Source organism: Nicotiana sylvestris, chromosome 2, assembly GCF_000393655.2.
Source record: "Nicotiana sylvestris chromosome 2, ASM39365v2, whole genome shotgun sequence".
NCBI lineage: Eukaryota > Viridiplantae > Streptophyta > Magnoliopsida > Solanales > Solanaceae > Nicotiana > Nicotiana sylvestris.
In genome coordinates, this window is record NC_091058.1 from 74,861,944 (window position 1) to 74,934,032 (window position 72,089).

At 39.5% G+C, this 72,089-nt stretch overlaps 4 protein-coding genes across 4 annotated transcripts; 1 reads left to right on the forward strand and 3 right to left on the reverse strand.

Moving 5' to 3' along the window:
• Positions 1-34,627: 34,627 nt before the first annotated feature.
• Positions 34,628-41,087, reverse strand: LOC104226144 (protein FREE1-like). Its single transcript, XM_009778039.2, has 10 exons — positions 40,003-41,087; positions 39,734-39,820; positions 39,519-39,650; positions 37,848-37,976; positions 37,638-37,703; positions 37,291-37,401; positions 36,161-36,250; positions 35,802-35,835; positions 35,587-35,654; positions 34,628-35,016 (listed from the first exon to the last, which is right to left on the reverse strand). The coding sequence occupies exons 1-10, from the start codon at positions 40,819-40,821 to the stop codon at positions 34,939-34,941; spliced, it is 1,614 nt and encodes a 537-aa protein (XP_009776341.1). The 5' UTR covers positions 40,822-41,087; the 3' UTR covers positions 34,628-34,938.
• Positions 41,088-41,568: 481 nt separating this feature from the next.
• LOC138885083 (uncharacterized) lies at positions 41,569-46,295 on the forward strand. Its single transcript, XM_070165979.1, has 13 exons — positions 41,569-41,699; positions 42,107-42,113; positions 42,289-42,427; positions 42,527-42,921; positions 43,221-43,420; positions 43,503-43,509; positions 43,618-43,749; positions 43,831-43,936; positions 44,099-44,167; positions 44,257-44,701; positions 44,804-44,930; positions 45,435-45,934; positions 46,064-46,295. Exons 1-13 carry the CDS (start codon positions 41,569-41,571, stop codon positions 46,293-46,295), a joined length of 2,490 nt encoding a protein of 829 aa, XP_070022080.1.
• Positions 46,296-46,980: 685 nt separating this feature from the next.
• Positions 46,981-50,071, reverse strand: LOC104236156 (uncharacterized). Its single transcript, XM_070165980.1, has 7 exons — positions 49,744-50,071; positions 49,319-49,381; positions 49,178-49,277; positions 48,447-48,997; positions 47,923-48,119; positions 47,629-47,814; positions 46,981-47,424 (listed from the first exon to the last, which is right to left on the reverse strand). The coding sequence occupies exons 1-7, from the start codon at positions 50,069-50,071 to the stop codon at positions 46,981-46,983; spliced, it is 1,869 nt and encodes a 622-aa protein (XP_070022081.1).
• Positions 50,072-63,863: 13,792 nt separating this feature from the next.
• On the reverse strand, positions 63,864-64,930 carry LOC104236155 (heavy metal-associated isoprenylated plant protein 26). Its single transcript, XM_009790032.2, has 2 exons — positions 64,709-64,930; positions 63,864-64,434 (listed from the first exon to the last, which is right to left on the reverse strand). Exons 1-2 carry the CDS (start codon positions 64,799-64,801, stop codon positions 64,048-64,050), a joined length of 480 nt encoding a protein of 159 aa, XP_009788334.1. The 5' UTR covers positions 64,802-64,930; the 3' UTR covers positions 63,864-64,047.
• Between the last annotated feature and the right edge of the window lie 7,159 nt (positions 64,931-72,089).

The window sequence follows — 72,089 nt, forward strand, 5'->3', positions numbered from 1 at the left end:
AACTACGTTTGACCTGATTCCTCAAAGAGGATACGTAGGCGCTTCACGGCTCGGTCATAGTTTTGAAAAATGAAAAAATCAATTAAAATATCCCCAAGCAAGAAACTGGGCAAATGTTGCGTTTATTGTGAATAAATCTAATTCCGAAGGTTGTAACTAATAACCCAAAATTAATGCATTTTTGAGCCTTTTATACCCTTTCTTTCTAGCCCTATCCAAAACCCACATTACGGTCCAAAGAAAGACCTTCTGACCAGTCTTCAAAAGATGCCAAGTCAGACAAATGAAGAGTCTTACCGGCGCACATAACATTCTGTTCCACAGCAGAAAGGACTCTAATCTCCAACAGAAAGAGTCATACCGGCAACACTCCAAATCCCCAGCTGGAGAGAGACATAAAACGAGAGAGTCTTATTGGTGAAAACCTTCACAGGCACCATAAGGCGATGAAAGCTGAGAGAAGAACCCAAAAATGAGAGAGACTTGATAGTGAAAACCCTTCGGGCACTACAAGTCGAATAAGATTGAGAATCAGATGGGGAATCGCCAATTGAAGATCTTGAAAGATGATTGACGGCAGAGGATAGGCCACATACGCATGTCATGGCCATTAGAGTCGGTATCTGCGTTTGATAGGTTTTTATTTATAGTTTCTTTTGTAAAAGAGTCATCGTTTCCTTTGTCTTTTATTTTGTTTCTGTTATCTTTCTCCTTTCATAAAAAATTTCCCCAATAGAGTCTGTCCGGTCAGAACAAGTATGAAATGACTTCAAAATAGGCCATCAGCTTTCCAAAATGAGATCTGACTAGTACATCCAAGTGGTATAGTCAGCGAGGAACAAGCGCGAGGCCAGTGTCAAAATATATATCCCCAGCAAAAGGCCCATGAACAAAGCAAGGAGAGCAGTGAGCATGATTTGGCGAAATCAATGCTAGACTAAAAGGTCGGGGAAATGCCAGTTTCCAAGCTATGCCACAAAAGAAGAGGGATATCCCCCAGGAGGAAGGGATTATCCCCAGCACATAATATCATCCCCAACAAGTTGTGCAACGCAAAGCAAGGAAGGAAAAAGGAAAATCCATCCCGTTGGGAGTATCACAACCAACCACCATGTTTTAAACTAACAAATTTTGTTTGATTTGAAATAGGTAAAGGAAATGGCATTGAGGCAGAAACGCATGCCACAAGGGATATTATCAAACTGGGACAGAAACTTTTCCTTCCATTTAGAAAATTTTCTGGAAGTCAGGTACCCCCAGCTGATAACATTTTACCCCCCAACAGGTATGTAAATCAAGGGAGGTATTCTTTGAAGGGAGAAGCTATGCAAAAAACAAAACAAAAACAAAAAAGAAAAAAAAAAGAAAAAAAAAGAATAATAATAAAATGGGGAAGGTAGAAAAGGAAAATTCATCCCAATCCCCAGCAAGTATTCAAGGTAAGACATTTTCAAGTCTTAGGATATGTTGGGTTCATCCGCCCTCAAATAGGATCTGTCGGGTTCATCCGCCCTCAAATAGGATCGGTTGGGTTCATCCGCCCTCAAATAGGATCTGTCGGGTTAATCCGCCCTCAAATAGGATCTGTCGGGTTAATCCGCCCTCGAATAGGATATGTTGGGTTCATCCTCCCTCGAATAGGATATTTTGGGTTCATACGCCCTCAAATAGGATCTGTCGGGTTCATCCGCCCTCAAATAGGATCTGTCGGGTTAATCCGCCCTCGAATAGGATAGGTTGGGTTCATCCGCCCTCAAATAGGATATTTTGGGTTCATCCTCCCTCAAATAGGATCTGTCGGGTTCATCCGCCCTCAAATAGGATATGTCGGGTTAATCCGCCCTCAAATAGGATCTGTCGGGTTCATCCGCCCTCAAATAGGATCTGTCGGGTTCATCCGCCCTCAAATAGGATCTGTCGGGTTCATCCGCCCTCAAATAGGATCTGTTGGGTTCATCCGCCCTCAAATAGGATATGTCGGGTTCATCCGCCCTCAAATAGGATCTGTTGGGTTCATCCGCCCTCAAATAGGATCTGTCGGGTTCATCCGCCCTCAAATAGGATCTGTCGGGTTCATCCGCCCTCAAATAGGATCTGTTGGGTTCATCCGCCCTCAAATAGGATATGTCGGGTTCATCCGCCCTCAAATAGGATCTGTTGGGTTCATCCGCCCTCAAATAGGATCTGTTGGGTTAATCCGCCCTTAAATAGGATCTGTTGGGTTAATCCGCCCTCAAATAGGATCTGTTGGGTTAATCCGCCCTCAAATAGGATCTGTTGGGTTAATCCGCCCTCAAATAGGATCTGTCGGGTTAATCCGCCCTCAAATAGGATCTGTTGGGTTAATCCGCCCTCAAATAGGATCTGTTGGGTTCATCCGCCCTCAAATAGGATATGTTGGGTTCATCCGCCCTCAAATAGGATATGTTGGTTTCAGTCTTTACTTTTAAGTGTTGAAACCAGGCGCCCACCTGTATAACGAGAGGAATACTTTCAGTCTTTAAAATTCTCACCAGGCGCCCACCTGAATAACGAGAGGAATACATTTCAGTATTTGCATTTCATGTTCCAGGCGCCCACCTGTATAACGAGAGGCATACATTTCAGTCTTTTATTTTAAGTGTTGAAATTGGGAGCCCGCCCAGATAACAGAGGCATACATTCAGTCTTTTTTTTAAGTGTTGAAATTGGGAGCCCGCCCATAATAACAGAGGAATACATTCAGTCTTTAATTTTAAGTGTTGAAATTGGGAGCCCGCCCAGATAACAGAGGCATACATTCAGTCTTTTATTTCAAGTGTTGAAATTGGGAGCCCGCCCAGATAATAGAGGCATACATTCCACGTCTTTACCCATAGGAGATGCATTTCCTCCTAAGTTTTAGTTCTACCAATAGGAGACGCACTTCCTAAAAATATTTCACCAGTAGGAGACGCACTTCCTAAGCAAGTTTCACCAGTAGGAGACGCACTTCCTAAGCAAGTTTCACCAGTAGGAGACGCACTTCCTAAGCAAGTTTTATCAGTAGGAGACGCACTTCCTAAGATATGTTTCACCATAGGAGACGCACTTCCTAAAGTTCAGTTTCACCATAGGAGACGCACTTCCTAAGTTCAGTTCTACCGATAGGAGACGCACTTCCTAAGCAAGTTTCACCAATAGGAGACGCACTTCCTAAGTTAATTTCATCGATAGGAGACGCACTTCCTAAGTTTATTTCACCAATAGGAGACGCACTTCCTAGGTTCAGTTTCACCAATAGGAGACGCACTTCCTAAGCAAGTTTTACCCAGCAGGAGACGCACTTCCTAAGAACAAGTTTCATCAATAGGAAGCGCACTTCCTAGATCTATTTCACCCATAGGAGACGCACTTCCTAAGTTTATTTCACCCAATAGGAGACGCACTTCCTAAGCAAGTTTCATCAATAGGAGACGCACTTCCTAAGTCAGTTTCACAATAGGAGACGCACTTCCTAAGAATAGTTTCACCATAGGAGACGCACTTCCTAAGAATAGTTTCAGTTTCACCATAGGAGACGCACTTCCTAAGCAAGTTTCACCAGTAGGAGACGCACTTCCTAAGCAAGTTTCACCAGTAGGAGACGCACTTCCTAAGCAAGTTTTATCAGTAGGAGACGCACTTCCTAAGATATGTTTCACCATAGGAGACGCACTTCCTAAAGTTCAGTTTCACCATAGGAGACGCACTTCCTAAGTTCAGTTCTACCGATAGGAGACGCACTTCCTAAGCAAGTTTCACCAATAGGAGACGCACTTCCTAAGTTAATTTCATCGATAGGAGACGCACTTCCTAAGTTTATTTCACCAATAGGAGACGCACTTCCTAGGTTCAGTTTCACCAATAGGAGACGCACTTCCTAAGCAAGTTTTACCCAGCAGGAGACGCACTTCCTAAGAACAAGTTTCATCAATAGGAGACGCACTTCCTAGATCCATTTCACCCATAGGAGACGCACTTCCTAAGTTTATTTCACCCAATAGGAGACGCACTTCCTAAGCAAGTTTCATCAATAGGAGACGCACTTCCTAAGTCAGTTTCACAATAGGAGACGCACTTCCTAAGAATAGTTTCACCATAGGAGACGCACTTCCTAAAAGTTCAGTTTCACCATAGGAGACGCACTTCCTAAAGCAAGTTTCACCAATAGGAGACGCACTTCCTAAGCAAGTTTCATCAATAGGAGACGCACTTCCTAAGTTCAGTTTTACCATTAGGAGACGCACTTCCTAAGAATAGGTTCACCAATAGGAGACGCACTTCCTAAGTTCAGTTTCACCAATAGGAGACGCACTTCCTAAGTCCATTGTACCAATAGGAGACGCACTTCCTAAGCAAGTTTCACCAATAGGAGACGCACTTCCTAAGTTCAGTTTCACCAATAGGAGACGCACTTCCTAAGTCCATTGTACCAATAGGAGACGCACTTCCTAACCTAAGTTTCACAAGTAGGAGACGCACTTCTTAAAAAGTTTCACAAGTAAGAGACGTACTTCCTAAAAGGTTTCACAAGTAGGAGACGCACTTCCTAATTTCAGTTTTACCATTAGGAGATGCACTTCCTAAGTTTAATTCCATGCACAGGAAACGCACTTCTTGAATTAAGTTTTCATCATTAGGAGACACACTTCCTAGTCTGATTCACTCAGGTTATACTTTTGCTTTAGGGGACACACTCCTGAGTTTGGCTTTTTAGATTATATTTTATTTCAGGAGACGCACTTCCGGAATTGAGATTTCACCTCTAGGAGATGCACTTCCTAGTTTGATTCATTTTAAGTTCGACCATAGGAGATACAATTCCTAGTCCAGTTTTTTGAAGTTTACCCGTAGGAGACGCACTTCCTAATCGAGATTTTATTCATAGGAGACTCACTTCCTAGTTCTAGTCACTGAAGTTTTCACCCTTAGGAGACGCACTTCCTAGTTTAGCTCATTCCGATTCAACCATAGAAGACACACTTTCTAGTTTGAGTCATTGAGGGTTTTATTTTAGCAGACACATTTGCTAGCAAGAGTTTTGGTTTTACTCATAGGAGATGCACATCCTAGCCTAGTCTTTAGTTTACTCTCATCATTGCATCAGTAGTGTAAGTGAGTTACAATTTTGCTAACGACTCACAAATCTTCCCAGTACAAACTGGGTTAGAAAATTTTGTTTGTTTTATTTATTTTGATTGTCAGGGACCCGCCCGTAGAACGAAGGTTGTTGCGTGTCGCAGATAGAAGAAGTCAGGAGTCCGCCTGTAGAACGGAGAAACATTTTTCAAGATCAAGCAGTGACCCACTGGAAAGCAGAAGGTTACAACAAAAATCCCCAGCACTCAATCCAAGATAGAAGCAACAAGAAGCTCGCTCCAAGAATGCAAGTCCACAGTCTGGGATGATCAACAGAAGCTGGTCACAAGAAGAAAAAGAAAAAAAAAGAAAAAGAACCCAAATTACAGAAGTGGAAAACAAATGTGGTCTGCTCAAGAACTAGCACCTACAACTAGCAAGTATCAAGGTTCAGATCCAAAGTCTGCATGAAGCACCATTCAAGACTCAAGACCAAGTTTCAGAAGACTTAAGAGATAGGAATCCTTGTAACTAGTAGCTGATAGGCTTAGTTAGTCTTTTTCAGTTTTCATTTTTGTTGTAATGACAGGACCGCGGACCGGAACCTCAACGGAACGGCACCTCGATCGGCTCTCCACCTCGGTACAACTTCACTATCTCTCTCATATCCCGAACTACATGTGGCCTGATTCCTGTATAACCAAGGATATGTAGGCAGCTCAGATACCAGGGTTCGGTCACATTCCCTCCCTTTCCTTAAGTGTAGTCCGTCCGAGTAATGGTCGGGTCAAAAAACACGTCTAGTCGTTCTTTGTCGGAAAACTCTTCGTGTTTCCAGTCAAAGAGGGCAGCTGTAAGCACGTGATTTTTGACCCTCCCCGGGAATTTTTACATTTTTAGCGTAAATATCTAATTTAGGACTAGTATAGCCATTTTAACTATTTTTACTTTATTTCGTTGCAAAAAGAAATTTCAAAATATATATATAAATTTTAGTTTATGTATCTCTCATAAATTTGAAAAATACAAAAATTGTACTTTATTTTGGTACTTTATATAAATTCGAAAATTACAAAAAAAAAGTAGTTTTATTAATATCCTATAGTCATTTTAACTTTGAAAAATACAAAAATATTACCTCATATTTTATCTTAATATTTAAAAACGAAAATTACAAAAAAATAGTTTTATTAATATTTTGTAGCTATTTTAAACCTTGAAAAACATTTAAAAAGATATAGTTTTGTTTAAATACTAGTCTTATTTTTGGTAGTTATTTTGCTTACATAGGACTAGCTAAGCAACGTGTTCCTATTTCACGGGTCCGGGCAAAAGAATAATATTCGGGTTTAAACTACCCGGTTTTAAGCCTAATTTTCGGACCTAGCCCATAATAAACCGTGTCCAGGACACGTGGGGAACCCCACCACGCGTGGGGGACATATGCCTCGAACCCCACCACGCGTGGGGCTCATTTTCATGGGCATTATGTTACAAAACACGGGGACCAACGAAAAGGGGCTGGGGGGGAATTTTTTTTTGAAAGACTACTGTTGGTCTTTCTTCTTCAAAAAGAAGGAAGACAGAAAACCAAAAAAAAAACGAACAGGACTAGGGAAATTTTTTGGAAAAAGAATATTGTTCATCTTCTTCCTCAAGAAGAAGAAGCAAAAACCCTAGCTCAATCCCATTCCCAAACTGCCTCACGACCACCCTCTCCGCCATCGTCACTGCCCACGTTGCCACTGTCCCTCGTCTTCGACCACCAAACACCGGCAACCACCCCTCCTCCTCCTAGCTCTAACGAACCAGTCCACCATCGTCAAAACCACCCAACACCACCGTCCAAAACCACCGGCAGCCCCCACGCACCAGCTCCGTCGAGCTGCTGCTCGCTGCATCGTCAGTCCGGTACCCCCACGCACCATCCCCATCGACCTACTGTCACAAACGCCCACCTCCATTAACGCCGGCACCCCTACTGTCGAAAACCACCAGCTTCACGTCCAAAACCACCAACATCACCAAACGGCAGACTCCCCCATCGTCAAGAAAAAACCCGACCAACTCCTCCATGACCCCGTCACCTTCCCCTAGCTGACCCCTCTCCGTCGACCTCTGCCCAACACTACCACCCAAACACCAGCCCCCCGTCGTCCAGTCCGTCAGCTTCCTCCACCGTGTCCAGCCTCCGTCGAGCAGCGACTGCTGTTACCTTTCCCGGTGTCGCGTTGCCCAGTCGACCCACTGCCACCAACAGGCAAGCCATCCTCACGTCCAAACGATCCCTTCTGCCCATCTCCTCGTACTAGTTGCCGCGTCGGAGATACAGTAGCAACCAACAATCTTGGGGCTTCGACAGTTGTAGGGTCCAAGCTTTCCATCGAGGTCGTCTTTGGTTCGTCGAGTTGTTTGTCCGTGGTTTTGTCGTTGTTCCGGTCCAGTGAGGTCTGGCTTGAATTCCGTCGGGGTCGTGTTCGTCGTCCTGAGTTTGCCGAGGTTCAAAAGGTTAGTAAACCTCAAGTATTAGATAAGGAAATGTTACGTTAAATGTTCGAAGATGCAATAAAAAAAATTCGCATAATAATTCTCTGCCCATATTTCACTGTATGTGTTTTGCTTCATTTTTATGTTATGTTATTCTTGTTTATTTGATGTCATTTAATTAAGTTGGATTAGTTGTTCTATGACACAAGTTTGATGTTAATCGGTTCGCCCTTCCTTTTGCTTAGGTCCTTCGGACAAAATTAGTATTAGTACATGCTGTTACTACTCCCGAAACCTTCATTCGCTAAACTCTTTTTATTAAACTTCTAACAAGTTATGAGACTCTGGTCGTAAAGAAGCTGTAAGGTTTAGTATGGTTAAAGGCATAAAAATAGCATCCTTTTTTTAAAAAAAAATAAATAATAAAAAAATAAATAAATAAATAAATAAATAAATAAAAAGAAAAACGAGACAAGCTTCGCCAAAAAATGTGTACAGATTGCGGAACCCTCTAAATGTATATATTAAATACTTAGATTCCGGGATGGGCCGTTAGCAAATTTCACGGCCCTACCCAATATAATAATGCGTTAGTTGCCTTAGGCGCGCCTTTAATAATGTTATCTCCCTAAACTCGGGTGCAAATTTATGTGACCCAAATCCAAATCTCAACGAAATCGAAATGTGTCTCTAATCACGGGTACATTGACTGTGACGTGGTATGAGATGCATTTCCATGACATTGCAAATTCCCTTTTTTAATAATGAATGAGACGAGCCTCGCCAAATAAAAATGCAAACTGCGGGGCCCTCAATAATTAGTCATAATAAATACTTAGAATTTGGGATGGGCCGTTTAGCAAATTTTACGGCCTTCCCTAAAATAACAATACGTTAGTTGCTTTAGACGCATCTTAATAATTTATTTTTTTCTTAATTCGGGTGCACATTTATGTGACCCAAATCCAAATCTCAACCGAGTCGAGATATGTCAACAACCACGGGTGCATTGATGTAACGTGGTTCGAGATATATTTTCACGACGTTGCAATTCTCGTAAAAATAATGATAAAAACGGTCAAGAGTTTAAAACTTGCACATAGGTTTAACATGTACAAAATCAGATAATCAAGCCAAATATAACAGTTGAGCGACCGTGCTAGAACCACGGAACTCGGGAATGCCTAACACCTTCTCCCGGGTTAACAGAATTCCTTATCCAGATTTCTGGTACGCAGACTGTAATATGGAGTCATTCTTTTCCTCGATTCGGGATTAAAATTGGTGACTTGGGACACCCTAAATCTCCCAAGTGGCGACTCTGAAATAAATAAACCAATCCCGTTTCGATTGTCCTTTAATTGGAAAAAACTCCCCTTGCGCCCCCCCGGGCGCGGAAAAAGGAGGTGTGACAACAACCCATCCATACCAAACCAGATCCAAAGGTGAAATAATCATGTCTATCCCAGATGTAGACACCAGTGTCATCGATCTTTCAAGAGAGGGAGAAGAGTTGGACATTAATGCCATGAAAGAAGAGATGTACAAATTGAAACAACAAATGGCCGAAATGTATCAGGCCTGGGCTAAAGGACAACCGCCATCATCTTACCCCGCTAACCCTACCTTCACCTCACCACCGGCTCAGTCTCAAGATCATCCTACCACCGATCTGTCCCCGAGTTTTCCCATTTACCAACACTACCGGGGCACCACTTCTCATACACCACAATCTCCACTCCTAAACCAAGTCCATACCCTCCTCCACCAGTAACTCCTGTTTTCGTAGCACCTCCACCAGCTACACTCCACAAATCTCCTAGCGAGCCTATGTTCCAGTCCAGGACAACCAACACTACCCCTCAGAGCCCACTTTCAAAGCTCCAGAAACCCATTCCTATACTCCTCGCTTTGACCTCCCGATAGAAGCTGACAAACCAGTCAAAACTCCCGAACATGAAGAGATGTTCAGGAAAGTTAAAAGCTTAGAACAATCATTTAGGAATATGCGGGGATTGGGAGGTCAAGTAAGTGTGTCCTACAAGGACCTATGTCTATTTTCGAATGTGCAATTCCCGGCAGGTTTCAAGATGCCCAAGTTCGATCTATACAACGGGCATGGTGATCTAGTAACCCACTTGAGGGGTTTTTGCAGCAAAATGAGGGGAGTAGGAGGAAAAGATGAGTTGTTAATGGCTTACTTCAGTCAGAGTTTGAGTGGATCAGCATTGGAATGGTATACACGCCAAGATCACGGAAGATGGTACACATGGGATGATCTGGCACAAGCGTTCACTTGTCACTTCCAGTACAATCTTGAGATCATTCCATATCGACTGTCCTTGACTAAACTGGAGAAAAAGCATAGTGAAAGTTTCAGAGAATACGGTTTCCGATGGAGGGAGCAAGCAACAAGAGTAGACCCCCCAATGAAGGAAAGTGAGATGGTGGATTACTTCCTACATGCTTTAGAACCTACCTAGTATGACCATCTGGTCTCAGCTATGGGGAAGTCATTCAACTAAGTGGTGAAGATGGGGGGCATGGTAGAAGAAGGCCTCGAATAAAATTATGAGCTATTCGGCTATCAAAGCAACTACTCAGGCTATTCAGGGCGGCATAGGAGGGATTGGGAAAAAGAAGAGAGAGGACGCGACATAGGAGGGATTGAGTCAGGAACTTGGTCCGGATCCAGAGGATCACCTTACCACTACAATCAACCTCGACCCCACCAACAAACTTACCATCACAATCCACCCCAACACTATTATCCCCCACCAGAACCTCATTTTTTCGTCCATCATGCACAAGCATACAACCAACCTCCTACCCACATGCAATGGCATGATCCCACTCTACAAAATACTTATCCACATCCATGAGGACCAAGTTTCCGGCCTAGTCAAGCATTTAAGGGTGAAAGGTTACAGAAAAAGAAAACCTTTACTCTGTTGGGAGAGTCGTACACTAGTCTGTTCCACATGCTAAGACAACTGGATATGCTGAGGCCGATACAGTCCAAACTGCCAAATCCTCCTCCAAAAAATCTTGACTATACTGTCCGCTGTGAGTATTGTTCTGGTACTCCGGGTCATGATACAGAAAAATGCTGGCACTTGAAAAGTGCGATATAGGAGCTCATTGATACCAATAGAATTGAAGTTCAAGCTCCCGAGGCACCCAATATCAACAGGAATCTGATGCCAGCCCATCAGGAGGCAAATATGATTGAAATAGTGCATGAGGAGGGGGAACCCAAGAAGCCATCACAGACTGTCATGATGATTCGGTCCAGTGGAGTCAAGACAGTTGAACAATCAGCAGGTGAGGAGTCAGTGCTCAAGTAGAGCAAAACGAGTGTTGGGCCATCTGTGGCAATTGAGAAGGGATCTTCAAGAAAGGTTGCAACGAAGCAGGAAAGGGTGAAGGTGATTGTACCAGGAGCTGCCAGCAAACCTGTCATAATCATGGAAGGTGCCCGCACAGATCGGGTTATTATCAAGCCGATAACCGAGTTTCCAATAATCAACAGCAAGGTCATTCCTTGGAATTATGAACAAGTGGTAGTGATGTATAAAGGGAAAGAAATTAGAGAAGAAGTTTGTGAAGCCCATGGGTTGACTCATTCGGGGAGATGCTTTGTCCTCGAAGAGTTAAGAAAAGCCAGGGTCCCCAAGGACAACCCAGTATTGGTAAAGAAAGCTGTGACGGAAGAGGAAACGGAAGAGTTTTTAAGGAAAATGAAAGTACAGGACTATTCTGTTGTAGAGCAGTTGAGGAAAACGCCTGCTCAGATCTCATTGCTCTCATTGCTAATCCATTCAGATGAGCACCGTTAGTCCCTGATGAAAATTTTGAATGAGGCCCATGTTCCCGACAAGATCTCGGTAAACCATCTGGAGAAGATAGCAAACAAAATATTTGAGGTAAATAGAGTTACTTTCTCCGATGATGAGTTGCCCGAGGAGGGTACTGAGCATAATAGGACTCTTTATCTGATGGTAAAGTGTGAAGATTCTATGGTTACCAGAGTTCTAGTCGACAATGGGTCTAGTGCGAACATTTGCCCTCTCTCCACGTTGAACAAGCTAAAAGTGGACAATGATAGAATTCACAAGAATGGCATTTGTGTTCGGGGGTTCGACGGCTGGGGCAAAGATTCAGTAGGCGATATAATACTGGAACTGACAATAGGGCCCGTTGAGTACACTATGGAATTCCAAGTGTTGGACGTGGCAGTTTCTTACAATCTTTTGCTGGGGCGACCTTGGATTCATGCCGCCAAGGCAGTGCCATCTACTTTGCATCAGATGGTTAAATTTGAATGGGACAGACAGGAAATTGTGGTGCACGGTGAGGATAATATGTGTGCCCAAAGTGATGCCATCGTACCTTTCATCGAAGTTAAAGACGACAAAATGCCATGGGTATATCAGGTATTTGATGCAGTATCAGTTGAAAATATCCTAGAGGGAAAAAGCATTCCAGTTCCTAAAGTAACAGTCGCGTCAGTCATGGTGGCTTCTAAGATGTTGAAGAATGGTTTCGTACCTGGCAAGGGTTTGGGTGCTTCGTTGCAGGGCATCGTACAGCCAGTATCTCTGCCCAAAAACCTGGATACCTTTGGTCTGGGGTTTAAGCCCACAAATGCAGATGTAAGAAGAGCCAGAAAGTTGAGGCAAAAGGCGTGGTTCCTTCCAAATCTCATCTCGCGGCTGTCCAGATCATTTATTAGGCCTAGAGCCAAAAAGCACCCAATAGCAACGGTTCCCGGTTCATTGATTGATGATGATGGAAATTTGGATAAGGGGTTCGAGAGGTTGTTCAGTGATGTGAACATGGTGGAAATTGGAGAAGGTTCTAGCAACGCAGAAGTGCAATTTGTCGGGCCAAAAACAAAGCTTAACAATTGGAAGGCTACTCCTCTCCCCACTCGAAAGGAGTTTTGGTAGTTTATTTTGATTTTCCTTCAGTTTGTCTGGGTTATTCCAGGGTTGTAATCCAGTTTGTTATCTTTTAGTCTGTTTGAGTGTGCAAACCTTATTATCTTTTATCATTCAATGAAATGCAATTTCTCTTTCTTCATCATTCCTAATGGTTTTCTTTTTTTTGTTTTTCTTTTCTTTTCTGTACAGTTTTTTTTACGCTGGTTCAAATGACATGGCATGCATGAGGAATCCTCAGCCCAGTCTTAAACATCAATCTGATTTTGAAATAATAATTCAAGAAGTAGAGTGTGATGAAAAATCAGAATATGATTAGGATGAGGCTTTTGAAGAGATTAGTAAGGAATTAAATCACTTTGAAGGAAAACCCAAACCCAACCTGAATGATACAGAAGCCATCAATTTAGGGGACGCAGATAATATCAGAGAGACTAAAATAAGCGTCCACCTTGAACCAAAGATCGGGGGAGAGATAATCAAAGCACTGATTGAATACAAAGATATTTTTGCATAGTCATACGATGTCATGCCAGGTTTGAGCACTGATTTGGTGGTCCACAAGTTACCCACTGACCCAACATTCCCTCTCATCAAGCAAAAATTGAGAAAGTTCAAAACTGATATGAGTGTGAAGATTAAGGAAGAAATCACCAAGCAGTTGGAGGCAAAGGTTATTCGGGTCACACGATATCCCATTTGGTTAGCTAATGTTGTGCCAGTGCCAAAGAAGGATGGCAAGATCAAAGTATGCATCGATTACCGCAATCTCAACAAAGCAAGTCCGAAGGATAACTTCCCACTACCCAATATCCACATTTTGATCGATAATTGTGCCAATCGTGAGATTGGATCTTTTGTGGATTGCTATGCCGGTTATCATCAGATTCTAATGGATGAAGAAGATGCATAAAAGACGACATTCATCACGCCATGGGGAACTTATTGCTACCGGGTAATGCCATTTGGTTTGAAGAACGTTGGGGCAACTTATATGAGGGCAATGACTACTGTGTTATATGATACACAAGGAGATTGAGGTGTACGTAGATGATGTGATCATAAAATCAAAGCATCAGGCCGACCACGTTGGGGATTTAAGGAAATTCTTCCTGAGGCTTCGCAGGTACAACCTCAAACTTAACCCTGCCAAGTGCGCATTTGGTGTTCCATCCGGAAAATTGTTGGGATTCATAGTCAGCCGTCGAGGAATTGAGTTGGACCTGTCAAAGATCAAAGCTATCCAAGAATTGCCACCTCCGAGGAACAAGACTGAGGTGATGAGTCTGTTAGGGAGGTTGAACTACATCAAGAGGTTTATTGCTCGACTCACGACAACTTGTGAGCCTATTTTCAAGTTGCTGAAGAAGGATGTTGCGGTCAAGTGGACTGATGAATGTCAAGAAGCATTTGATAAGATAAATGGATACTTGTCAAACCCACATGTGTTGGTTCCACCAGAACTAGAGAGACCTTTAATTCTTTACTTGACAGTCCTAGAAAATTCATTTGGTTGTGTATTGGGGCAGCATGACATCACTGGCAGAAAGGAACAGACGATCTACTATCTTAGTAAGAAGTTCACGGCTTATGAGGTTAAGTGCACTCATCTGGAAAGGACATGTTGCGCCCTAACTTGGGTCGCTCAGAAATTAAAACATTATTTGTCATCATACACTACTTACCTCATTTCGCGCTTGGATCCATTGAAGTATATCTTTCAAAAGCCTATGCCGACAGGAAGACTTGCGAAGTAGCAGATTTTGGTCACAGAGTTTGACATCATCTATGTGACTCGGACTGCGATGAAAGCCCAAGGATTGGCCGATCATTTGGCCGAGAACCCGGTCGATGATAAGTACGAGCCATTGAAAACTTATTTTCCCGATGAAGAGGTGATGCATATCGATGAACTAGAGCAGATCGAGAAACCAGGTTGGAAACTTATCTTTGATGGGGTGGTCAACATGAAAGGAGTTGGAATAGGAGCTGTGCTTATTTCCGAAACAGGACATCACTATCCTGTTACGGCTCAGCATCAGTTTTATTGCACCAACAATATGGCTGAGTACGAGGCATGCATTTTGGGTTTAAGGCTAGCTGCAGACATAGATGTAAAAGAAGTCTTGGTCTTGGGATAGTCGGATCTTCTGGTACATCACATTCAAGGAGAATGGGAAACACGAGATCTGAAGCTCATACCATACCGACAATGTTTTCATGATCTTTGTCAACGGTTTAGATCAGTAGAGTTCAAGCATATTCCAAGGGTCTATAATGAGGTTGCCGATGCTTTGGATACCATGGCATCAATGTTACACCATCCGGACAAAGCTTATGTCGATCCTCTGCATATTCAAGTCCGAGACCAACATGCTTACTGTAACATGATAGAAGAAGAACTTCATGGTGAACCATGGTTCCACTATATCAAGGAGTACATCAGAATGGGGATATATCCAGTGTAAGCCACGGGGAATCAAAAGAGAACAATTCAACGGTTGCCAAGTGGATTTTGCTTAAGTGGAGGAGTTTTTGTATAAAAGAACTCCAGACCTTGGATTGTTAAGATGCATAGATGCTAGACAAGCTACGGCTGTCATGTCCGAAGTACATTCGGGAGTCTGCGGACCACATATGAGCGGATATGTGATGGCAAAGAAAATTCTCCGAGCAGGTTATTATTGGCTCACCATGGAGCGAGATTGTATCAGTTTTGTGCGCAAATGTCATCAGTGCCAAGTACATGGAAATTTAATTCATTCTCCGCCATCCGAGTTGCACACAATGTTTGCACCATGGCCCTTCGTTTCTTGGGGTATGGATGTCATTGGACCAATTGAGCCAGTAGCATCCAATGGGCACAGATTCATTCTAGTAGCCATTGATTATTTCACCAAGTGTGTTGAGGCCAAAACTTTCAAATCAATGACCAAGAAAGCAATGGTCGATTTTGTTCCCTCAAATATTATCTGTCGATTCGGAATCCAAAAGGTGATCATCACGGATAATGGTGCTAATCTTAACAGTAATTTGATGAAAGAGGTATGTCAACAGTTTAAGATTACACATCGCAATTCTACCCCATATCGTCCCAAGGCGAATGGAGCAGTCGAGGCAGCCAACAAAAACATAAAGAAGATACTTCGGAAAATGGTAGAAGGTTCGAGACAATGGCACAAAAAATTACCATTTGCGTTGCTGGGTTATCGCACTACTGTCCGTACTTCAGTAGGTGCAACTCCTTATTTGTTGGTATATGGCACTGAAGCAGTAATACCTGCAGAAGTTGAAATCCTGTCCCTTCGGATTGTCGCTGAGGCTGAGATTGATGATGATGAGTGGGTCAAAACCCGTTTGGAGCAGTTGAACTTGATTGATGAAAAAAGATTGGCAGCAGTGTGTCATGGACAGTTATATCAAAAGAGAATGGCAAGAGCATACAAAAAAAAGGTGCGTCCCCGAAAGTTTGAAGTGGGTCAGCAAGTGCTGAAACGTATCCTTCCACATCAGGCTGAAGCAAAAGGCAAGTTCACCCCGAATTGGCAAGGGCCATTCATTATGACCAGAGTATTGTCCAATGGTGCTTTATATTTAACAGATATCGAAGGAAAATGCATAGACATGGCTATAAATTCTGATGCAATCAAGAGATATTATGTATAATTTCTTTGGTATAATTGTTGATTGTTTGTATTTGGCATTATTTCGAAGATTGAAATGACGAAGGCAATTTGTTCTGCTATCTAAACACTTTACCCTTTTGTTCCCCCTTTTGAGCCTTATTTATTTCTTTCATACCCTTCTTTTGGAATCAAAAACGAAAAAGAGAGAAAAGAAAAAGAGAAAAGAAAAGAAGTGAAAAGAGAAAGTATAACGACAAGGAAATTCAGGTGTGAACTACGTTTGACCTGATTCTTGTTAAGGATACGTAGGCAGCCTCACGGCTCGGTCATAGTAAAATAAAATATCAAAAGATCCCCAAGCAAGAAACTGGGGCAGAAGTTATGATTGTGGTAAGAGATCAAATTCCAAAAGTTGTAATTTTGACCCATTTAAGTTGCTTTGAGCCTTTTTGATACCCTTTTCTTTCCAAACATATCCAAAGAGCCCACATTGCCATCCAAAGAAAGACCTCCCGATCAGTCTTCGAGATATGCCAAATCAAGTAAGTAAAGAAAATTCATATTAGGGGCAACACTTTGAAATCAAAAAAAAATGAGAGAGTCTTATTGGTGAAAACCCTCATGGGCACCATGAGGCGACGAAAGCTGAGGGAAAATAAATATGAGAGAGTCTTATTGGTGAAAACCTTCGCGAGCACCATGAGGCGACAAGTAATTGAGGAATGAACAAATGAGAGAGGTTTGTCGGTGAAAACCCTTCAGGGCACTGCAAGTCGAACAAGGTCCATAAGTTGGCGGAAAGTAAAAATTGGGTTGTGGAAATCTTGGAGCACAAAGTAAAACAATTGGAAAGGAGATTGGTTAAATATACTGGGCTGATTAATCCAAAATGCATACCATGATCATTGGTGCCAGTGACTCCACTCAGACAAGTTTCTTTTCCTATCTCCAACAGTCATCCAAATTTGGATTTTCTTCTTTATTCTTAATTCTCAAAATCATTGCATTTCATTGCTGTTAATTTTACTCCTATAAAGCTCTTCCAAGGTTAGCATTGTTTCAATAAATAAGAAGGAATGTCAAAGTGTACTACCAGATTCAAAATTGCACAAAGCAAAATGCGGTTAGGATATGCTAGAGATAGTATAATGAAAAGTGGGACATAGAGTGTGAGCAAAGGTTAAATCGGTGGAATGGTTCAGTAATGTCGTGGGAGATGTATGGTTTCGAATAAAAGGGCCAGAAGTGAAAAACAACAGTTGGGGATCCTGTGGTTGAGGATCAGTCGGGAGGTCAAAACAATTCTCGACCAGTTCAAGGCAGTCGGTCGAAGCAAAGCATGGCAAAGAGAAATCCATCCCCAGCAAGAATGCCATAACTAACCACCACGTTTTAAACTGACAAGATTTTCTTTGATTTGAAATAGGGGCAAAGATGACATTTGTTTCAGGAAGCCCTCCGTAAGGAAAGCAAGTACCAGGCAGGTTTGATCACAAAATTCTCAGGACCCTCCTGGAAAATGAGACCTAGGCTAAAATCCAAAACAATCATAAGGAGTAAATATAGCATAAATATACACCAAAGGAATATAAGTTGTCTTCAAAGTTTGCATAGGAGTTTTCAGGACCCGCCTGAATAATGGGACGTAACTTTAAGAATTCCATTAGATAAGTAGGTTATGTTATAAGAGAGTATAATTTAGCTATAAAAACATCATTCATAAGATAGACTCTAATTTGAAATTTCAGGACCCTCCTGGATAATGGGATGAAGTTTTAAGACCATGTGATATAACAAGTTTCATTAAATCATGATTTTTAAAAATACAGCATAGCTTTGAAATTGGCATTTTATTAGAGATTTCTAGGACCCTCCTAGATAATGGGATACAGCTTACAGATTGTTAGAGATATTTGGTAAAAGGATTCAATTAACAGTCATAGATGCGCCCTGTTACCAAACTGGGGCGGAAAAGTTTCTTTTGTTTTGTCTATTTTGTTGAAGTCAGATGCCCGTCTGAAGAACAGGGAAGAACAACACGGATATTAAAGATAAAAAGCAGAGCATGACCAAGTAATCAGGAGCCCACCTAGAGAACAAGGGAAAACAAATCAAGTTTCAAAGAAGATCGACACAAGTCTTGGTAAGCAGGCGCCCACCTGGAGGAACAAGGGAGAACAAGTCAAATAAAAAGCCGTTTCGAGAAGAAGATGGACTAAGTTTCAGAAATCAGGCATCCACCTGGAAAACAAGGAAAAGCAGTTAAAGATTCAGCAATCAGGCATCCACCTGGAGAACAAGGAAAGATAGTTGAAATATCAACAATCAGGCGTCCACCTGAAGAACAAGGAATAACGGTTGAAATATCAGCAATCAAGCATCCACCTGGAGAACAAGGAACAACAATTAAAGTATCAGCAATCAGGCGTCCACCTGGAGAGCAAGGAAAAGCAGTAAAAGACTCAGCAGTCAGGAGCCCACCTGGAGAACAAGGGAATGCAATTCAAGCTTCAGCAATCAGGCACCCACCTGGAGAGCAAGGGAATACAATTCAAGTTTCCGCAATCAGGCGCCCACCTAGAGAGCAAGGGAATACAAATCAAATCAAGCAGTCAAGTACCCGCCTGGAGAAAGGGAAAGCATCTCAAAATACAATTTAAGACAACAACAAAGGAACTTCTAAGGAAAATACAAGCCAACGAGGCAACATCAGTCACAAGATCAAGTTTGAAAATAAATCTTTGTAAAGCATAGATTATAGCTTAGTCTAGCTTCTTCATTTTGTCATGGTGTAATAAGGAGGTCAGTAAGCAGTATCAGCAGCAGGAGCAACAGTAAAAGTGAAACCACAGCTTCATGGTAGTCCTAGCTACCAAAAATTCCCAAACTATATTGACCTAATTCCTTAATAGCCAAGGATATGTAGGAAACCTTTGAAGCAGAGGTTCGGTCAAATCTTTCAAAAATGCTTCCCGCAGAGTATTCAAACGGGCAAAAATCGCTCGTATCCGCTCACTTTATCTTTGCACGAAAACTCTTCGTGTTTTCGGGCAAAGAGGGGCAGCTGTGAGCACGTGATTTTTGCCTCACACGAATTACTCCAAAAGAATTCCCAAAATTAGATTTTTTTTTCTTTAATTATGTGTTATTCTAGGAATTACTGTGCGATTTTTCTGATTGTTTGCATATTTTTGTGCCCATATTTAATTTTATTAATGCATTAAAAAATACAAAAAATATAGCATCTGCACTTAGGATTTGATTTTACATTTTTTGGTTAATTTAGTAAAATGTTGTTTTACAAAAATGAAAAATTCACAAAAATAAAGTATTTTTGCATTTTAGTGTTTAATTTTGCGATTTTCTTTTAATTTGGTATTAATTATGTGTGATAATTATTATTTAGAGTTAATTATTATTTTAAGATAATTTGGGTTTTTTTAGCTTAAATTAGGATTTTTAATTTTTGAAAAAGAAATTAGAAAGAAAATTGAAAAGAAAAAGAAAATAAGAGAGAAAAGCTGGTTTTGGGCCAATTTGGCCAAAAGATCCCCAAGCCCAAACAAAAACCCGTCTAAACCCACCCCAAACCAGCCCAGACCTGTATTCCCCAACCCGGTCTGTCTCCAGCCTCAACCAAACGACGCCGTTTCAGGCATTTCAATCTGGACCGTTGAATCAGCCTGATTGAACGGTCCAAAGCCTTCCCCACAACCCGACCCGTTTCCATACCCGGACCGCCCCAGTTGCTACACCAAATGACCCCGTTTCATTAAAAGGTTAATCATAGCCGTTGGATTCTCATCATCCAACGGCCCTAACTTAATTACCCCTTTAGTATACCCCAACCCATTAGACCTACCCCAAACCAAACCCCCTCTCACTCGTCTCTCTTCAGAGACCAGACATAGGCACCACCTCACACCACCGTCCACCACCCGCCGAAAATTGCCCACGGTAGCGGACAACCTCCAATCACCCCCAGTTTTACACCATGGAACCCCCTTGATCTCCTCTTTCTAAATTCATAACCCATTCCCTTCAAATCCCCTTCAATCCCTTCGAATATCGAATCAAAGAAACGAACCCTAAATCCCCAAACTCCAAAACGTTAAATATATTAAGGTTTAAGGTCGAAATTGACCTTAGTTGTGTGTTCTCAGTCGAGAACACTCGATTAAGGTCTATTCCGGCCACAAATTCAAAGAAAATTGAAGGCCTAATTAGAGACAGTGTTCAAACATTTGGAGGTAGGTTTCCTGATTTTAATTTTTCTATTTCCTTTTATTATTATCTTCTTCTACTCCTTTCTGTTATTAGAATGTTTATTTGATCAGTTTTGTTCTATGATTTTTTTTAGTTTATTTTTTTCGAATTAATAGATTGTTTGTTGATTTCGTTTGGTTTTTGTTTTGTTGCTCCGTAGTTTAAACTCGCATAACAGTAGTTGATGAATTGATTCCTGCTAATTTCGTTGAAAGATTGAAATTATTTCATTTTTCAGTATTAATAGCTATTAGGCAGTTTGCTGGGAGATTTTGTTTGTATAAAGATTGAATAGCCTTAAATGTTGTGAATTGGGTTCAGCTTGGTCCATGAATTTCAAGTTTAAAAACAGAAACTTTAAGATAACAGTGGGAATTATTTAAGTGTTCACCTAATTGGGAAGATTCCATAGTGGCAGGGTTTAGGATTTTACTACTGGACAATTTAATTCAATAAGACTCGAGTGTAATCAAGTTTTAAAATGCTAAAAGGCCATATTGTGAATCAAAAGGGCATTTCCATTTGCCTATTTAAGAGTTCACATACACTGAGTTCAAACACAAGAACATTCTGGAAAATACTGAAAAACACACACACACACAGAAGACAGTCTGGTACTCTGAAAATACTGAAATATACATATAGAGAGAGATTTAAGTGAAAAATTACTGAAAATACCAACGGTTGAACTGCTATTGTTTCATTGAATTTTGAGTCATACTCAATTTCTTTCTAATTCCTGAAATTACTTTAACTCATTTGAATGGAAATGGATTGATTTTTTGGTTTCAAAACTAGTCTGCTGGTTCATTTTCTGGTGTTGAATGCTACTGCTGCTGCTGTTTATTGTGATCACCCCTTTTCCTTTTGTAATATCCAGTTACACTATCAAAACTTATTATGGAATTGAGCATTGATTAGCATGTAGGGATCTTTGGAAGTTCAAGTTGAAATTTGAATAAACTTCTTAAAGTTCTGATGTAGCTATTGTTAATTCTTACCATTATATGTGAATCAGATGCTTCATCTCATTGATTTAACTTTTGGTTTGTGTTAAGTGTTGATTCATGCTAATAACTTAGTGTAATGTAGTTGTTTAGATCTAGTGTATAATTTCAGAATACTGGGGTTGTAATATTGTTTGAACTCTATGTAAATGAACGGACTACTTTAAACTTTAAAATAGTATTGTTCAAGGCATGTCAAGCTTGCTATGTGGGAATCTGAGAATGAATTCATATGTGTTCAAGTTGTTAATGAGCATTAAGCCTGAAAATAGCCTCTCTGGATTTCAGATGGATCGTGTGTTTGACTGGAGTGAGTCCCTTTGTTTTCTGTTTTGATTCTTAAGCTTAATACTGATTGGAAACTCGAGTCTTGCTGATTTTGCTAGTCATTCTTTTTCTTAGAAGCTAGAAGATTGTTATGGTTAAAAGCATCTGCTGTTTCTTTTGTACTCTTAGCTTATCATATTGATCCTTAAAGGTGTGGATATATTCAGTCGAGAATGTTGATTAATTAGTTAAGGGATTAAAGTTTCATGGTTGCTATCCTAATTGGTGCAAATATGTGGACACTTAGCATGAATAAGTATGTGTATCTGTTTTTAAAAAAAATGAAATTTGGCTTGGTTATTTACATAATGTCTTTTAAAAGGGAAGCCCAACATAAGTTATGTACTGTTCAAGCAGGAGTCATTGTTTGATTTAAATTGATTTAAAGTCGCCTGCTGGGAATAGACTAAGCATCAAATTCGAACATTGCAAATTCAGTCATGTATTCAATATCGTTTGGGCCAAATGGATCAATTGGTCAAGTAAAGGCCTAGGCGACTTCAAATTAGTTTTGTAAAGCTCGGGATTTGGATTCACCTCATTTGTCTTTAAATAATTCAATGCGTGCAAGCATAGGGACTCGATCTGCAGTCTTGTTTTTCCGCTGATGACCAAGCCGCCCCAAAGAATTGGGCCCAGGATTGGGCTTGAGATGGAATTGGTTACTTCCCTTTGTATATAGGGTCAGTGATTGGAGTCCAGGGAGTCCCATCTCCCGATGGATTTGTGATTTAAAGTAAATTCAATGTTTAGGTCTAAAGTTCTATTTTTTTTGATAAATTTTCTCTTTTAATTAATTAGGCTTTCCAATTGAAATTGAGGTGTGCCATTCTAAATAAAAACAGTTGGCCCTCCGAATATAGTTGAATTAATCCTTTACTTTAGAATTGAGGTATGCTATGCCAAACAAAAATGATAATTGCATGGTCCTCATTTAATTAATCTTGTATTGATCCTTAGAATTCGAGGCGTGCCGTTTAGTTAAAATTCCATGGCCCTCGCAAATTGCAAATGTGTAGTCATTTTAGGCACGTTATTTTAATAATTGACTTCCTTAAACTCGGGTGTGCATTTCATGTAACCCAAATCTGAATCCTAATAACGTTGAATAAAATGTGTTTCGGATTGCGGGTGTATTTCATGTGGCGCGATCCAAAGACATATTTTAGACGATGTTAAATCTTCTTTAAAATGAAAAAAAACGGTTAAAAGTTAAAATTTGCACATAGGTTCAAAATGTTCTAAAATCAGATAATTAAGCCAAATATGACAGTTGAGCGACCATGCTAGAACTACGGAACTCGAGAATGCCTAACACCTTCTCCCGGGTTAACAAAATTCCTTACTCGGATTTCTGGTTCACAGACTGTTAAATAGAGTCAATCTTTTCCTCGATTCGGGATTCAATCGGTGACTTGAGATACCATAAGTCTCCCAAGTGGCGACTCTGAATTCTTTTAATAATAAATCCCGTTTAGATTGTCCTTTAATTGGAAAAACTCCCTTATACCTTTCGGGGTGTAGGTAAAAAGGAGGTGTGACAGAGGCGTATGTTTTTAAAAGTTTATGTATATATATATATTATGCATTTCATGTCAGTAGCCCCCAGGGGCACTCAGATGTTACATGTTGTTTCTCATCTATCTCTCTTTATATTATTGTTCTTGTTTATGTTTTCTTTCCTTACATACTCGGTACTTTCTTCGTATTGACATCCTTTTTGCCTGGGGACGCTGTGTTTCATGCCGCAAGTCCCGATTGATAGGTTGAGAGTCCTCCAAGTAGGCTATCAGCCCAGTAGAAGGTGTTGGTGCTCTCCACTTGCTCCGGAGTTGCCTATTTGGTCAGTATACTTTGGATATGTATTGATTGGTATGGCGCCGCCCTATCCCGACCTTTATGATTTTATGTACTCTTAGAGGCTTGTAGACAGATGTCAGGTGCATGGATACTTGTATGGCCTTGTCGGTCTATGTTTTGAGTTTACTAATGGTCATGTTGGCCTTATAGGCTTGTATGTCACATATATAAGTTTATATATCAGGTTGGGTCATCATATGTTGAGTATTCCCTTATGGTTTATTCTTTTATCTCATGATAGGTTTTCTGGCTCATTTACTCATGATGGTATGATAATAAAGATATGTTACGTTGGTACTCAGTTGAGTAAGGCACCGGGTGCCCGTCGCGGCCCCTTCGACTTGGGTCGTGACAGCGCATTCTATGCATATCCTTTCTACGTTGGTTATTCCTTTCCTCTTCTCCCATTGGCGGAGGAATTTTGCCTCTATTACGGTGTTTGCCCGGCCCAACTCTCTCAATACATCTACAAGCATATTTGCACATTTACGAAATATGTGGAGCTGGCCGGGGTCAGTGTTACACTCTGCCACCTGATGCATCTCTTCGCCCCTAGTTTCTATAGGGGGACGATGTTGCACCTTCGCCACCGAGGAAGTAAATGTCTGGTGGTGAAGATGGACGATAAGGCAAATCGTCAATTCTAGATCAACTACGTTTTTGTCAAGACCGAGGATGTGGTGGCCAATGCAAGCAGATTACCTAAAACTTGGAATTACGCCTGTATGTATCTCTTTTTTGTAAAGCGTTTATTTTGCCTATTTTAGTCGTAGTTATATATTTTGTCTTTTCTTCGTGTATCCAAGACTACACCCCTTCTTTTGGTCGGGGACATTCATGACTGGGGATTCATGAATAGACGACCTTTCTCAAGTAGTTCGGGCCTGCGTCTTCCTTGACCGATGAGTTCATTTATTTTTTTATCTATACTACTTTGACCTCATGGTCGCTTGCTCGTTATAGTTTTTTATAGGAAGTGACAATCTTTGATTTTTCCCTTTCAGTTCGAGGATCTTCGAGGAGGCCTAGGGCTCATCCTCCTGCATTTTGTAAGAGGAAGGATGCTTCTTCTTCAAAGTTTGTTCCTATTGCAACTGCAACTAGGCATGTTCGTGCATCTGCCTCTGGTCGTTCTTCCATCGCAGCCAGGTCTGCTCTTTCGTCAGCCACACCTACACTGAGCTCCCGACTTCCCCTTTGCATCATCTAGTGGACGAAGAAGCGGAATTGTCACCGAGCGATGGGGATTTGGTTCCCTGTAAGAGAAGATCGGTGGACGTCGGTGGTGGGGTTGCCCGGGCTATGGATTTAGTAAGGGGAGACTCAGCCATCCGTGAAACGGCGGCCATAGAACTTGAAGATGACGAAGAGTTATCGTCCGGGTCCCGTCATCGGCTATGGCCGTAGAGGGTATGTCTCTTCCTGAAACCCTGATGGAAGCTGAAGGGCCATCTATGAGGGTCCCTAATTCATTACGACAAGATGAGTCATCGGCCTGATGGCCGATCGTTGTTCCGTCTTCTTTGGTATTGCTGAAGACAGCTACGAGACAGGTTCTGACGTTGATGTCGAGGAGGTGAGGATGATAGGGCAAGGGTTCACCCATCTCGAAGTGAGGCTGGAGGGGTCCACACGGACTATTGTGGTCCCTGTGGATCGAGAGTTGCTGGTTGACACAGAGAATGTGGTTCCCTCGCTTGGTCCCCTTTGTTCTGACATAGAGCATAAGACACTTGAAAAGCTTGATGATGCTACCTTGTCAAGGAGTATAGCCGACCTCGCTCTCAGGGTAAGCTTTTTGACTTCTTTTTGTTTGTGTTCCTCAATTTTTAGGCTTCGTTCTTACTTTTCGCTTTCTTTCTCTTTCCTTTTCAGACTGTGATTTGGAGATTGAAAGTGCTCGAAGAGAGTAGGGGCATAAGGCTATCTTTTTTAAAAATGGAGCAAAAATATCGCGAGTATCGTGGTAAGTACCGCGAGATTTGTAGACGGTTCGGTGAGAGCGGCAATTTCCAGGATCTCCGGGATAAGCTGAAAGAGAAAGATGATGAGCTGGTAAGAGTCATCAAGAAATGCAGCATTCTCGAGGGAGCGCTAAGGGATAAAGAAGAAGAACTTGAGGTTAGCAGGGGGGTCGAGGCCCAATGTGGCGATCTCCAGGCCCAAGTTATCTTGTTGCGTGCCGAGCTCGAGGAGTGTCAGTCCAAAGTGGATGCTCTGAATGTCAAGGTTGCTGAGAAAGTAACGGATCTTGAGACGATAGAGTTAACTCAGTCGGGAGTTGTGAGGAATGCGGAGGCTTTGGAGATCTTGATCCACATTCTTCGTTCTGAGCGGAAGAGTGCCTTAGAAACGACCAGACTCAAAGAAGATCATCTATATCAAAGCATAGGGGAATTAGAGAAAGAGGCTTCTGGCCTTTGTGACCACGTTGCCGCTCTCGAGACTGAGAAGGCATAGTTTTTGGCTCAACCGTCCTCTTCCCGCACTTCTACTTTTCCTGATGTTCCATGTGATTTGTATGAGAAATGAATTCATGCCAAGGCTCAACTGGACATATTTAGAGACTTGATGGGGGCGGGAACTGTTTCATAGGCTGTCTTCGAGGATGCTCGTGCTGAGGCGTGTAGAGCTCAAGTTGCTTATGGTTATGATGTCGCTACACCGGAGGCCAGTGATGATGGAGAGGATACAGGCATGGATCAAATTGAAGAATATGCCTAGTATGAGGATGATTATGGCAATGGTGATGGCGAAGAGGCAGATGGTGATGGCTTAGGTGATCAAGCTGATGGTGTTGCTGGGCCAGGCGGCGATTAGTAGTTTTTCCTTTCCTTCCTTTTTGTTTTAGCCGCACACTTGAACATTTTTTGTGGGCGTCTTTTCGAGCCTTTGTAAAAAATATTCTAAGTATGAAATACTAGTTCTGTTATTTCTACCTAATTCTTTTTCTTCTGTTCGAGTTTGTATGCTTTTTTGCTTTTGTTGCTTGGTTGCCTTAGTCATAATAACTTAGCTCAAGTAGGTTGAACAAGGTTGAGACAAAACCTAGGTTTGTTCATGGACGAGGGCTAGTAAGTGTTAGTTCAAACGAGGTCAAACATATTACATGTTTATTTATGGATGAGGGCCGATTTGGTGTTGATTCAAACGAGGTTGAATACAACCTATACTTGATCATTGGTAGAGGGCCGATTAGGTGTCAATTCAAACAAGGTCGAATATAACCTATATTTAGTTATGATCGAGGGCCGAGTAGGTGTTTATTCGAACGAGGTCAAATATAACCTATATTTAGTTATGGTCGAGGGCTGAATATGTGTTGATTCGAACAAGGTCGAATATAACCTATATTTAGTTATGGCCGAGGGCCTCTTAGGTGTTGAGGCAATGTTACTTTGGTTGTACATTTGGCGAAATTTACATATTTTTCGGGTTGGCATTCCATTCCTAGTCTATCTAGTGTTGGTTGGTATTTTAGTCCCAGTCTATCTAGTCCCTTCATTGGTGGACCTAGGAAGTATATTGAGAGGTTGAGCTATGAACTAGTCGTCCTGCGCCTCAGTCTGTCCACACTTCAACTTGAAGTGTCTCATTCGTCACCTCGTTAAAACCCTCCTTGAGAAAACCAAATTGGAACAAAACTCAAGTGAGGGAAAAAAGAGTACGACTTGGAGGACTTTTTTCTTAAAAGTTGAATTACTTGAGGTAGGTGATATTCCAGTTGTTTGGTAGTAGTTTTCCTTCCATTGTTTCTAGTTGGAATGACCCTTTGTTTACTGTTGCCGTGATTTTGTATGGGTTGTCCCAATTTGTTCCCAATTTACCTTCCCGTAGGTCTTTGCTTGCTTGTGTTTTATCTTTGAGCACATAATCCCCGACTTTGAGTGGTCTGACCTTTGCCTTTTGTTGTAATAGCGTTCTGCCTGTTGTTTTTGGGCGATCATCCTTATGTAGGCCATATCCCTTCGTTCTTCGACTTCATCGAGCTCTAGCCTTCTGCTTTTATCGTTCCTCGGCCCGCTTTCGTGGGAGTATCTCAAACTGGGCTCTCCTACTTCGACCGATATTACAGCATCAGTCATATAGACTAATAAGTAAGGTGTCTCTCCTGTGCTCGTCTTCGGTGTTGTTCGGTAGGCCTAAAGTACTTCTGGTAGTAATTCCGTCCATAAACCCTTGGCGTCTTCGAGTTTTTTTTTCACGATGTTCAGTATCAATTTGTTGGAGGACTCTGCTTGCCCGTTACCCACGGGGTGATACGGTGTTTAGAGTATTCCTTTGATATGCCATTTCTTAAAAAATTCGACGACCTTTTTTCCTATAAATTGGGGTCCGTTGTCGCAACTGATCTCTTTGGAGGCCGAAGTGGCATACAATGTTTTTCCATATGAAGGCGATAACTTCCTATTCGTGTATTTGGGAGAATGCTCCTGCTTCTACCCATTTAGACAAATAGTCAGTTAAAACCAAAAGAAATCGTACATTACCTCGCCCCGCGGGGAGGGGCCCCACGATGTCCATTTCTTATTTGATGAACGGTCAAGAGGAAGTGACTGAGTGGAGGTGCTTGCATGCTTGGTGGATCATTGGGGCGTACTTTTGACACTACTCGCATTTTTTACGAAGTCTGCGGCCTCATTTTTCATGGCGGGCCAGTAATATCCTGCCCGTATGAGACATCTGACCAAAGCTCGATTTATGGAATGAGATTCGCAATGGACTTCATGGACTTCTTCAAGGACGCGCCGCATCTGATTTAGGCCTAAGCATTTCGCCAGGGGGTCGCCATACGTCCTCTTGTACAGGTCGTTATGAACGATGATATACCTGGCTTCTTGTATTTGAAGTTTCTTGGCTTCTTTTATCATCTGGGAGTATGCCATCCTGCAAATATGTAACAATACGGTTGCGTCACTACCAAGTCAAGTTTATGGTTCTTACCTCGATTTGATCTATCGATGAGTTGAAGAGGTGGACCATACTTCTTTCTCCGGTTGTAATATTTTTGGTGACTGCTGCTAATTTGGCGAGATCGTCCGCCTCGATGTTCTATGCTCGTGGGATCTAGTTGAGCTAACATTTGTTAAACTCGGGCAGTAGCTTACAGATCTCGGACTAGTATTTTTGTAACCTTTGATCTTTGATCTAGAAAGTCCATGTGACTTGGTTGACAACGAGTTGAGAATCGCAGCGTAGTCTTACCTGTCTTGCCCCGTATTAAGTGATAGCTTTAACCCTGCAATTACGGCGTCATACTCGGCCTCATTGTTAGTCATGTCTGGGCATCTTATGGACTGGCGAATCACTTTGCTTGTCAGAACTTCGAGCATGAGGCCCAGTCTGGACCTTGACGCGTTAGAAGCGCCAGATGTGTATCGGACCTAGAGGTCATGTGTTTTGGGAGAAGAGTGGGAAGCTTCTTTTTCGACTTCGGGCATTATTTTTGCGCTGAAATTGGCGACGAAGTTAGCAAGAACATGTGACTTTATCGCTATTTGCAGTTGATGTGTGATATTATGCTCACTTAGTTCTATGGCCCATTTGGCCAACCTGCCCAATAGATCGGGTTTACGTAAAATATTTCTTAAGGGGAAGGTCGTGACTACTGAGATAGGGTGGCTCTGAAAGTAGGGTTTAAGCTTTTGTGAAGCTACGACCAAGGCCAGGGTAATTTTTCGAGGTGAGGGTACCTCGTCTCGGCATCAACTAGTGTTTTGCTAATGTAATAGATGGGAGACTGCGTAACTTTATTTTCTCGGACCAGGATTGCGCTCACAGCTACTTCAGATACAACAAGGTAGACAAGGAGGCGCTCCTGCGGTTCTAGTTTTGAAAGCAATGGTGGCGACGACCAGTAAGCCTTTAACTCCTTCAGGGATTGGGTGCACTTAGAGGTCCATTGGAGGTCGTTATCCTTTTTAAGTACGCCAAAGAATTTGTGGCCCTATCAGATGATCGCACAATGAACCTTGAAAGGGCGGCGATACGGTCAGTCAACCTTTAAACCTATTTTTTGGTGGCCAAGTGCTCTGGTATACCTTCGATGGCTTTGATTTGGTCGAGGTTGACCTCGATACCTCACTGTGACACTAGGAAGCCCAAGAATTTTCCTGAAGCCACACCGAATACACACTTTTTGGGGTTTAGTTTCATTCCGTGTTGCCTGAGTATATTGAAGGTTTCTCTTAAGTGATCGATGTGGTCTTCTTTCCTTTTGGATTTGACCAATATGTTGTCTATGTAGACTTCCATCATTTTACCGAGTTGATTTTTGAACATCTTTGTTAATTACCTTTGGTACGTTGCTCCTACATTTTTCAGTACGAAGGGCATGACTCTGTAGCAGTACGTCCCTTGATGGGTGATGAAAGTAGTTTTCTCCTGATCTTCTCTTCCATGAGGATCTAATTATAGCCTAAGTAGGCATCCAAAAACTCAGTAGTTCATGCTCGGTCGTCGAGTCGATGAGTTGGTCGAGATGAGGTAATGGAAATGAATCTTTGGGGCATGCTTTGTTAAAATCTATACAGACCATGCACATTCGCCACTTTCCATTTTTCTTTTTCACCATGACCGCATGGCGACCCATTAAGGGTATTTTGACTCCCTGATGGAGCTGTTTCCCAATAATTTTTCGACCTCTTCGCATACTGCATCGTTGATTGGGGAGTTGAACTTATGTTGGACCAACCTCACTGGGGGGTAGAGTGGGTCGACGTTCATATTGTGCGTGGAAATTTTCTTCGGGATACCTCGCATATCTGCATGGCTAAAAGCAAACAAGTCCGCATTAATAGTTAAGAATTGACAAAATTTACTTGGTTCTTGAAGCTTGCAGCCGATGTAAGCTTTCTTGCTGTGGTCGTTGCCATCTAATTGAATAGGGTCGAAGTCTTCTGTGGTCAATTATGCGACTCCGAATGTATCTGGGTCTTTTATGACATCCTCATCCGACCTCGACCTAGTTGATTGCTATGCCTCTTTGTCTTAGTCCTTCATTTGTTGAGTGATCGTACAGTCTAGAGCAATGCGGTAGCATTCCTGGGATGGGCGATGTTCCCCTCGTATACTGAATATTCCCCATGGAGTTGGGAATTTAATGACTTGGTACAAGCTGTAGGGGATGGCTTTCATGGTGTGTATACATGGTCGCCCTATTATGACGTTGTATATTGTGTCTTGGTTCATGATATGGAATGTGGTTTCCAGAGTGACTCCACCGACTAAGACGGGAAGCATGATCTCGCTGGATGTTCGCTCAACTGCATTGTTAAAACCCGTTTGTTGATGCAATGCGGCACTATCTTATCCTCGAGTTTCATTTGTGCAAGTACTCGAGGTTGGATAATGCATGCACCACTTCTATCGTCTGCCATAATACGTCTTACATCGGTATCTAAAATTTGTAAAGTGATAACAAGGGCATCATAGTGAGGGAAAGCCAAACCGTTGGTATCCCACTTATCGAAGATGATACTTTCTTCGCGTTTGTCATACCGTTCATGGGTGATTGACCATTTGAGCTTGTGGGTTGTGGTGAATTTCACACTGTTGATAGAGGCGTCATCGCGTCGCCAATGATCATGTGGATGGTGCGCGTTAGCGAGGGCGGTTTTGGTGGTCCTTGATGTTGTTCATGTCCTCTGGAAAAATTGGTCCTTTCGCAGTCGCTCAACAACACTTTGAGGTGTCCCTGTCGTAGCATGTTTACAACCTCTTGCCTTAGAGTGATGCAATCCTCGGTTTTGTGTCCTCGCATTTGGTGGAATTCGCATAGGGCATCTGATTTTTTGGTATTCGGGTCTGACCTCATCTTTTGTGGCCACTTCACCTTAGGTCCGAGCTTCTCTAAAGCGTAGACTACTTCTATAGGTGATGCACATAAATTGTGAGCAGATAACAAATAGGGCATACCTCTTTCTTTCCGGTGAGACCATGTCCTTGATCTGGGCGGGCCCTCTTCGTGACTGGAGGGAGGCGCAATGGAACTTCTGACATATGGTAGATGTCGTTCCCAGTTAGTTGTGGAGCTACTAGGTCCCTCATGATATCATTTCTTCGGTCTTTTCTGGATTCGGCTTGTACCGAGGTCAATCGATAAGTCAGGCCATTGAGGTCGTCCTCGTTTGCTCGGACCTCGACGCAATATACGTTATGTATTTCATCCCAAGTAGTTGGGGGGTACTTCATAAGTTGTCTTAATAATTTTCTAGTTGCCTTTGAACCATTTCTGCTCAGCCCGTTCTAGAAAGCTGCAACCGCCATCCCCTCCGATACATTCGGCAAGGTCATCCTTACTCGGTTGAAACAGGCAAGGAAGTCTCTCAATCGCTTTCCCGAAGACTATTTGATGGCAAATATGTCTTTTACTCTTGCTTCGACCTTTTTGGCCCCAACATGGTCCGTTACAAACTTGCTGGCCATCTCTTTGAAGGTCTCGATGGAACGTGCAAGTAGTTCTGAATACCATGTTAATGCACCTCCCATGAGGGTTTCACCGAATTTCTTCAACAAAATGGAGGATACTTGTCCCTTGGAGATATCATTGCCTTTCACAGCGGTGATGTAATGAGTTACATCGTCTTCGGGATCGGTCATACCATCATATATTTTCAGGTAGGGAGGCATCTTGAAGGTCTTTGGTATGGCATAAGGGCGGCGTCATCGCTATATGGCTGCTCGACGAACCGACCAACATATCTCTTTGGCAAGAGCTTTGGGGCACCTAGTATCTTATCGACCATTTCCTGGTGTTCTCTCATTTGGTCCCGAAATGTTTTGTTCTCGTTCTCCGTTTTCTCCATCCTTTTCAAAATGGTTGCGAGGGTGTCGTCACCTGCACTGTTAATAATGTTGTGAGTAATACCTATAGCTGAAGGAGGGAACTGGTCGCGCTGCTTGTCCGCTGGAGGTATAACACAAGTTCTTGCATTTTCTGCAACAGTGTCCTGAGCAGGCATATAGAGGATGTTGGTTAGCATGTCAGTTAGCCAAGCCTTGAGGAGCTTTTTTACTGCTGGTGGCGTCTCTTCCACTACGGACGTGGAAGCTCCTTTACCGAGAGATTTTGTGATGCTATAGTAAGGAGGAGGTGATCCGCCTCGTTTGGAGGAGGCGTTGGGCGTTATATCCTCGTCCTCTGTTTCAGAAATCTCATTGATGGTGTTCAAGAGGTTGGTTGTGTGGTTGCCCATTGTCCTGGTTCTTTCTTCATTGTTACCTGCCATATTAGATCTATGCGTACAAAAGAAAGGAGATCATGTTCGTGTCCTTTTTTTTACGTTAACAGTTCGTGTTGGTTATAGATCTAGAGGAAATTAAAAACTTTAACTAAGAAATTCCCACATACGGCGCCAAATTGTTTGACCAAAAATGTATAACTTTCGGTTAAACCTTATATTTATGTAATGATGGGTCAAACTTAGTTAATAATAATATTCCTCAACGTAGATATTGAAAATACGGACTATATAGGGTTGATTCAGTGGAAGTTAATGATATTGCGCATTAAATATTCTCAAAGCATGAGCAATAATGGAGGAATAACTAGCAATAAATAACAATAAGTGGTATTTAAGTAAATAGAAGGAACGAATCAATCAATAATGAATGAATTAGATGATTGTTGCTTCTGACAATGATGCGTGACAGATAAATCCTAGAATGTTCGAAATATCCGGATCTGACGGAAAAATGTGGAATAACATATGTAAGAATGTCAATGAAAAGGCAATACTTGTATCTTTGTTAGAGAGAGAGGAAGAAACTTCATCTGAATAGTGTTCTTATCAAAAGAATATCACATGCCCTATCCCATTATCTCTTTTTCTATTTATACAAGATATGTCTCTAACATACCCTAATAGTACAAATGAAGAGAATATTCATAATATCCTATTTCAAACACTAGTCGTTACTGTTCTTTACGCAATGCTCGACCTCGATCATGGTTGACATCTCGGCCATGAATCTTGCTGCTTCCTGGTCGACCTCGCCCGACTTTTTCTTTAATGTCATATTATGCTAAATATCCTTGGGGCAGATTTTGGCCTATACACTTACAAAATGAAATCAAAATCTCCACAGTAATGTATTCGCCGTTTCACAGTTGCTCTACTGATACTCGTAACGCAAAATTTAAATTTACGACAAAAAGCGCTGGCATGCGTACTGCGTAAACTGATAGTATTCCCTAAATAGCGGTGCACCTATTATATTTTGGATTTACTGTTCTAATTCCCTATAACCAAAGCCAACTTGCTCAATTCTGGAGCTTTGACAAGAGGGAAAACAAATTTATTTGAGCTCCCATTCGGGAGCATATCCTACATCTTTCGACTTTTTAACCTTATTCGTTGCTCCATAATTTATTCATTTCTTTATAAAAATCATAAAAGAGTTCATTTTTTACGAGGTAAAATAGGAAGCAATAATTACGAGAAAAAGAAAAAAAAAAAAAAGGGGGGGGGGGGGGGGGGGGGATGGAAAGAGTGGAGATTTAGGGAGGATTCGTTCCAAAAAAACACAAAGAATAGTAGTGAAAACAAACGTAGTTTTCTTGTCAAGCATTCTATTGATTGGACCATCAGCAGAATGCGCCTCTTTTAAGACATGCATAATGAAACTACGGGGGTTGCCCTGCACGTCTGCAACTTCATCTCTCGAAATAAACTACTACACTTTTTATGCTTTCATTCTTTGATTGGAAAAAAAGATGGAGAAACATCGAAAATATCCGACTTGAGTCAAGCTGAAGAAGATTTAACGCATCTCAATCACACGACGGTGGGCTATCTTGATCAACATTAGGCCGTAATTTATCAGCGATGTGAATATTTGACACTTGAAAGTTGAAAGAATAGATTTCACGCTTTAATACTGAATCTTGCTTTCCTACCCTTTTATGCTCTTTTTCTCCCCTTCGTTATGTAATTCCTGTCAGCTCCTCGATAGATGAATTCTTCTATGGTTTCGTAAAGATAAGAATATGTTCAACATAAGAGGATAAGGCGCAAATGAAAAACAAGGATTCAAAATGCAGGAAACTCATTAATTTGCACAATGAACTGAACAAGTTAGTTTCAGCACTTTTGCAAGTACTTCCCAGCATGAAGCACCTCCTATACACGCACACAGCAGAGGAAAAGATCATAAAAATGACTGCATTTTGTGTATAAATCTACATTATTGAAAGAGATTTACTACAAAGACCAATAAATACAGATTGCGATACCCTAAAAAAACAATCATAAAAAGTTGGAAGGACCATAGCGGTGGCTTCTAACCAATCCCAGCACATACGAATACCACAAAGCAAAACATGAATGAAGACCCTGCATCTCAATGAGCACTAACAAGGAACGGATGCTGGCAGACACTGCACTCTATCGTTTCTGATCCAGAAGCTGGGACTTCAACCTGCAATTTAACTGGCATTAAATACTCTCCTACCAGAGGTTGCTGGTTAATATTATAAAAAGTTTTGACAATGGGAACAAAGGTAAAACAGTATTTGCATATCATGTTTTACCACACTTCATGAAATATGGAAGTGCAAATTTCACTCCAACTTTTTCAGCATTTAGAAGTTCTAGAAGGTATGACCTCACGTTTATCCTGTGTTGGCATATTCCATCAGTTCCAAGTTATAAAATCAACAAATCTCTTCTTTTTTATAAGATTATAAAATCTACAATTCTACAAATCTCAGCAGTACTCCTTTCTTTGTTCCTTTCTCCCCTCCATTTGGCTAATTTAGTAAAAATTATATGTTTGAGTAGATTCTTTAATTTCTTAGGGGTCTAGCCAGACAGGACAACATGAAACCACCTTGTGAAGTATTTAGAATAAAAAAGAACGATTGAGATAGAAACATTGGGAATTTCGTCTAAACAGAATGGAGCTATTAAGTTATGTAGAGTGTAAATCAATCCTTTAGGTTCAATTATAATACAAATAGGAAAAGAGTTCTCGCATATAATGTTAAACCTGCAAATGGACAGTGCAAGTCGGACATGCAACCTCTCTCATCCTTCTGGAAACCTGTGATGTATGACCTGAAAATAATATATATGTTTGGTTCAGGGAAAGAAAAATCACCAATAGAGCCGCCATAGAAATTTTGCAAACCAATTCCAGATAGCATTGGTTGTGCAACTATGTTATTTGAATTGAAAAAGAAATTGCCTCACAGTGGCTAATACCTGTTGATGTCTTCCGCTTTTTGTCCATCTCCTCCTGTCATAAAAGTCAATCAGAGATATTAGCACTAAATGCTTAAGATGCAACCACAAAAGATTACATTAAAAAATTAAACTGTCAGCCAAAGATGCAACTGCAACCAGATGCTTGGTAAAACACACAAACTCATGATTTTCTGCTTGCTTATATCATATATCCTATTTTTCTAATTAAATAGGATATATGATGTATGGTTATCCTTCTATAACAGAAACTGCTGATGTACCATGAATTGTCAAACTACGCTTTCAATAATCTATCTCAAAAACACACTTTTCTCAGCAAAAATAAATAATGACAGAACCTTGAAGTACATATTTACCTGGAGTCTTTTCGCAAGGTCTACATGACTTGGCAATGCAGCCACTCTAACCGCTGCTTTAGCATTGCTGAGCCTCTGAGTTACCTCAGCCTGCAAAATGAGAAGCAACATTAAGAATACTGGAAACATTATCGAGCTCAATGCATCTTTTGAGAATACCGCTTAAAGGCTCTTATGGCCAACAATAAACAAATAAATGCAAACATACAGAGGATCAACATGTTGAACATTGATAATAACTATAAACAAATGTAAACATAGAAAAGCATTGTCACCAAAGAGTGGCAAAGCTTCGGATAATACATACAGTAAAGATCAGACATTAAGATGGCAAAATTCATAAAAACGAAAGTTTAACGCCTCATTTTTTTTAACATTTCCTTAGTTTTAAGCCGGCTGACGGAAGTAGAACAATAAAATGGGTATTGTCAATTTTCCCAACAAAAAACATGTGACCAAGGGTTACAGCAATAGATCTATCTTGACAGCTGAGAATCTGAGAAAGAGGAAGATCACATATGTTAGTTTTGTATGTGCCATTGTGCAAATGGAGGTGACACTAATAAAGGTAAATAGGGTAGTTCATGAGGAGGAGGTAGAAGGGCGATAGTTCGTTTCTATGAGCATTTGTTTACAGAGGAGCACGATTGTTACAAGCATAGCACGTGTAAACCTGACACTAGACTGATACTAATGTTGCTTCAGATCTGGTCCATTCAGTCCAGAGTGAAAGACCTTAACGACTCACCCACAGAATGTGTTAAGACTGAGGTATAAAGAATGAGCATGGACAAACACAATCAATTTGGGAAAGAATAAGGGAAAGTCCTACAACAAAATGTTATCAGTAGGAGGCGAGTTATTTCTGCAAAAGAGCAATTTCTTCAATGGCAGTGGAAAATACTGTTAAAGCTCCATTCCGGCTTAGAGCTAACAGAACCGAGAGAGCTTGACACTGTCGTCAACTGAGAGCTCGTTCCACCAAAATTATAAGGAAATAAGGAATAGTCAATGCAGAAAACAATTGGGAAAAATATCCTATGTGCTGGAAAAGAGTGTTAAGAGAAATAAGAATGCCACTTAGAGAAAATCATAGGTGAGGAAATCATAATATTAATTTCCAGGCATACCATGCATCGGTCACAAACTCGAACTGGTTGTGCATCTTCATCTGAAGTCAAAGCAGTTCTACCTTGAGTGCATTTGTCACAGAAAATATCCCCACAATTTCTGCAGTGGTGCTGTCAAAGTCACAAATTTATAGGAGTACGAGTGAAAAAAATCGAACAGGCAAATACAAGATGCAAATGTGGCATGTACACACTAAAACTTATGATGCCCGGACTCTCCAAGAATGTCTACAAGTGCATATCAGATCCTCCAAGAGTAGTGCATTTTTGGAGGATCTGAAACCGGTGCGGCATCATTTTGGAGAGTGCACGCAACATAGACTAAAACTGTTACAATAAATGCTCACCCTTCGTACAAAAGCACCAAAGTCGGTCCCACAAGCAGTACACTTTCGAACTGCTTCGTCAGGAACCTGCAAGAAAAACAAAACGGGGCTAAAGAGAAAAAAGACGAGTTGCCAATTTTAAATCCTTGCACAAGTTTCATTCAGCAGAAATAGAAGGAAATTCTGCAACTAAAGAGTAAAGAAATAAATAGCCGTTGAATTATATCTAACCCAGTGATCTTTCTCTTCATTGAGGGGTCTCATCAACTTAATCCAATCAAAACCTTTCTTCTTCTCGGCAGCTGACTCAGATCCCTTGATTGAGTCTGAAGGCCTACTACTCTCGCCCATTTCCTTGACCTAAACACCATAATACCAGCCTGAGTACATGCTTATGACTAGTTTAGAAGAAATATTGAAACAATGAGCAAATGTAACAAATACGATTGACAGCAAAGAGAAGGATCATAGAAAACCAATTTCAGGAGCTCAAAATCATGATTATATCTAAATCCTAAGCCAACAAGATTAGAACACCAGCTAAAACTATAACAGAAAAATTATTGAACCTTAAAACCTAATGTTGTCTATAGTGGTTGCTCGACTAGAAGAACATGAATCAATTATGAATCTTATAAAATCAGTAAGAAGGGCAGTGGCTACCAGCCATATATACTTAATAATAACTGAATTCTTCTAATTAAAACCCCAGTTGTTCTTCGTCATGGATGAGAATTTATGGAGAAGCACCAAGAGGTGCAACCTGCAGTCTTGATTCTTCAATAGATTTCTGTACATCTACAAAGTAAAAAAGCCAATGCCGGCATGATTATGTTCCGGAAGTTGAAATTAGATATTTCCATTGCAATTTGATTATTATAGTATTATATTCATATGTTTTTGTGATCAAGTAAATGAAGTTTCACTGATAATGCATCAAGAGGAAGTGAAGATTATTCAATTTCCCTAACTTGTATGCTCACACGCTTTTTTCTTCAAGCCCATGAACCTTGTTTGCTTTTTGCTGCTCCATTCTACTTTCTTTGCTAAATGTATTCGAGCATTATATATGAAGCTGCACATGTTATTTTGTTGCTTCCTCCTACTCATGAACCACACACCAACCATCACTTGGCAAGTCTAAAATTGATACCAGATACGGAATCGAACAAATCAACCTACTTCTACAACTTCATATTGGAATAGCCACTTCCCCGGTCTGAGTACTCTTGGAGTTTGTGCACGTATGTCCGTGACCCTGTACAATACTTTCAATGTTTCAGCGTCTGAATGCCAGAAACTTAACCAACAAATCTGTTGATTTCTCCCAATTTCACTCCATACAAGCCTCTCGTATGTCAACCATTCTAATACTCTCCTGCACCCTCCCTCACTTACCTAAAATAGTCCACAAAGTTCCGCATCAGTTCCCCAAGCCAATTAAACTTAGAGCCTTTCTGCCTCTCATCCTCAAAACTGTTTATCCAAGTGGCTTACTAGACTATGTCATCCCTGATATGTCAGAAGTCCAGCTCAACTGGTAGATAACAGCAAAAACAGAAGCTTCTATCGTAAAAATCAAGAAGAACTAAGTTTTAGATGACCGTCAATCGTTTTAGGTATGAGCTTAGACACTTCTTTCAGAGTCATTCTTATAATTATCAGAGCATGAGAATCCTATTTGGCCATGTAAAGTGGACTACATGCATCAAGATGGAGCAGCAATGCAGAAAGTAGAGACAATGTCAAATAAAAATATCCCACGTTCTCTTTGAATCTAATATGATACCAAGTCAGAAAAAGAAAAGTAAAAGGGTGTAATCATATATTGAAAGATATGACTTAAAAGAAAAGCATACACAGGGATGCTAACAAAACCTTTTACTAAATAGATCTCTTAACCTGAATACTTGCTGCTGTCACTGCGTCCAGGATATTGTTCGTGGTATAACTATTTGATTTCAGCCTGATACGTTTAGGTTCAACGTCAACAGAAGTTTTGGCCCAAAATGCAAATATATACGAATCCAACACCTGACATTGAAAATATAAGAGATTAACTTAATTCAGAAGAAAGATGCTTAACAGAATCAATAAGCACAACACAATAAATTTACCTCCATTCTTGTCACGTTTTCAAGTGAATATATCCTCAGAGTTCGGCTAGTCGCAGGATCAAGTATGCGAATTCCATCTAGACCAATCTGAAAAAAGATTCTTTCTCAATCAAAACTCATAACAACTAAACAAGTACTAATTGTCAAAAGGAACATAAATAAATTAACATAAACAAGCAGGCAAAGTGATTACTAACTACAAGACCCAAAGTCAGGCCCTTTTCTCATCCAAAGATTCACAAATATAAAAAATGCTACAGTATTCAAACCTGACAGAGCACATCCATGTCGGACTGACCAAAGCCTTCGGATAAAAGCTTCACACGAAACTTCAAAACACCACCTGATACATCATGTTGGTCCTCAATCTTAGGTGTTGCTTTCACAATTTTCGGAGTACTCGCAGGTCCCTGTTGCTCCCTCCCACTTGAAACATCGATAGGCCTTCCGTAATCATCAAACATCACCCCCGCAGAACTTGATTGTGATTGATTTCCACCATACGACTCCTCTTTCTTCCCATTATACTTGTAAACACCACCATCATACAATCCCTGGTCTCCATACGAACCATAATTGGCTTTATTCTCAAACGAATTACCATAATTAGCATTATTCTCAAACGAATTGCCATAATTAGTCCCTGTGGGGGCACCAAATGAGGTCGATGAATAAGGAGTTGACGAATTCAATGAATTGTAATTAGGAGGATTTGGTGTCTGATAATTAGCCCCTGGGGCAGAAAAATCATAACTCACAGGCGTTTGATTTTGATCGTAAGGGTAATAGTTCGGTTGTGGAGCGTCGAGGTGAGGGAAACCGTAGGACGATTGAGAGCTGGGGTTTGAAGGGTACGGAGCAGGTGGATTTGGGGCATGATCGGCAGAAGGCTGAGGATACGGCGGGTAGGAGGAGGCGTAGTTGGAGTAATCGCCGGAAGCAACCGGCGGAGCTGAGGCGAATTGGCCGGGGACGGTGGGCGGGGTATAGGGAGGATCAGCGGGAGTAGAGCTAGGGTTAGGGTTAGGGTTCTGAAAGTGAGGCTGGTAATATTGGTAATAAGGAGAGCTAACGTCGCCGTGTTGCATATCGGAGAATTTTAATGACTGATCGGAGAAGATAAGGATTTGAACGGTGATTGATCGATTGATTGGTTTTGAGAATAATATGTATTTATTTAAGAAATAATATGTTAATTTTATTGTAATAATTGAGTTGGGATGAAAGATTTGGGTGTGGAAGAATGTAGAAGGGAAGGAAAGTTCGTCGACAGTGAGGAAGGGAGGAATCGGGAAAAGGCTTGTTGACAAGGGAAGGTGGGTATCTTCGATTTGGATACAAGATGGGCTGGGTATACAATTGTTTGGTAGTTATTGGTGGATTTAGGTCTTCCTGTACCTTATTACTCTTCATATTTAAGGTCAGAGATAATTACATTTAGTATACTAAATTATTATTTATATACTATAATTTAAAACATGGATATAATTAATGGGACATTTATTTTAGGCATAATTATAGGACCGTATATTCTCACGTTTCACTTTCCTTTCAGCTCAACCCCTCCCCACCTTTTACCTTTACCGTAACCCCCCCACGTTTTACCTTTACCCTTCACTCCCCCATGTTTTCTTCAGTTTTCTTCTATACAAAACAAAAGTTACTCACGTTCTTCATTTTTCTCAATTTAATTTCACCAAATATTGAAGTTAAACCATGAAGAACATCAAATCTCCCAAAAAAATACATAAAAGATCTACAGTATGTGATATCCCCTCTTTCGATTTAGGTGTTTTAACATCAAAATCACCACAAAAATAAGTAAAATCTACGCAATGGAACCTACTACTCACAGTTCATCTCCTAGACAAATCCGTACCGAAATGCGAACAAAGAAGATGCACGATGTAGATGCTGGAGGAAGTGCTACACCAGGCGGCAAACAACTCAAAAGAAAGGGAAAGAGGTATGTGTAGATGACGACTTTGTTGAAGATGTCCCTAAAATTCCAACAGTTAAAAAACTCAAGTTGCCTCCTGCTTCCACAAAACAAAAAACGAAGAAACAGTCCAAAGAGCTCCCAAAATTGGTTCAGAAAAAAAATTTGGTGAAGGTAAACATTTAGTATTTTCGTTTCCATTTTTTTAGTTTTGTTTTGGATGTAAAAATCTCTGTTTTAAGTGTTTTGGTAAATTGTAGATTAGTTGTCTTAATTTTCTAGATTTTTTGTAGTTGTGGTTTAAAACACGGATATAATTGTAGTTATTTTGTAGTCGTGTTGTAGTTATATTGTCCTTAGCTTTTAAATTTTGAAACAGAGTTGTAGCTACTTTTTGCTTCCTGCATTTTTGTAGATAATGTTTATATGTGTAGATGTCTTGTATGTTTTTGTAGTTATATGTGTGGGTTGGTGTATTTTTTTGAAGCGGATTTGTATGTATTTTTTCTCCCTGATTTTTTTTAGCAATAAGTGTAGTTATATGTAGATATTATTTATATTAATGCTTAATTTCTATGCAGTTTACTAATGTGAAATAATTTATCATTTTGTGCAGAATGGACATTATTTTGCCCCACATAATGTAAATTATGGTGTGCTTAGATTCCACACTTTGTGTGATCCTAGCATTCCTAGCCAGATAAAAGAGTTATTGTCTCCAAATGCTTTAAAGCTTTTTAAAAACACTTGTTTTGGTTACTTACTGTCTCTCCCCTCCATTTGCATGCAAAATCAAACTATTCATCTTCTGATGAAGTATGAACTGTCTAAGTCTAATGAATCATTTTTTTCAGTCCACTTGAAGGGGGGAAAATTGAATTTTGCCTTGAGAGAGTTTGGTTTAATTACTGGTTTAAATTGTGTGAATAAGTTTACAGATTATGGATATACTTCTAGTTATGTTAGCAAGTTAATGAATAACTATTTTCCTAACAAAAAAAGAGTAGAGAAGTGGTATTTGAAAAACATAGTAACAAATAGATCTTGGGTAAACGATGAGGATGCAGTCAAGTTGTGCATTCTTTATCTTTTGGAATTTTTTGTTTGCCCTTCTGACAAAGATCATGTGTCTTTTATAGACCATTTTAGGTTCTATTTGATAGAGTCTGGTAATTTTGAGTCATACCCATGGGGTATTAAATCGTTCAATCAGGTTATGGAATCTGTTAGGCATCGTCTAAATCCTCGTGTACATTCTTATCTCATACGGGGATGCTCATTAGCCTTGCAAGTGTGGCTTTATGAGTGTTGCTCGACCGTCAGCATGGAGCTTGCTACGAGGTGTTCTGACTCAATACCTCGCATATTAAGATGGTCAGCTACTAAGGGCAGATTTGGTTAACTGCCTTTGAAGAGAAGATGATCAAGCCTGAGTGGATTAAGGTATTTTTTTCATTTTTTTATGTTCCTACATTTACCTTCATAATATCTACATTTAGACTATATTTTTTTGTCTTAGTGGAACTAACTGTTTTTTTCATGATTCAGTTCACAAGCATGACTGAATCTGGAGAAGAGATTGGAGTGCTTACTCTGCCAAACAAGATTGAGTATGAAGATGAACAAGGTGCACAATCATCAGAGGTTCCAAATGCTGATTCTCCAACATTGGAACCCAAACATACAGACTGTCAAGAGGACAAGGAATCTGTGGCTATGAAGCTCAGGGAGCTAGAAAAGGGAATTAAGTAGGTAAAATTATTAACTACAATATATTTACATATTTGCTACAATTTATCTATATTGCATAACATTGTTGTTAAATTATAGTATAACTGTATCACTTTGGAGACAATTGTATAAACAATACTGCCTCATACATAATTAAACTAAATTGTAATTTATTTGAATAAAATTACCATCTAACTATATTTTTAACTTTTAGGTTGATGGAAAGTTAGAGGATTTTAGGAAGGATGTATTTAAGGAACTCCATGACCTTCGAGTGTTTATAGATGATTCTATGAAGAGGGTTTTGAATTTGATAAACAGGAGATATGATGTGGATGAGGCAAAGGTAAGAGTTGATATATATTTATATGCCAAAACAAATTATGACATTTTAAAAAATATAATCAAACTAACATAAAATCTTTAGTTTGCTGGTAGTTCAACCAAAAACAATGACCAAAAACAAGGAGTGAACCACCAGCAATTTTCGTTCAATCTTGGTGATCAAGTGCATGCAAGCACAAGCAACACAAGTATCTACAAAATACATACAAATATATACACTTATTATAAAACTTTATAGAACTGAGTTTTATTATTCACAATTTATCTACAACTTCCTACATGTATCTGCAACTTTCAAGGCACCATTATCTATTACTTTTTTACCTATTTTTTTTTTATATAAATTGAAGCTGCAGTTTGTCCAGGACATGTTGACTTATATGGAGAATTTCAAGAAACAGCTGAGGTAGAACTAGCAGGTATAATATCATACTGTCATTCAGAACAAATAATTGTTCTTTATACAATTTTACATTCCCTGTTAAGTAAGTATTGTTTTTTGTAACAGATATTGAAGATATCAATGCACAGTCCCCAATTCACGGAGTGACTGTAGCATCTCAGACAGAACAAGTCATTGAGAAACAGCTAAATGAAGGTGAAAATGTACATCATGTGGATGAAGTTGTTTCTGAAGGTTCAGGCATTGATAAGAAGCGTGTGACATTGGATGACTTTGAGTTGCCAGACAACTTAACACAATTGGTTAAGTATGGTGAGCCCATACCAGATGAAGCAACCCCTATTCATCTGGGGAGAACCAGACAACCGGGGAAACATGCACGATCACCTTTCATACCGCTATATAGTTCTGGAGGCAGCAGCTCTATTGGACCTAAATTTTTCTACCTCAAACACCCATTCACAACTCTTATAGGTGAAAATGTAGATTCTGATATGTTAGATAAGTTCAACAAGTGGTTATACCACCGTACTGACAAAGTATCTAAGAGGTATGAATGCTTAATTTGACACTTTCATTTCAGCATTTTAAAGTTAAAAAATGTAATTCATTCTGTGAATTTTTTTGATTGGCCATTTATTTGTTGTTACAGGAAGAAGGCTCCCTTTTCCATAAAGGATAACCAAATCAATCCTTGGTTAGACCTTGGAGTTGAAAAGGTAGATAAGAAGGACTGGTTTTATTCCTTTGCTCACCCCGGGGGAGTCCTCAATGACTCGGTAAGTATCAAAGAATAAATTCACAAGATATATTTTTACTTCTGTTTTGTAGTTATATTGTAGATATGAAATATATGTGACCATGCCCTTTATTATAAATTGTAGATATAATGTAGACATTTCTTATAAATGTTGCTCTTATTTATTAAAGTGTGATTGTATCTAGGTTGAACCTTATGTATCATATTTGATGATGAATTGTATGTAAAAATTGTATATTTATTAATTTGGACAGAATTGGTATATCTATATTTCATGGTTGTAGTTAATTTGTAGTAAAATTGTAGAGCCAGTTGAAGACTTATAATATTAACTTTAGTTTGCATGTAGATATTATTGAGGCTTTTGTGGTAGTTGTTGTTCCATGTGTTGTTGTGTATAGCAGTTAAAGTGTAGTTATTTGTTAGATTATTTGAATTCTGAGTTTGTATTTTAAGGTGTAGCTGCTTTGTTGATAATTGTAGTTACATTGTAGCTAACAGTATATTTCATTTTATTTTGCAGCACATTGATGTTATTATGTATTACCTGAGAAAAAGAGGCAAATATGGCCCCAACCCCAACAACACTAGGTTTACAACAACTGATTGCTTGTTCAAATCAAAGATTGTACAAATCTATGACAAGTTCATAAGTTCTCCGCCAGAAAAAAAGTATTCGGTTATTAAACCCGATGATGATGTTGCAGAATATATTATTGGGTATAGACTCCTTGCTAATGTTGCCTGGGATGAAGTTGACTATGTCATCATGCCCGTGAACATTGTAGAGAATTTCCATTGGTTGTTGATCGTTTTCGACATAGTGGACAAGCAACTTTATGTGTATGATTCCATGGTGTCTTCACACAATCATGATGTTGTTGAATCATGTGTTGATAAGTTTTCAATCATTATCTCTCTGTATTTTTCTTGCACTGGTTTCTACGGGAAGCGTAAAGACATTGACTTCAAGACCACAAAGGCATACATTGAGAAACCAGTTACAAACCCTCTCAACATACAGTGGATGGTTGCAGAGATTCCACAGCAAAAGGAATGATCATTGTAAAAAAACCATTCTCTCTTTCTGGATGTTTAATTATTTTTTTTATAATCATTTGTTAAATAATTAATTTTTTTTGTCTTATGCAGTGATTGTGGTGTATTTGTGGCTGCTTTTGCGGAGTATGTTTGCATTGGAGATTTGTCAATCCCTTCAGAAAACCTTTCGGATATCGACCAACACCGTAGACGCTATGGAGCTCTCATATGGGACTATGCTACAAAGAAGCAAGAAGATGTGTCAATCAGTGAAAGTGAGGTTACAGGCAGGCTAGCAAGGAGGAAGGGTACTCCTGCATTGAATGAGAAGACTAGAGTCTAGAGAAAGAAGAAATAGTGTCATGTTTTCCTAGTTTAGTTGATGCCAATTTGTAGTTGAAGGAGAATACACTACTTTATGAACAATTTTTTTTTATTGCAGCATACTTTTTTGTTTTGTAATTTTATCTTTCATCTTAGAATACAATTTGCCTACAAATAATCTCCACAATATCTACATTTTGGCAACACTCAATGTAGTAATTGTATATAATTTTGTAGTTGTATATGTTCATAATTTTTATGAAATACCTTCAAGTTCTAGGTAATATCTGTATATAACTGTCAGATGAAGTTAAATTACACAACAAACAGAATAAATAATTACTCCAATCATAAAAATATATTACCCACAATTTATCTACAAATCATCTACAAATTATTACTAAGACTACAATTTAAATACAGTTAACTTATATTTTACCTACAATCTGGAAACACTTTACATTAAAGTTATTTTTTTAATATCAGTTGTATTGTAGATAATAAATATTTAAATTTAATTACACTCTATCAAAGACAAATTTAGATGCCTGACCTTTAAAAACAAATGTAGCATATTAAACAAACATAAACAAATTTTAGTCTACTTCATAATGATATTTAAAAACTTAAACTATTACACAAAAAATCTGCTAACTTTAACTCACTAACAGTTATTTTGAATAACTATTCTAACTACATGATATTCATTTCTTCTTGGGCGCATTCTTGCAAGATCTTTTGTTATGCCCTTCACCTCCACAATTTCCACATGACACCTTGTACTTCTTTGACTTTATTTCATCATAGGTTTTATATCTTTCCTTTTGAGGTCTCCCTGGCTGTCTTTTATCTCCCGTCGGTGGTTTTACTACCTCATCCAAAATATGTTGTGGCACATTCGATTTGCTTTCATCAGGAAGAGGATTTACTGGCATTTCATATGTACGCAGAAGGCTCTCCCTTGTGTAATACGGAGAGCAATAGTTTTCATCTGTTTCATTCCTGTGCCTTAATGTTGCCAAAGCATGCGCACATGGAAGTTCTTCAAGTTGGAATTGGCCACAGCTACATTTATTGTTTTCTAGACACACAATGTACCGCTTCACACCATCTAACACAGTATGTATATGATCTGTTGAAGCCCTCACCTACAATTGCAGAACAAACAGAAAAAATATTATCTCAATCATAAAAATTTATTTTCTACAACTTATATACAAATCATCTACACATATTCTACACCTTATATACAATCTACAATTATCTACAATTTTGACTACATTTTATATACAATCTGGAAACACTGCATATTAAGTAATTCATTTTTTCTGCACCAAATAAACAGATCTTACCTTAAGTTTCTGAGATAATGTTCTGTTGTCATCTAATTCTTTGTTGAATTTGGTCCCAAGAAATGTGAAAGTACCCTTCGCCTTCAATAACTTCTCAATGGTCCAACGTTCTAGCAGTGTCCGCATATACTCTAAAAGGTCAAATATCGGCAGCTCTCTTGCATCTTTTGTTACTGCGTTCAACGACTATGCAATATTTGATGTCATTGTCCACGTTCTATTCACTGTTGCATGTACTCTTGACCATCTATGATAACCAATATCATATAGGTAAGATTTCACACGCGGGTCTACCTCTTCAATCTTCGACATCCTTTCATTAAATTCATCCAGAGTGTATGACCGTGCTGTAGCAAAGTACAATTCATGCAATTGTAGATGACCCTTCTTGAATTTTGACCTTATATTTGTCCAAATATGCCACATGCAAGAGTAGTGTGGGATGCCCGGATAGACAATTGATGTTGCCTTCAGTATACTCGCATTCCTATCTGAAACAACACACATTGAAGGTCTTTCACCATATGCCTTCTTGAATTGCTCAAAGAACCACTTCCAAGATGCGTCGTTTTCAGAATCAACCACATCATATGCCAAGAGCAATATTGTTCTTACATTATTAATTCATAAAATATTAATTGGCAGCTTTGAAAATTTATATAAAAATATAAATACATAACAACTACAATATATATTCATAATATATTCATTTTATCTACATTACATGTAATAGCTACAAAATAACTACAAATTACTACAATATATCTATATTTTATAGACTGCCTACAAAATGACTACAAATTTTTTACACTTTTTACCTGCTGCATCCATGGTGCTTGCTGTCAGCATAATCCCCCTGTAGGTTGACTTTAAGAATGTCCCATCAACCACTACTACTGGTATACAATGTTGACAACCACTTATTGATGTATAAAGAGCAGCAAATGCGTATAAGAAACATTCATCTGCTGTCTTTTTCAATTTAACAACCGAACCAGGATAAGTCTCCTCAAGAATATAAAAATATTTGGGTAATTTGCTGTAGGAGTCAGCCGGATTCCCTCTCAAAAACTGTAAAGCCTTTTCCTTTGCTCTCCATGCTTGCATGTAGCTTAGGTTCACTCCGTGTTCGGATAACATGTCAGTCTGTATGTCCTTTGATGTGTAAACAGTCTTAGGATCACAATACTTTGGAATTACCATGCTACCAACTACATCTGCAGTACGTTTGCGCTGTATGAATGTTTCATTCATTAGGCAGCATGTGTGTTGTCGGTTGAAACTCATTATCTTGAATATTGCGGAATCATTAATTGACGTTGCCTTGAAGTGCCATTTACAGTTTTCACCAACGCATACAAGCCAGTAGCTACAAAAAGAAATACAATATTTAATACATATTATAAATGTAGATGCAACAAACGGACTATTTTAACATAAAGTAACATAAACTACAATATAACTACAATTTATCTACAATGTTTACATTACACATATCTTGAGTATAACACTGCTTTTATTGGCCTTTTCTCCACAAATATCTCCATACCTTCTACGACTAGATCTTTTAACTTTGAACTGGAACTTGTGCATCACAGAAAAGTGCTTTATTGCAGCAGCTACAGTTTGTTTGTCCTGATAAACTTGTCCTTCTTCAGTAGCAGTTTGCGTAGATTCTGTTATTATTCACTTTGATATTCCTCTATAGCTGGAGATGATGGCATATCAAGTAACTTTATGGATCCAGATGAACCTGCATCAAAATAAAGATAAACAATGTACTTATAATTTTGTAGAATATTTGTAGAGAATTTGTAGATATAGTGAAAATTTTGTAGTCATCCATTTTTAGGATGTCAGCCATTATAGTTAATTTCTACTATAACTGTTGCAATTGTAGTTTTATTTGAAGACAACATTTTGAAATCAACAATTTCTAATCATAATTGTAGTTTATGTTGTTTTATAAATGTACTAACTTTGTAGGTAATTTTGAAAACAACATTGCTTTATTATATCAATTAACAGATTTGTAGTTTAATTGTAGGTAGTTGTAGTAATTTTGAAGATAATACCGTAAAAACATAAATCTATGCAATTTACAACTATACAAACCTGCACTTGTGTTATCGTTGGTGATTGCCAATTCCATATTGAAATCTCGTACACTTATACATAACAGATATGAACCTAAGTTTTTATTCTCCTTTTTGGTCTCCATATACACACGAACCCCCATATCATTCCTAATCTCCATTGGGGGACAATTGTCGTTCACCATGTATTTGATTTCTACAATTTTTTTTGAAGTATCAATCGATAGTTGTTCTGCAATTGTAGAAATCAGAATACTGTAGCTTGCATTCTCATCTACCACAATGACATCAACTTCAAAATCTCTAAATCTGCCATAGTTATCCCAATTCCCATTCAATTGTAGCATGATTGCGATTTTGGACATGATTGTTGATGTATTATTCTAAATTTTTTCGTTTTTTTGTATTTCTAGATTGAGAAAAAAAAAGATGAAGAACAGATTTATGATCGCCAATTTGTTTTCTGAACACGAACGAAGAACAAAATATACCAATGTTGAGTTGTTGAATCTCGAAGATTTGAATTCTACAATTTGAATTCAGTTTGCTGAAGTTGTTCGTAGTTTGTTGAAGCTGGTCGAATTTTTTTTTAAAAAAAAATTTCGAATTGTATTCTAAGAGTAAATTACGCAGATGCGAAATCTCCTTTCCTTTTCAAAACTTGAAGTTAATGTAGAATCAATCTATCCCAAGATTCTTTCCTGATTTTTAGCACGTTTTTTATGGAATATTCTGTCCTAATTATTCATAATAGACGAATGGTACATGAATTGTAGGAAAAATGTGGACTAGGCGGGTAATTTAGATACTATGCACATATTTTGTAATAAAGTTTCATATATGGTATAGTAAGGAAAAAAATCCCTTAAATGAGTTCAGTATTGATAACTCATAGCCCGTTTGGCCAAGCTGCAAAATCAGCTTATTTTGAGAAGTGTTTTTCTCAAAAGTACTTTTAGTGAGAAACAGTTTGTGTTTGACTAATTAGTTTGAAAAGCACTTCTGAGTAGCAATTAGTGTTTGGCCAAGCTTTAAAAAACTACTTCTGAGTGTATTTTTCTCAAAAGTGTTTCTCAAAAGAGTGCTTTTGGAGAGAAGCTACTTTTTTCTGCTTCTCCTCAAAAGCACTTTTTTTCCTCCCAGAAGCTTGGCCAAACACCTCAAATTGAGGTCAAAAGTGTTTTTGGCCCAAAAAAAACACTTTTGGCCAAAAATAAGCTTGGCCAAACAGGCTATCGGTCTAACGCGCAAGATTGCCAATGATTCTGATCTAAAATTTCTTGCCAAACTAACAATAAAGCCATGTTGGATGAAACTGGAGGAATGCTCTTTTACGCTATTTAGACTAACAAAACAAATCCATATTTGATTTTTAACTTTGTTATTATTATAATTTATAATGTAGAGCCCGAACAAAATTAGGTACGTATATCATTTGCACCATGGTTCGCAAAGAGAGGAAATCGAAATACTTTAGGCCGAATGATTTGTTAGACAGTTATAAAGAATACAAAAAACTTACTACTATAAATTATTGATACGCGTCAGTTCGAGTGATGAAATTGCCATCTAGTCTAGTCTAGTATAACATTACATGCACCAAAATCCTCCATGTTTTCAATCTTGAAGTAGTTGGAGAGTCTCTTCTTCTGTCGGGTTGTCTTTCCCAGCGGGGACCACTGCCAGCTTGTCAAAAGCTTTTCCTAATCCCAATAGCTATCAACTGGGAGTTTATACAAAATTAGTTACTCCCTCCCGTCTATAATAAATGATCAATTTGCTTTTGACATACATGTATAGGTCCAAATTTGAACGATCACAACCACTACATAGTACGGCGAGGAATGAGGTCCTTATGATGTAGCGTCCTTTGGTCGTTATAAAGGATGACGACCGACAGTGGTTAGCGAACGTACGACGTCTGCAGTAGTGTAAGCGTAGTAGGAGACATTAGGAATATGCTTTTCGAATATTCTTTATGTTATACTTTTTTAGGATTTTAAAAGGGGATTGTCTCTTATAAATAGAAGGAGAACACTTTGTAAAGGGGGATCAGAGGGTATATACAAAAAAGACAACTTTGCTTACTACAATTTCAAGATCCATACATCATCCTTTATCTTGGTCAATCGCATTCATTGCAATATTTTTCTACATTTGAAGTTATCACATTTATGAGTAATTATTCATTTCCGACATACTAGAAAGCAATATTCACCTTGTTCATCTCTTGCATCATTTAATCTAGATTTTATTATACTTGGCTGAGATTTACCCCTTCATCTTCATTAATTAATTTAATCAAAAAGGTTTCAATATCTTTTGGTCAAACAACACCCATTGAGGAAATACTAAATTCTAGACGAAAATAGTTAGTGTGATTAAACTACCCTTCATTAAATGTTGCACCATAGTTATAGTAGCACTTACTTCTCTTCTCAAATGTGAGGAGTAAATGACTTTTTAGGGATACGTACATAAGGGTAATTTTGAAAAAATAAATTGAATTTTTTCTTGATTATATAAATGGACACTTATTTTGGACCAAAATAAGAGCAAATTGGTCACTTATTGTGGACCGGAGGGAGTAAACTCTACAACACAGATCACACATTATGTTCAAAGAAAATATTTCAAATCTGAAAGATTTTCTCCTGTACCATGATTTTCGTTGTTGCCTTCGGAGTAGATGTATTTGGCGCGTAGAAGGAGAAATTATGGGATGACAAAATACCAGACGCCCCAAAGTTGTTGCCAAAACGGGATGTTGGTCGATTCATCGAGCAACCATACAATGAAGAAGCGACCCCTACGCCATTCCAAAGAACTCCAAAATGCCGCCCTACCTTAAGATATATGATGGTTCTACCGATCCAGAAGATCATATCATCCACTACATCACCGCCGTAAAAGGTAACGATCTTTCAAAAGAGCAGGTACCATCAGTGCTACTGAAAAAGTTCGGCAAAACCATAACGGGGGGATCCTTGACATAGTACTCTCAACTACCGGCACGTTCGATAGCAACGTTCGAAGAAATGGCAGACAAATTTGTCATCACCCATGCAGGAGCCAAAAAGGCAGAAGCTAGGGTAAACGACATATTTGCCATAAGACAGGTGCACGACGAGGGACTCAGGGACTTCTTAGCTCGGTTCAACAGGGTGAAAATGATCTTGCCGAATGTGTCAGAGGGAATGGCAGTAGCAGCCTTCCAGAACGAACTAAATAGGAAAGGGTCGAGAGCGACCCGAAAATTGCTAAGTAGGCTCATGAAATACCCTCCAACCACTTGGGAAGAAATCCATAACGCCTATTGCGCCAAGGTAAGAGCCGACGAGGACGACCTCAACGATCCGACCCAACGGTTGACGTCAATTCAAACTGAAGCAAGGAAAGATCATCGTAGCGACGATCAAAAAGATCAGTAGGGGCCCCGTCTCGGCAGAGAAAGGCATCAGCCCTACGTCAGGACGTTTGTCCCGCCTCTACCGCGGCACACAGATGCTCCTTCTCGACTTGCAACACCATATCGACATGAGAAAGGTATGCCTCCGCTCCTATCTACTCACAATTTTTGTGTTTCTCCTTCAGAAAAAGTGTACGAGAAACTCGATACAAAGGTGCAATGGCCGCAAAAGATGAGGTCCGACCCCAGCACTCGGAAGTCAAACGCTTTCTGCGAATTTCACCAAGAAAGGGGTCACAAAATCGAAGATTGCATAGGACTGCGACAGGAGGTGGTGCGAATGCTAAATCTGGGACACCTGAAAGAATTGCTAAGCGATCGAGGACGGGCTAACTTCGCCCGCAGACGCGAACAACCCAGGGACCTCTCAAACTGCCTTCTCCTGCTCGCACAATACAGACGATCATCGGCGGGGGCGATGGCGTAACAATTAATCATGTCAAGTTCACCACCACACATAAACTCAAACGGTCAATCACCCATGAACGGTATGATGACCTCGAAGATAGTATCATCTTCAATAAGTCAGATGCCGACGGTTTGTCTTTCCCTCATTACGATGCTCTTATTATTACTTTATGTATTGCAAATACTGATGTAAAAAGAATAATGGTAGATGACGGGAGTGACGCGTCTATTATCCATCCTCGAGTCCTCGTACAGATGAGACTCGAAGACAAAATAATACCGCGTTACATAACACTAACAGATTTTAATAATGCAGTCGAGCGGACTTATGGAGAGATAGTGCTACCCGTCCTAGCCGGAGGAGTCATCCTGGAAATGACATTTCACGTCATGAACCAAGAAACAGCCTACAACGCCATCATAGGGCGCCCGTAGATACATGCTATGGAAACGGTCCCGTCCAGTCTCTATCAAGTGATCAAGTTTCCTACTCCATGGGGGATATTCAGCATCCGAGGTGAGCAACCACCGTATAAGAATGTTATCGCATCGCCCAAGATTGCGCCCACACCAACAACTGAAAGGGGCAAATGCAGAAGCATAACAATCATCGGTGTCGAGAGCCGAACTTGACGTACGAACAGACGTTATTAAGGACCCCGACATCGTGGAAGAATCTGAGTCGACGATAGAGGATCTTGATTCCATCTTGCTAGACAGCAATGACAACACAAAAAGGCTTATATCGGGCACAACCTCTCGGAACCAGGTAAGTTTCATAAATTCTTGACTGACAATGCCGATTTGTTTGCCTTCTCTCATGTAGATATGCCAGGTATCCCCAAAGGATATCACTACACACAAGCTAAATGTCTACCCCCATACCCGCCAGTACGGCAAATAAGAAGGAAGTTCAATGTCGCAATCAACGAAGCCATTAGTGAAGAAGTCGATAAGTTGCTCGCAAATGGCTCCGTCCGAGAGTCAAAATGTCCCTAGTGGGTTGCCAATGTGGTCATGGTAAAGAAGATAAATGGAAAGTGGCGTATGTGTGTAGATTTCATAGACCTAAACAAGGCATGCCTAAAAGACTCCTTTCCATTGCCGCACATCGACCAGCTCATCGACGCAACAACATGACACGAGTTGCTAAGCTTCTTAGATGCCTACTCGGGTTACAATATCCTAATGGAAGAAGAAAACCAGGAGAAAACCACTTTCATCACTCACCAAGGAACATACTGCTATAAGGTCATGCCGTTTGGACTAAAGAATCCAGGGGTGACGTACCAAAGGTTGGTCACCAAGATGTTCAAAGACCAACTCGGTAGAACAATAGAAGTCTACATCGATGACATGATGGTTAATCGAAAAGGAAAGAAGATCATATCGATCATCTGAAGGAAGCCTTCAACATATTGAGACGGTATGACATGAAACTAAACCCCAAAAAATCCGCCTTCGGCGTATCCTCAGGTAAGTTCCTCGGTTTCTTGGTATCACAAAGAGGCATCGAGGTCAACCTATATCAGATTAAGGTCATCGAAGGAATACCTAAAACATTGACCAGCAAATATCAGGTACAAAAATTGATATGATAGATAACTTCCCTGTCGAGGTTCATCTCACGGTCATCAGATAGATGCCATAAAATTTTTAATGTATTAAGGAAGGATAATGGACTTCAGTGGAATTTAGAATACGTCGACACCCTAAGAAAACTGAAAGCATACTTGTCCTCACCACCCTTACTCGCCAAGGCAGATCCAGACGAGTGCCTCCTAGTCTACCTAACTGTCTCTGAAGTCATGGTAAGAGCAGTTCTTGTCCGAGAAAACAAAGGTACACAATCTCTAATTTATTATATCAGTAAAACCTTAATCGATGCCGAAACAATGTACCCCCACCTTGAAAAACTGGCTCTAGCATTAGTCATAGCTTTACGAAAGCTTAGACCATATTTTCAGTGCTACCCCATAAAGGCGGTGACAACCTTTCCTGTTAGGAGCATCCTGCACAAACCCGAATTATTGGGTAGGTTGGACAAATGGGCCATAGAATTGAGCAAGCACAATATAACATATCAACCGCTAACTACAATAAAGTCGCAAGTGCTCGTCGATTTTGTCGCCGACTTCAGTGAAGAAATATTACCCGAAGTCGAGCAAGAAGTGCTTCGCATTTCACCTGAAAGACCTGACCTCTGGGTCCTCTACACCGACAGTGCATCCAGTGCGTCGAGATCTGGACTGGGACTCGTACTCGAAGTCCCAACAGGCGAAGTAATTCACCAATCAATACGATGCCCTGAAATGACTAACAATGAGGCCGAATATGAGGCCGTAATTGTCGGACTGAAGTTGGCCCTCAAGTACGGCGCTCGACGAGTCATCCTCCGCTGTGACTCTTAACTTGTCGTAAACCAAGTTACTGGGACTTTCCAGGTTAAGGAGCAGAGGTTGTAGAAATATCAAACCGAAATCCACAAACTGCTGCCAGAATTCGATGAATGCCGACTCAACCAAATACCGCGAGCATAAAACATCGAAGCAGACGGTCTCGCCAAGCTGGCAGCAACAACTAAAAATATCACCAAGGAGAACGTGGTCACCTTCCTCCACTCATCAATATACCAAGTCGAGGTACATTCTATAAATCTAACTTGGGACTGGCGCAATCGCGTCATATCATATCTGCAGGAGGGAGCACTCCCAGTCCGAGTACGAGATCCGAACTGGGACTCGTACTCGAAGTCCCAACGGGCGAAGTAATTCGCCAATCTATACGATGCCCTGAAATGACTAACAATGAGGCCGAATATGAGGCCGTAATTGTAGGACTGAAGTTGGCCCTCAAGTACGGCGCTCGACGAGTCATCCTCCGCTGCGATTCTTAACTTATCGTAAACCAAGTTACTGGGACTTTCCAGGTTAAGGAGCAGAGGTTGTAAAAATACCAGACCAAAATCCACAAACTGCTACCAGAATTTGATGAATGCCGACTCAACCAAATACCGCGAGCACAAAACATCGAAGCAGACGGTCTCGCCAAGCTGGCAGCAACAACTAAAAATATCACCAAGGAGAACGTGGTCACCCTCCTCCACTCATCAATAGACCAAGTCGAGGTACATTCTATAAATCTAACTTGGGACTGGCGCAATCGCGTCATATCATATCTGCAGGAAGGAGCACTCCCATAAGATAAAAAAGAAGCCAAAAAGCTCCGAATACAAGCGGCCAGGTACAACATCATAAACCACGACCTTTACAAAAGGACATTCGTCGGTCCTTTGGCCAAATGTCTTTGACCAAATCAGACAAGACGTGTGGTCGAAGAGGTACACGAAGGCCACTGCGGTGCCCATACGGGCAACCGGGCCCTCATTAGATATCTTATTAGTAGAGGATACTACTGGCGCACGGGTGAGACACCGTATTCACTGGTCTATGACACTAACGCTGTTATACCTGTTGAGGTCAGGGAACCTAGCCTGAGATACTCTAATAAGAGTGGACCAAGCAACGACGAAAACAGATTACAAGACCTGGATGAGGTCGAAGAGCGAAGGGATATGGCACACATAAGGATGATAGCCCAAAAACAACAGCAGAAAGGTACTATAACAAGAAGGCCAAAGTACGACCACTTAGAATTGGGGACTACGTTCTAAAAGCCAAAAACACAAGCAGTGAAAGACCCGAATGAGGGAAAATTGGGAACAAACTGGGACGGGCCATATAAAATCACAGCAACAGCAAGCAAAGGAGCATTCCAATTAGAGACAATGGAAGGAAAACTACTACAAAATAACTGGAATATCGCCCACCTCAAGTACTTCCACTTCTGAAAAGAGACGCCGCCCAAGTTGTACTCTTTTTCCCTCACCCGGGTTTTGTCTCAATCGGGTTTGAGACGACGAGCGGGACGTCTCGAGGTTCGAAGTATTTTTCATTACCCCGTTTTCTGATGACATCTCCAGGCCGAGCAATGAAGGGACTAGATATAAAGAATCTCCATTGTATGTACGAAATCGACATGTACCGCCATTGTACGAATGAAGTCGACATGTATCTCCGACATATGAATAAAATCACTCTATTATGTATACAAAATCAACACGTGTCTCCAATGTATGAATAAAACCAGCATATACGACACTCCAGCAAATAAAATAGAATGCCACCCTCACGACGGGATACTACTTCGGCACCAGCTTGAAAGTAACATTCCAATGGCTAAGGCCATCATCAAATAAAAGAGTTCGACCTCACTCGAACCACGACGAAATACTACTTCGGCACCAGCTCAAAAGTAACATCCCACTGGCTAAAGCCGTCGTCAAAGAAAAGAGTTCGACCTCACTCAAACCACGACAGGATATATTTCGGCACCAGTTCGAAAGTAATATCTCAATGGCTAAGGCCGTCGTCAAAGAAAAGAGTTTGCCGTCACTCGAACCACGATGGGATACTATTTCGGCACTAGCTCGAAAGTAACATCCCAATGGGTATGGTCGTTGTCAAAAAAAATAGTTTGACCTCACTCGAACCATGACGGGATACTACTTTGGCACTGGCTCGAAAGTAACATCCCAATGGCTAAGGCCATCGTCAAAGAAAAGAGTTCGACCTCACTCGAACCATGACAGGATACTACTTCGGCACCAGCTCGAAAGTAACATCCCAATGGATAAGGCCATCGTCTAAGAAAAGAATTCGACTTCATTTGAACCACGATGGGATACCACTTCGGTGCTAGTTCGAAAGTAACATCCCAATGGCTAAGGCCATCATCTAAGAAAAGAGTTCGACATTGGTAAACTACAATGGGATACTACTTCGGCACAAACTTGAAAGTAATATCCCTATGACCAAGGTCGTTGCTAACGAAAAGAGTTCAATTAAACTCAACACAACGAGTTTAACATTTCAACGAAGATTCAGAATAACATGACTGCGAAAAAAGTCATCGTCGAACAAATCGGAAAAAGGAAACAACAACTCAGAGGTACACGACAAAAACAATTTTCATTACAGCAAATATATTACAAGTATTTGTTTTTACAAAGGGTTCAAAGATGCCCTCACAAAAATGGCGAAGCAAAAGTAAATACAACTGAATACTACACCACATCATTCCCTATGGCACACACCTCCTCGTACCAAGAATCGGAGGCAAGTTTGTCCGCATCGCTAGAATTAATATCATCCCCACCAGGCGTGATGGGGTCATACCCGCATGCCTCACGAGCTGCACGGGCCTTGGCACGCACATCCCGAAGCTCTGTTTCGGACGCCCTCCCGTCAGCATAAAGAGCCTTATATACTACGAGCCAAGCTTCAGCGTAAACCCACAGCTCATACAAATGGCGAGGCACGATAGGACCAGCCGAAGTAGGGTATGTAGAGGGTTGCGAATGATATCGCACGTCCTCCGTTTTCAAAGAAGCCACCTGCTCATTTAACGCGGACAATTCCACCTCCAAACCTTGAATACGCCCCTCACGTCCCGCTACCTTATGCGCAGACGCCTCCACCTCTTTGTCCTGCTACAATCTACAAACACGGAGGGCATCTTCTAAAGCCGCTGCCCTAGAGACGACATTGCCCTATCCCTTTCGGCGTGGGCCAATCCATCAACAGTTGCGCTCAATTCACTCTTAAGGTCAATGACCTCCGTTGCCTTTGTGTTCAGTTCGCTAGTTAAATTGGCCACCTTTGCTTTGAGGTCGACATTTTAGGCCATCACTCCCTTATTTAGCTCAAGCTCATCTTCCCTGACCTTAAGGGCTGCCTCAAACTCACTAAAACGGGCAATGGCCTTCATAAGGTCCTCGTCTCGCTCTTTCAATTCTTCGACCTTACGCGGCAATTGTTCCTCCCTCTGCTTAAGCCCATCGCGAAATACCTGAAAGTCGCGATCCTAAGTGAAGATGCCGGCCATTGCACGGTGTTTGGTGCGGTGTTCTTAATACTTAGAGGACATCTTCCCATAGACGATCATCCTCCTCCTTTCCCGACGCTGACGCTTGATCTCCATGATGATGGTCTAATAAGAAAAACAAAGTTAAAACAAAAGGATGGGCCAAGAATAATAAAACAGACCCAACGACGAAAAGAAAAAAATGTATTTACCCGTAGAGCCATGCCGGAAATGCTCCGTGACAAACTCATTGCTCTAAGTGCCTCGTTCTCAGGAGCAGCACACAAAAGGGCAAAAATGGATGCCACTTGATCATAGTTCGACAGCAAGTCGTAGTCCCCAGGGACGACTATATGTCGATCAGAACCCTCCATTCTGAACTCTACGCGAGTATGACGCTCCAAAAATTCACGAACATCCCCTAGGTCGATGTCCGAGCTTGAGCTGTCGCCCTCGACGCATAAGCCCCCTCCGATAGTAGATGATAAGCCACCCTCAGCGGAGTATACAAACCCCCCCTCTTTGGTATACTCCTTCTGTTTGGGGAGACCTCTTCGTCAAGATGGCGTCTGCCATAAATGCGGGCACAGGTGCCGTCTCTGACGCACCCGTCCCACTCTTTCCAGTATCAACGACCACATCTTTCCCGAGCTCTACCTCCTTTTTTTTCTCAATGAAGGTTCGTCCCCATTAGAGGACTCATCCATAAGGTGATAGACCGGTAAAGATGAGATCTCTCCCTCATGACCATATCCCGAGAGGAGTCTCTCACCTGTACCGGCTGAGCACGACCCTCTCGGACGGACTCCTCCAAAGTAAATTGCATTCCCACCGAGGCTATGGCCTAGTGAAATGTAGGGACTGGGGTCCTCCACCTAGAAGCTCCATGACCTGTCACCACAAAGAGTCGTATCAATAGACAATGACAAACAGCCAAAGAGCGGTACAAAGGAAAACACTTACCAGATAAGACCTTCGGCCCAAAACGTTTCATAAAAGTGGGCCAGTCTCGAGTTTCCACTGTGTGAAGCAGTAAACGGGCTACCCAGTACCTTATACCGGCAATGGGATGGGGTGTCCTCCCCACAACTGCAAAAAAAAGCCGTAGATAAATACTAAGTTGAACAAAAAAAGGAGAGAGTAAACAAGTTACGACACCTACGATTATTATTCCACCACTCCGGGAATCCAGCGGGGTCCGACACAATGTGTTCAGTTCTGCCAAAGAAATACTTAATGCCAAAATTTATAGCTCGCCCGGTCGTCAGTTCCAAAAACCAACCCTTTGGTCCCACGGTGCCTCAAATATACCATAGTATCCCTATGAAAATTAGGGCAAAACAAGTGCAAGAGGTGGTAAATGTCAACTTCGCACCCTGCCAACTCCGCGTATTTTGTCAACACCAAAAATATTTTGTACGTGTACAGAGAAAGCTGCGGGCAAACCTGATAAAACCGACATAATTCTTCTACTAATAGGAGAAGGGGAAAGGAATGACCAATCACAAAGGGGTATTCATAAAAAGCACAATACCCCGGTCTATGGACTTCCATGAAGTCCCTCCCCGCCGGAACCATCTCGACATAAGGGGGACTATTGTACTTAGTACAGAGGGCATCTATATGGGCCTGCTCAGTTTCAGATACTACCGGAGCGGGAGTAAGAGCAGGTTCTTTGAGGAAATCACTTCGAGACATGGGATGTCTCGGCAGTAACTCATCCACGGTGGGAAAATTGTCCCCTTCCTCCACCGTCATGTCCTCGCCACTAGAAGGAAGCGCCATGGATAACGGGGTGGCGTCGGAAATCTCCTTACGTAATCGATGTGTTCTAGGCATATCTATGGCAGAAAATGTGTTAATAAAATAAAAAAAAATCAAGAACCGCGAACGGAAGAGAGGAAGCAAATAAATCGCAAGAGTAAAAGCTGAAGATGTGAGAAGGAATAACCAAAGAAGAACTGACCAAGAATTTTTGAAAAACAAACTCTTCACCTATTTATAGGGTTGAATAGCGCCAAAATCGAAGCGGAAGGCTGCCAATGGCACCAAAATCGAAGCAACAAACCATTAGTCTCTATCTCGAAAAGATGCGTAATAATGACGCACGTGGAAGTGACGTCATTTCCCAGTAGGACACACCACCCAGGGTATCATGAAGTGCACTACTCTTCAATTGTTGGCCAAACCGTTACGATTCACAAGCCAAATTTCTCCGCAGGTATAGGCGACGTCCGCTTATCAAGGACGCATCGGGCCGCAACCTTTACAAGCGAAGGGACTAACTGTATAGGTCCAAATTTGGACGACCACGACCACCACTGAGTACGGCGAGGAACGAGGTCCTTATGATGTAGCGTCCTTTGGTCGTTATAAAAGGTGACGACCGATAGTGGTTAGCGAACGTACGATGTTTGTAGCAGTGTAAGCGTAGTAAAAGACATTAGGAATATGTTTTCGAATATTCTTTATGTTATACCTTTTTAGGGTTTAAAAGAGGATTATCCCTTATAAATAGAAGGAGAACACTTTGTAAAGGGGGATTAGAGGGTGAATACAAAAAAGACAACTTTGCTTACTACAATTCCGAGATCCATACATCATCTTTTATCTTGGCCAATCGCATTCATTGTAATATTTTTCTGCATTTGAAGTTATCACATTTTTGAGTAATTATTCGGTTCCGACATACTAGAAAGCATTATTCACCTTGTTCATCTCTTGCATCATTTAATCTAGATTTTATTATACTTGGCTGAGATTTACTCATTCATCTTCATTAATTAATTTAATCAAAAAGGTTTCAATATTTTTTGGTCAAACAACACCCATTAAGGAAATACTAAATTCTAGACGAAAATAGTTAGTGTAATTAAACTACCCTTCATTAAATGTTGCACCATAGTTATAATAGCACTTACTTCTCTTCTCAAATGTGAGGAGTAAATGACTTTTTAGGGATACATACATAAGTGTAATTTTGAAAAGATAAATTGAATTTTTTATTGATATATAAATGGACACTTATTTTGGACTAAAATAAAAGCAAATCACTTATTGTGGACCGGAGGGAGTAAACTCTACAACACAGATCACACATTATGTTCAAAGAAAATATTTCAAATCTGAAAGATTTTTTCCTGTACCATGATTTTCGTTGTTTCCTTTGGAGTAGATGTATTTGGCGCATAGAAGGAGAAATTATGGGAAGCTCTAGCGCTAAGAAACAAAATACTATATTGTTTAGGAATGGATAAAGGAAGTAATTAAATACTTTAACCATAGTTAGGGCTTTATTTTATTAATTAAATCTCATCCATTTATTTTTAACCATGACAAGTGTCTCTAATCTAAGTACGAACTTGAAAAAATGGAGAGACTAGGAAATGAGGGGGGGGGGGGGGGAAGTTAAATCCATTTAGAACGTTTCCAATCCCATGAAGTCAGTCTGGCAGCGCTCGGCAGTTGCTACAAATCATTCCCAATTCCAGCATCATTGGCTTTATTTTAAGTGAATATTGTATGAGTCAAAATCTGACCAGATAGGAGTAGGCGTAGGAAGAGACAACGAAAAGTTAGTTGGGACTGTTGTATCCATACCACGTCGTAACGGCACGTACCTCGGTCACAGTCGAGATCAAGTATTCAGAGTATCTGAGAGGCGAATTGATTACAGCATTTTAAGGGTCAGCCCGTAATATAGTCAAACGACTTAAGTACTATGATTAATGACCGTTGGGTAAGGGAGAAGATCTAGTATATAAACTAAGTGAGAAGAGGAAGCAAGAAGGGCAGAACAAATCCAAACATAGAGATATTCCCTAAAAAGAGGAGGGATCTTCATCTCTCTCCCCCATGAAGGAGAAAGAAGCAAGGAAGCTCAGATCTTTAACATAAATCGTTAGTCTTATCACGCCAAATATATAGAGTTCTACCTTATTAAAAATCGGTGACCTTTTCCATCCATGTATTCCTCATTGATTGTTATACATTATGAAAATCGTCATCCTCTTCTTATATAATGGAATTTAATCAATGTTAAAATTAAATCTTATGTGTGTATGCTTGCTTACTCTCATCTTCTATCTTAGATCTAGAATAAATTATCGTTGGTTGGGATTTACCTAAAGTCTTCTTATTTAATTAGTTTAAGAAAAAGCTCTAACACTTTTTGATCAAACAAATACCAAATAGTAATAAGTGCTAAGTACCGCTATTTTCATAATTTTTCGTAACAATTGCAGATATATATTGTATTAATGTGTGTTTTTAAAATTTTGTTCATTACATGGATAATTCAGCGGAAAGCACTTATAATTAATTATAAGGAGACCAGATTCGTGAAAATCGCACACATAAAATCAGACTGATGAAGTATATGACACAACTATATATCGTCATACTCAATACAACAAAAGTTAGCTTAATTAACAACCTTACATCGACTAGCTAATTGACTGCACGCAATTCCTCCTAGTACTTCTAATTAGAGCTTTTGAATGAACCAAGCAACTTTCTGCATCACATAACCGTGCATGCCTGAGGATTTTCATCACTAAAGGCAGTGATATAATTGACTTCTGTGGAGCTTGCCCTCGCAAGGCTTGACGTCTGCGGGTTACCATCGGCGTTGCGAACGTATCCTGCTGGAGCCTTTTTATCATACACACCGCGCACGTAGGGATGATCCACCAAGTCGTAAGGAACGTATGGCCAAAACTCAGCCTTCTTTCCTGTGCGATGCCTTACTCGACGCAACACTTTATCTGGATCCACATAACCTGTAACTACCAATCTGTGCTTCTTTGGCTCCACTTCTACGTTGGTCACTCCTTTCATTCCGTCTACCGACTTCCTCACCCTCCTTTCGCAACCTTCGCAGTCCATTTTCACTCTTATCTCCACCATCTACAAATTATCTCAGAGGAAGTAAGATATACTAGAACGTCCTATTTACTTAAAGCATGCACGTAATCGGAGAGGGACCTATGTTTTAATAGTAAGGGGTCACCAAACCCATAAGCCTCAGGCAAAATTCGTATATCTTAAAAATGATTAATTTAAAGTACTTGACACCCTGAACACTAAAGGCCTTTAAGACGCACCGGTTAAGCAAAATACTATGCCCCTCTCGTATAAAAATCCTGAATTAATTCAGCTCTGCACGTAATTAAGAGCATACCTCAAGTTGCCTTTTCCTTAGTTTGCTGAGCTTCTTTTTGCTGTGGCCTCGATGGAATTCGAAGAGGTCAGAAAGGTGATCTAGCAAGCCCATCTTCGTTGCACAAATGAGCAACTCCTTAACTTTAATTTGGAAACAAAATGCTGGTATGGGCAGTAAGTAGACGGTCGAAGAATATATAAAGGGCAGCAGCTAGCAATTTGTTGATCTGTACGTGCAGCTAGTACAAATAAGCCACGAGTTATATATAAGCCATAAGCGGTAATGTGATGGAACCATGTGGCAACTGTGGTGCCCTACATCATCATTTTCTTCATCTAGTGGGAATTTGGAACCTTATCCTCTTCTTGTAATCCAAAAATTAGAGGTATGCCATTTACATGGTTAATGATGAAATCGGATGTCATCGCAGTCTTAAAAACCTACGACTTGCTCCACTCCATCCGTCTTTTACACCGTCCTTGACCAAATATCATAATATTGTTTTGTTCCTATAGAAAACTACACAAATTAAGTAGCAAATTATATCTTCCTAGATAATATCCTCGTCTTAGTCTAGCTGTTGCCAGCGGCATACGTAGCATTTATAATTGGACTTGTACAACGTTTTAGGCCTAGGTTCTAAGACTTCATTTTCAATCTTAAATTAAGGTTTATTTTCTATTTATAAAACATAGCGATCAATTATATATAATACTTTTTGACAAATTAAAGCACGGTCAGATGTTATCACGTAATTTATTGATTCCAGGTGTTCTCCACTGACTATCGCTATAAATACTCCCGATGGAATATTAATATTTTAAGTGTCGTTTCGTATGAGGTATAAGAAGGTATAAAGGTGCTATAAAAATTTAATGCCACCTTAATACACTGTTTGGTTAGCAAATCAGGTATAAGTTATTTCAGTGTTAATTTTAACACTGAGATAACTTATACCTTATAGAAGGTGGGGTAATTAGCACCGGTATAACTTATACCTTCTTTTTAGAAATTATGCAATTATCATTCTTAATACAACAGACCAAACAATGAATAAACAACAATCTCAACATAATTAATCTCAGCATAACTTATCCCAATATAACTTATACCAGCATAATTTATCCCAATATAACTTATATCAGTATAAATTATATTCTAATCAAACGACCCCTAATAGTATTATGCCTTTCGTCTTTGATTCTGCTTTCCATACTTGGATATCTTCATATGACTGTTAAATTAGATTAAGCTGAATAGGACTGCCTGTCAAAGAACCATATTTACAACCAGCTAGAAACGTGTATGCTTTATCTTCGTCTCAAGTACTTGTGTTTAGATTTCGGTCAAAGTAAAATGATGAGAACGAGTCGGCCAGCAGAGCAGTATAATTTAGCCAAATGTCATTGGTATTTAAAAACTGTGATTAGATAATGCTACAAATCCAAAAACTATGAAGATCTTATCGCTTAATCAAGACATTCATTTCACAGTGGCTTCTGTCTGGACCACTAGCTTAGCTTTATTAAAGAAAATCGAGGAATTTATTAGAGAATTTTCATAAAGCATTATCTTTTAGAGGTAATTAACTATCTATAGATATCATTTACTATATTACTGATTGTAGATACGTTTTCTGTTGTTATAAGATATACTAGTATTAGTATCCGTGCGGATGCGCGGACACTAATCATGTCAAATATTTAAGTTATTTGGATTGTATGTAAATAGTCTTAAAATTTACACTTTCTCAGTAAATATAGATAATCATTGGATATTAACCACATGAAAAAAAATTAACCATTTATTCTATTTTTCTTTTTTGATACCATTCTTGTCGGTGTCATTGGATCCTAAAAATAGTCGGGAAGCAAAATAATAACTCATATTTATCGTAAAACAATCAAATATTGAGACAATGAATGACTCTTTGGATAAGACTAACTCTTTTACTACTACTTGAACTCTTATTTGGTGTGTTGATATCTCTTAACAAATATTTCTTTCTTAAAATTTTAGTTTCTAAAACATTATTTTTATAATAATGTAATTGAAAATATTATTCTTAATTCAAAACTCATCTTAGTTGTCTATCTAAAAATATAAAAAATTCTTTAGCTAGTGAATTATTTTTACTCCATTTTGATATTTGATATTAACCATGTTAAATATCCGAGTTATTTGAATTATATGTAAATAACCTTAGCATTTAAACCTTCTAAATAATTATAGATAATCGTCAGATATTAATTAAGAAACACTACATGAAAAAAGACTAACATTTTCTCAATTCGCGTAGTGATAATTTTTTTTTGTACTATTCTCATAGGCGTCATTGGAACCTAAAAATAGCCACAAATTAAAATAATAACTCATATTTATGACAAAGCACAAAGGTTGACACGACATAAATGATTCTTTGATTACGACGTGACTCTTATACTACGACTTGAACTCTTATTTCGTATGATTTTATCTTTCAAAAAATATTTCTATTTTGAAATTTCATTTTCTAAAACTTTATATATATTATAATAATGATTATCTTTATAATGATGCAAGTGAAGATATTATCCTTAATTTAAAATTCACTTTAATCGGCTATCTAAAAACTTAAATGATTCTTTGGCCGAATTTATCTTAGTATGACTCCACTTTAAGTTTATCGATATCTCTAGCCCTAGAATTTGAATTTTTAATACCTATATATACAAAAGTTTTGTTCTTCGAATCATTAAATATTAAATTAGTTGATTATTATTATAAAATATTGCATATATTATCTTAAAATTGTCAAGTAGTTTATTTTTCGACACCATACTTGGTTTAACCTCAATGCAAACTACTCAAATGGCTGTCCAATTCAAATTCGAATATCATATCAGTTTGTTAGTAATAGTAATTTTTAAAAATGACACATAATGTAAATTAAAAAAATATTCGAAAATATCTTTATCTTATAATCTATGTATTTGAGTTGAAAAAAATATATTTGAAATCGATGAGATTAACTTTCAATTTTTTTATACTCAACAAAGATGAAAATAAGAAGAAATTTGTTGTGATATTTTATTTCTCGTTTTTAGATCTTCCTAACATTTTTTCAATATTTATTTTCTTTTATCTTATTTTTTATGTTATTATTTCTGTTGTTACAAAAAATTAATTTATTTCACTATAAAAGGATGAGTATTAATAAAAATTGTCTACATATGAACTTTAGTTATATTTTTAGTCTTTGGTTGAAATTATTTCATATTTCTTTTGGCTTTATCTAATCAGCCTAAATAGGTGCTCACCCGACCACTTAAATTAAAAAATTGGATGATGTGTAATTTATATATAATCCATATATAATATGTGTATAATCGTGTGTTGTCGGTATATCATCTATTTATATTAGCTATAAAAAGTAAACTATAAATATGGCCCGATATTATGTAAATATTCCATAAGATTTCGATTTTTTGAGTTTATCCATGATATAACTTCTATTATAATAATTTTAAAACTCTCTACTTATGTTCAAAAATATCTTATATTTTTATTATCTATGAATTAAAAAAAGTAAAGAAATTTTTCGAAATAATTTGTTTACATTTAAAAAAAATATTTCACGTCATACCATTTTTTTCTTTATATATACTCTTTGTTACACTTAAAAGTCGTTTATCTCTTGTTGAGTTTGAAAAAAAAAACCTTTCACATAATCTAATGATTCAAAACTAATATTCTTCGACGAAAAAAATATTATACCCTTGCAATATTAGCTTGACTACAACTAAATGAAGGGGTTTCATCTTATACCCTTCAATTCCTTGAATGTGCTAAATTGAAATTAATTATAGCAATTGTATAGCCAAAGTTTTGTTATTTGTTTGATGTCCATTTATGCAAATTGACTCTTCAAACAAATATTCTTCAAGAAGAAAAAAGAAACAACTTTTTTTTTTTAATATTGACGGATTTTGTGATGTTTCTTTCTCCCCCATATATGTTTACTTTGGTAAACTCTTTTTTGTTATTTAGATAAACATAGATGTGTACCCTATATATTACATTTATTTTAAAAGAATTTTGTTATATTCAAATCTAGTTACAGTGTTACAAAGAACTATACTTATTAGATTTTAAATGTGAAAGATTTTTATAGTTATATGGAGTAGTTTTTTTCTAGAGGCGAAGTAGTATTTAAATATTATAAAAATAACAAAAGTTCCTAACATGATTGCATATGATCGTTAACTGAATTAAGTATGATAACATGATAAAAAAAGATAAATTTATTTTTAATTTAAATTCGAATTTTAGAACTTTATCTATAAATTCAAAATTATCTTTTAATTTAAATTCCGTATATATATATATAAAACTAAAATAGTCAAATATAGAATATTTGTATTTAACTAAAATAGTCAAATATAGAATAAAGTTACCATATACTATTGATATTTATTAGCTTGCCACTTGACTTAACCATAATGTCAATTATATATGGTAACTTTCTTGCTTTAATATATATATATATATATATATATATATATATATATTTGATGTATTTAAGCTACTGTATTCATAAATACAGTAGCATGATGTGACGACCCGACCAGTCGTCTCATGAGTTACCGCCCCATTTCCCCCATTTCAGCTTCTTTATGATTCGTTATCCGTGTTTTATGTGATCGAATTTATTAGTTCGAGTTCGGAGAGGATTTGGTAAGAAATGAGACACTTAGTCTCTTTTAAGAAGGCTTAAGTTGGAAAAGCCAACCGGATGTTAACTTATGTGTTAGAAGGCTCGGAAGTGAGTTCCGATGGTTCGGTTAGCTTCGGGAGGTGATTTGTGACTTAGGAGCGCGATCGGAATGGGTTTTGGAGTTGTAGAGAAGATTTAGGCTTGAATTGGCGAAATTGATATTTTGGCAAATTCCGGTTGATAGGCGAGATTTTGATATAGGGGTCGGAATGGAATTCCGAGAGTTGCAGTAGCTTCATTGTGTCATTTGGGATGTGTGTGCAAAATTTCAGGTCATTCGGACGAGATTTGATAGACCTTTTGATCGAAAGCATAATTTAAGAGTTCTTGGAGCTCTTAGGCCTGAATCATATGTTAAATTGGTGATTTGATGTTGTTGTGAGCATTCCGAAGTTTTGATCAAGTTTGAACGATGTCATGAGATGTGTTGGTACAATTGGTTTAAAGTTCCGGGAGTTCCGGGTAGGTTCCGGGATGTTTTAGTGCAAAAATCATAGCTGTAGCAGGTCTACAGGGGTTGCAGGTCCCAGAACTCACCCATGCGGTCCGCACAAATAGGTGCGCCCGCGTTGAGTGCTGGCGCGGACCGCACAAAAGCGGCCGCGGCCGCAGTAGGTGTCATGCGGACCGCACAAAATGGTGTGCGACCGCGGTGAAGAACATTCCGCTAGTCCTATTTCGGAAGCTCATATCTTTTAATATACAAGGAATTCTGAGGTGATTCAAAAATGAAAGTTGTAGCCCTTCGTGTCTAGTTTCTAGAAAGGTAAAGATATTGTAATTTTGACATCCTTAGAAAAAGGTATGCCCAAAATACTAAAGCCTGTCACTGCAGAGGGAGGCCTGTGCGACCGCATGTTGCCTTTGCGCGGACCGCACTGGCTTGCACGGACCGTGTGAGTTTTGGTGCAGCCCGCGGTAGCTGATACCTGAGGGGTACCTATATATACGAGGTTTTGGGTTTTATTTAATATTTTGACCTAGAGAGCTCGAATTTTGGCGATTTTTCGAAGGTTTTTCAAGAAATTCATCGGAGTAAGTGATTTTAACTCAGATTTGGCTAGAATATATGAATCTATCACTGAATTCATCATTTAATTCTTGATTGGAGATGGAATTTGGGAAGAAAATTGTGAAACTTTTCAAAAATGTAAAATGATGATTTGAAGGACCAAATGGTATTGGAATTGGATAATTTTGGTATGGTTAGACTCGTGAGGGTATGAGGATTTTGAAAATGTAAATTTTACCCGATTTCGAGACGTGGGCCTGGGGCTCGGGTTTTTCTAATTTCGGGATTTTTGATATTTTTCGAATGTTTTCGCTTGGGCTTTGTTCCCTTAGCATATTGTGACGTATTCGTTCTAATTTTGGATAGATTCGATGCGTGTGGAGGCCAATTTGAGGGGCAAAGGCGTCGCGAGCTAGAGAATTAGCCAGTTCGAGGTGAGTAATGGTTGTAAATGATGTGTTGAGGGTTTGAAACCCCGGATTGCACATCGTAGTGCTATATTGAGGCAAGATACGCGTTGGATGATGAGAGTGTGGTCTTTCACAACTGGGGACTGTGACTTGGTCCATCCCGATTGATGACTTTACTGAATATTTGACTGAAATTCATTTGTTATCATCATGATTTGGGCTGATTGCCATATTTGGGCTTCGTGCCAACTATTTGAACCCTTCGGGTATTTTTATCACTATTTCCTCACTACTTGACTTATTATTTGAACTCAGTGCTGTTGATATCTACTATTTTACAAACTTAGCCACTTTTACTCAGATTTGAAACTTAAATAATATTTCTACATCATATTTTGGGCTGAGAACTACTGTTTTACTAATGCCCAAGGGGCTTATGATGATTTCGGGACTAAGTGAGACCGAGGGCCATATGTGAGGATATGCTGAGTGATATGAGACTGAGGGCCTGAGATACTATTTATGCCATGCGGTGGCTTGAGTGATGTGAGGATATGCTGAGTGATGATGCCACAAGGTGGCTTGATATAGCGCTTGGGCCGTAAAGGCCCCCTCCGGAGTCTGCTCACCCACAGTGAGCGCGGGTACCCATGTGATTTGAGACAGTGGTAACAATGACACTGTATGATGCAATTTGGTTAGGTAACAATGGCTGACCATTATGCTGAGTGATTGTGAGGTAGCTCGAGGGACTGATACTGTACTGAGAGTGAGCCCGAGAGGCTGATACTATGCTGAGCGATTGATACTGTGCCCGAGGGGCAAATTTCTACTTGTTAATTACCTATTAAATTACCTGTTTTACTTGTTTTAAAAAGGAATATCATTTGATTTCTTCACTGATTTACTGTTTTAAGTGATTTTACTGCTTGATATGGAATTGCTTTGTGCCTTTACGTATTTTCATACTTTCAGTCATTATTTGTAATTATTACTCACTAAGTCGGAGTACTCACATTACTCTCTGTACTGTGTGTGCAGATTCAGGTATAGTAGAGTCCGTACCTGAGCGCTGATTCCCTCCAGACTAGGCAGTGATTTGGAGTTACGAGGTAGCTGTTGACGTCCACAACCCCTTGTCTCTCTTATCCTCTATCATTTATGTTTTCTTCAGACTGTTGTATCGGATTCCGTACTTTGTAGACCTATAACAGATTTTGT

Bases quoted from the DNA above. Each gene is read 5' to 3' on its own strand.
- LOC104226144 (XM_009778039.2), bottom strand. From the start codon at position 40,821: ATGCAACACGGCGACGTTAGCTCTCCTTATTACCAATATTACCAGCCT. The intron at 37,977-39,518 runs GTTAAGAGATCT...TATGGTGTTTAG, and splicing joins TGACAGCAGCAAGTATTCAG to GTCAAGGAAATGGGCGAGAG. The intron at 36,251-37,290 runs GTATGCCTGGAA...CTCATTTTGCAG, and splicing joins GAGTTTGTGACCGATGCATG to GCTGAGGTAACTCAGAGGCT.
- LOC138885083 (XM_070165979.1), top strand. From the start codon at position 41,569: ATGGAACCTACTACTCACAGTTCATCTCCTAGACAAATCCGTACCGAA. The intron at 42,428-42,526 runs GTTACTTACTGT...CATTTTTTTCAG, and splicing joins TTTTAAAAACACTTGTTTTG to TCCACTTGAAGGGGGGAAAA. The intron at 45,935-46,063 runs GTGGATGGTTGC...TGTCTTATGCAG, and splicing joins ACAAACCCTCTCAACATACA to TGATTGTGGTGTATTTGTGG.
- LOC104236156 (XM_070165980.1), bottom strand. From the start codon at position 50,071: ATGCTACAATTGAATGGGAATTGGGATAACTATGGCAGATTTAGAGAT. The intron at 47,815-47,922 runs GTAGACCCGCGT...AATATTGCATAG, and splicing joins GGATGTCGAAGATTGAAGAG to TCGTTGAACGCAGTAACAAA. The intron at 47,425-47,628 runs GTAAGATCTGTT...CTGCAATTGTAG, and splicing joins CATTATCTCAGAAACTTAAG to GTGAGGGCTTCAACAGATCA.
- LOC104236155 (XM_009790032.2), bottom strand. From the start codon at position 64,801: ATGGGCTTGCTAGATCACCTTTCTGACCTCTTCGAATTCCATCGAGGC. The intron at 64,435-64,708 runs GTATGCTCTTAA...GATAATTTGTAG, and splicing joins TAAGGAAAAGGCAACTTGAG to ATGGTGGAGATAAGAGTGAA.